Source organism: Meriones unguiculatus, chromosome 11 (assembly GCF_030254825.1).
Source record: "Meriones unguiculatus strain TT.TT164.6M chromosome 11, Bangor_MerUng_6.1, whole genome shotgun sequence".
NCBI classification, from domain to species: Eukaryota; Metazoa; Chordata; class Mammalia; order Rodentia; family Muridae; genus Meriones; species Meriones unguiculatus.
Genome location: NC_083359.1, coordinates 40,928,057 through 40,993,599, shown reverse-complemented (window position 1 = coordinate 40,993,599; position 65,543 = coordinate 40,928,057). Strand labels below are relative to the sequence as shown.

The following is a 65,543-nucleotide window of genomic DNA, read 5'->3' as shown; positions in this document are numbered from 1 at the left end:
TAGACTGCCCAAGGGTTATTGCTTTGAAAACCTGATAAAACATTTAAACATTCATTCCAAGGGAGTTTCCACTGAGCAGAACTGTACTCAATACAAAGCTGGCATCGAGGAACTGGGAGTAAGGGGAAAAGGCTGAGCAAGACAACAGGCTGAAGGCAAGACAGAGAGATATAGAGAAGAGGATGCTGTTTTAGCCCAGTGTTTGGAAATAGGGAGGAGGCCAGCCTTCAGACTTGGCTTCTGCTGAAAGACCAAACTTAAAACCCACACTTGTCTTGAGAATGTGGCTAAGATGGCAGAGTGCTTCCACACATACGCAAGACCCTGCCTTTTAACCTAGGGTCACATGAAGTGAGTTGTGCTGGCACACACCTATGAGTCCAGGAGGCAGGAGGATCAGAAGTTTAAGATAATCCTTGGCTACATAGCAAGTCTGAGGTCAGCCTGGGATACGTGAGACTTTGATTCCAGGAAACAAAGCCCCCATGTTTGTTGTGGGGTGGATCACTCAGTGGTAGAGCCTTTGTTTATTTGAGGGCCTGGGTTTGAGCCCCAGCAACACACACAGAGTAAGAAAGTGGATGGGGAAGGGAGGGAGGGAGGAACAGAGGATGGGGTGGGGCTGGTGGTATCAACTGATCCCACTAGCTCAGCTCTCTGGGGTTTGGCCTTGGCATGTCCTCTCTCCAGTTAGAGGCCCTGGTAGAGTTACTCAACTTCCTGCACACCCCACTTTCCTCATCTATAAAGCCGACCACTTGGTTGTTATGAAGATTAGCTGCATGAAGCATTCGGAGCCTGGAGCAGTGCCAGGCATGGGGCAAGGTCTATAAAAGTGCAGGAAGAATGGAAGATGAATGTGCCCATCCTCCTCCAACTCCTGGGCTCTTCTGCTGCTCCAGGTCTGGCTGCCCCTCGAAGGTGAGTCACAGCCCCCAATGCAGCATCTGAGGCTGTCAGAAAGATTAAGGACTAGTGGGATTGGTCAGCTCTGACGTCACGGACCAAGCTTTGCAAGTCAGGTGGGCATGAGGTGTCAGAAGGTGGGCACCCCATCTGGCATAGGTCCTGGAAGCTGCAGTTTGCAGTGAAGGGGTGAACCTGGAGGACATGGGGAGATGGATGCATGGAACAGTGGTTTCTGAGAATTTGGCTCAGTTCAAGGGCAGTCTGCAATTGTTTGAATGTTGGACATCTGAACCTTGGGAGAAGGAAGAGAGCACCCCCAAACCCAACCCAAATGGAGGCACAGACTGTGTGCTCAGCCCATTGCCCTGCTAGACTCAGTCTTCTCATTCTAATGGGAAACAACATGCATCCTGTGCCAGGCATGTGGCAAATCCTATGGCAGTGCAGAGTGCCCGTGCTTCCTGGGCTTGCATTCCCCGATAATCTCCATGCAGCTAAGCGCTGATCCGAAGACGAGCCACATGTGCCGTGGTGAGGTGCACGTGGCGCTGCTGTGATGGGCACACTCAGATGCGGGCTAGTTAGGAGTTCTTCCATCGCTCTCTCACCCCAGTCTTCCCTGCACTCAAACATTGCTGAGTCGCTACCATCGTTCTGTAAGTTAGCTGTTGCGTTGCATTAACAGCAAGAGGGTCTTAGGCAGGAGAGAAAAACAGAAAGTTAAAGGGACACAGGAAGGAAAAGGAGGCCCTCTCCCTGGAGTGTATCTGATGTTTCCGGTCTGCTGAAGTTCAAGAATGCCACCAATTAGCTGGGCGGTGGTCGCACACGCCTTCAGTCCCTGCATTTGGGAGGCAGAGGCTGGTGTACCTCTGAGTTTGAGGCCAGCCTGGTCTACAGAGCAAGTTCCAGGACAGCCAGGGCCACACAGTAAAACCCTGTCTCAAAAACCAAGAACAAAACAACAAAGAATGCCGCCAACTAACAAAATCTGTGCAAAGGATGCCTATTAAGAGACAATTTCTTTTTTTTTTTTTTTTTCTTGAGACCAGGTCTCACTGTGTAATCCTGGCTGGCCCAATTCACTACGTAGATCAGGCTGACATTGAACTTATGGAGATGGGTTTGCTTTTGCCTCTGGAGTGCCAAGATTAAAAGCTTTGAGCCACCACATTTGGCCAACATTCCTTTTATATAGCGATGTTTAAAATAAGACTGATAAAATAGAATGAACATGCTTAAGGTCTGTAGTTACAGATGGCTGTGAGCCATCATGTCGGTGCTGGGGCGGAACCCCAGTCCGCTGGGAAAGCAGTCAGTGCTCTTCGCTGCTGAGTCATCTCTCCTTTTGAATGGAAGGCAATTTCTTAGGCACCAAACATACATGTTAAAAAATAAAAAAATAATAATAATAATCAAAAGAGATAAAAAAAAAAAAAAGAAAAAGATTTCTTAGCAAATTTTTTTGTAATTTCAGGGGCCAACCAAAATCGCATATTTGGCTAGTGCTCAGACATCATGGTCCTCTCGAGGACCCCACACCCACACTTGGTGTGTCTCTTTTTTATTAACCCTTGCGATGGTTAGATTTTGTTTGTTCTTGAGACAAGGTCTCTCTCTCTAGAGTCCTGGCTGTCCTGGAACACAGTAGACCAAGCCAGACTCAAATTGAAGGCAGTGTGCCACAATGCCTGTGTGACGGTTAGTTTAATTGTCCACTTCACACTATGTAGAAGAATCACTTTGGAAGTTTTATTTTCTCTCTCTCCCCCTCTCTTTCTTTCTCCCTCCCTTCCTTCTTTCCTTTTTGAAGTTTTCTGAGACAGGGTTTCTGTGTAGCCATGGCTGTCTAGGAACTTGATTCATAGCTGGGCACAGGCCTATGATCCCAGCACCCTGGAAGGCAGAGGCAGGAGGATCTCTGTAAGTATGAGGCCAGATTGGTCTACAAAGTGAGTCCAGGACAGCGAAGGCTACAGAGAAAAACTGTCTTGAAAAAAAAAAAAAAAAAACAAAAAAACTTGGGGGCTGGAGAGATGGCTCAGAGGTTAAGAGCACTGGCTGCTCTTCCAGAGGTCCTGAGTTCAATTCCCAGCACCCACATAGTGGCTCACAACCATCTATATAATAAGATCTGGCGCCCTCTTCTGGTGTGCAGGTGTATATGTAGACAGAACATTGGATACATCATACATAAAATCTTAAAAAAAGAAAGAACTCAAACCAAACAAACAACAAACCAAACCAAAATAAAACCCTTGATTTATGGACCTGAACTCACAGATCTGCCTCTGTCTCCAGAGTTATTGGGATTAAAGGAGTGGGCTACCTTGTTGAGGGAAGGGAATTCCGTGAAGGACTGTTTAAATCAGGTTAGCCTGTGGCCAAGTCTGGAGGGAACCATCTTGATTATGCAAATTATGTAGGAAGACCCAGTCTAAAAAGTGGGTGGTGCCATTTCCTGGATTTGAGTTCTGGACTGTAAGGAAAAAAAAAAAATAGCAAGTGGACTGAGAGCTGGCAAGCATGTATGATTCATTTGATCTCTGGCCTTGATGCCTTGATGATGGATGTAACTGGCTGCTTCAAGCTCCTGCCTTGACTTCTCTGCAATGAGAGAATTACACGCCAAAGAAGCTTCTTCCCCCTTACGGCTGCTCTTTCCGGGGGCATTCTATCACAGCAACAGAAACGAAGCTCAGACACTCCGATGCAGAAATCTGTCAGACCTTCTTAATAAACTCCTACTCTGGGGCGGGGCGTGGTGGCACACACCTTTAATCCCATCACTCGGGAGGCAGAGGCAGGCAGATCTCTGTGAGTTTGAGGTCATCCTGCTCCAAAACAAAAACAAGCCACCCCAAACTCCTGTTCTACTTCCTGCTGGCTGTGCTGGTTGGCTTTCGTCAAGTTGATACAAACCTAGACACACCCGGTAAGAAGGAAAGTTAACTGAGAAAATAACTGTAAGATTTGACCAGGTGCACTTCATTCTTGTTTGTTCTTCTGTGTAGCCCTGGCTGTCTTCTCCTGGGACTCGCTTTGCATAGCAGGCTGGCCTTGAAATAACAGAGCTCTGCCCACCTCTCCAGAGTCCTGGGATTAACGTTGTGTGCCACCATGCCTGGCTGGCTAGGCATACTTTAATCTATGGCGTGAGTTCCAGGACAGCCAGGGAACCCTGTCTTGAATGAACAACAACAAGAACAACTAAGGTTTGTTTGTACACCCCTCTGGAGGTATTGTCTTGATTAATGATTGATGTTGGCAGTGCCATCCCTGGATTGGACGATCCTGGCTTTTATAAGAATCAGGCTGAGCAAGCCACGAGGAACAAGCTTCCTCCATGGTCTCTGCCTCAGTTCCTGAGTCCATGTTCCTGCCTTGACTTCCCTCAGTGATGAAGTGTGATCTGAGAGGTGTAAGCTGAAATAAACCCTTTCTTCCCCAGTTGCTTTTGGTTGTAGTGGATTTTTTTTTTTTTTTTGGAGGGGTGGTGGTGGTTTTGAGACAGGTTTCTCTGTTTGAGACAGGTTTCTCTGTGTAGCCCTGGATGTCCTGGACCCACTCCCCACTCCATAGACCAGGCTGGCCTCAAACTCAGAGCTCCTCCCGCCTCTGCCTCCTGAGTGCTGGGAGTGAAGGTGTGTGCCACTACTCGGCTTGTCCGTGGTGTTTTACCACGGCAACGGCAGCTCTAAGCAGTCAGTGGTTCACCCTGAGACTCTGTTGTGCATCTAGCCAGGGATCTCAGCTTCGCATGAGCAGAGCTCTCTGAGGAGTTGCTCAGGCTGCTGCAGGCTCCGGGCCACACTCCACCATCTCTGACAGGTCTGCTGTCTGCAACCAAAGCCTATCCACGCTATCAGGGTCCTGGGCTGGACCACTCAAGGTGAACCCAGGGAAGTGTCCCGGAAGTCACAAGGTCTCCATAATGTTCTGAAAAGTGCCAACTCAGATATGCACAAGTTTATTGGCAAAGGCGACAAGACAACAACAGCCTACCCTACACTGAACATCCTGGGGCTGTGGGGCAGGGCGGTGGTGCTTTGGGCCCAAAGCTGCAGCTTCATGGGCTCAGGCCGACCTTGGAAGCCAGGGAGCCCATAGCAGAGTAAGGAAGGCACAGCAGTGGCAGGGCCAGACCACAGCTGACAGCACCATTGAGGGTCATCGTGGTCTCAATCCAGTTGTAGTACCGACTCACGTTGGTGTAGATCCCAGGCAGGTTGGGCCGCCCACAGCCTATTCCCCAGCTCACGATTCCGATCTGATACCAGAGACCATCCATGTCGCAGACCAAGGGTCCTCCTGAGTCACCCTGAGGAGCAGTAGGGGTGAGCCTGAGGGTTTGCTGGGCGGGGCAGGGAGCACTGTGGGTGGAAGCAGGATCCTGCTTCGCCCCCTGGCAAGCAGTAGAACCTCCGCCTCTTCAGCAGGGAAGTGTGGCCGTGGTTTCTACCTCTGAGGTTCTCAGGGGTTATGGGAAAATTAGTATAAATAGAAGGTGGGAGGTGTGTTCACAGGCTGCGTAGCTAAAGGCTGTGAAGTAATTCCTCATGGATGAACCCTGAGGACAGGCCGACGGCAGGAGAGCTCCCAGGCTTGCCCTGAGAGGCAGGCATACTCACGCTGCAGGTGTCCGCACTCCCGTCCTCAGCGCCAGCGCAGATCACATCATTTCTGATGAAGGGGAGAGAAGACAGCTTGTACAGTTCATGGCACCTGCTGTTGTTTAGGACGGTGACCTGTACTTCTCGGAGGAGGTAGGGTGGTGGCAGAGGTTCTGGGGGTAGGGCAGAGACAGGGCACACACAGTATTATGGTTACCTGTACTCTCTAGGACAGGAGGATACAACTTACATGGTGGTGGTGTCCCCTGCTGGCCACCCCTCACCATGGACAATCCAGTATGACAGGAGGACAGTATGACTTAAGTAGATAAACGCTGAAGAGCCTCTGAGTCCCCCAACCCTGCAAATATCTCAGCATGCAGCAACCAAGCCCACCAGTGCAGGAAAGGGCTGAGCAGCTCCATGAACAAGCACAAAGGTCCCACCATACAGGAGGGCTCTGCCTGGAAAATCAACACAGCAGAGACACACACTAACAGCATGAAGAACAGAAGGTCTCTGTCCCTGCAGAGAAAGCACTCGACCAAATTCCACACTTTCATGTAACAAACCAGAACTCAACAGCCAGGCATGGCAGAGGGGGACTGTAACGCCAGCGCTGGGCAGATGGAGACAGGAGGCTCTCTGCTTCACAGGCAATTTCTGGCAAAACTGGTGCGCTCCGGGTTCAGGGAGAGACCCTGACTCAAAAGGCCCCAGTGTGGGGCCATTGAGATGGCTTATCTGCTGAGCTCAAGGACCCGAGTTCTCTTCCCAGAGCCTTCATGGTAACAAGAGCCCTGGTTCCTGCTGCTTGTCCTCAGACCTCCACACAAATGCTGCTGTGTGCATGTGCCCCTCGCCAAAACAGTAAAGTTTAAAACATGTTTTTATGGATGCATATTTTGTGTGCATACTTTATGTGTGCATAAAAACTGAGGTGGAGAGCAATTGAGGAAGACACCCAGGTTGACCTCTAGCCTCTGCACACAGGTGTCAACACACTTGTGTGCTCACAGACCTGGAGCTGCACAGACACATGGAGATGCACCCCTGCTGCTCACGAGGAAGACATACAAAATTCAGTGTTCTTTCCTGATAAAAGTACCAAGCCAGTTATATCCAAAGGAAACCACCTCCACAAAGCCACAGCTAAGTTGTGCTCAATGGCGAAAAACCAAAAGCTTTCCCTCCAGTAATGATGAGGTGGGGTGCTTCCTTTTTGTGGCCCGTATCCTGGAAGTTCTAGCCAGAGCAATTAGGTAAAAGAGAAATAAGGGCCTGTGAGATAGCTCGGAGGTTAGAGGCAAAGCCTGAGGATCCAAGTTCAATCCCCAGGACTGTATCACAGCAGAGAACAAACTCCTTTTCTAGGTTGTTCTCTCTCTCTCTCTCTCTCATCTCAACATACTATACACATAACACACATATATAGCACATAAAACACATATGCACACACATACAAACAATATGTAAAACACACATACCCCACAACACACATATACATACATACAACACAATACACAACACGCACATCAATACACACACCATACATGCACACAGAATAAATGAAAATAATTTTTAAAGAAAGAAATTAAGGGCGGGAGAGATGGCTCAGTGGTTAAGAGCACTGGCTGCTCTTCCCAGCAACCACATGGTGGCTCACAACCATCTATAATGTGATCTGATGCCCTCTTCTGGCATGCAGGTGTACATGCAGATAGAGCACTCATAAAATAAATAAATTTTAAAAAAGAAAGGAAAAAAAAAACATTCAAGCTCGAAAGAAAAAAAAAAGGGTGAATATTAAAGATGGGATGGTGTGTGAAAGAAGCCAGAGTCACAGAACCACAAACTGTATTCTGTTTATGGGGAGAGGCTGAACATGATGGCTCCCTGGTTATCAGGGGCCGTAGGGAGGGGATAATGAGGAGTAAAGGGTGGGTGGGAATGAAGGTCCCTAGTGGAACAGTATGAGCACACGCTAAATGAAGGTGGAGTGTATTCTTTAGGTGGTTCCTTAATGCTGAGTTAGAACTTAAAAGAGAGAAGCAGTACCCCAAACCGCCACAGGGGCGACATTGACGAGACTACATCAAAGAATCCCAACAGAAAAGGCCGTTTTCTCTCACTGTATTCCTGTAGACTACCCAGAGTCAGCAAAAAGAGACAGAGAAGAGGTCTGGGCGGCCAAGAGTTACACAATCTAGAGAAATGAGGAGCCTAAAAGAAATGACAGAGGGATATGAGGTTTTCCTTTTTTTTTTTTCTTTTGACAAGGCTACATGTAGTCTAGGTAGATCTCAGGCCTGCTATGGAGTCCAGAATATGGAGCCTAGGGCAGGCTTGAGCTCCTGACCTTCCTGCCCTCACTTCCCAAGTGCAGGGATCATGCCAACTGAGGCTTTTCTTGGTTTGGTTTGGTTTTTGAGACAGGGTATCTTTGTGTAGCCCTGAAACTAGCTCTGTAGACCAGGCTGACAAGTCCTTGTAAATTAAATCTCAGCGTAAAGGAGAGCTTTCTCAGAAGGCCTTGAGCACCCATCTGGGTTAGCTGGGGACTGCAAGCCTGGCTGAGAGCCCCTCTCTTGCCTGTCTGCCCACTGGACCCACACCTTCTCTAGAAGAGAAGGGAGCTCCTTGCCGGGGGGTGGGGGTGGGGGGGGGACAAGGAGAGAAATAGTGAGGGGAGAATTGGGGGCAGGCAGGCAGGAGGCTTTGGGAGCTCCAGGGAACAGAGACGGCCCACCCTCATGGCCACCCCTCCGTCCCTAATCTCACTCATATTCTCCTGAAGGACTCCCCAGCCGGTCACCCAGCAGCTGGGCTGGTGCTGGAACGTGAAGGTGGAGGGCCGCACACAGACGGGCTGGATGTACTTGCTGTAGGTGACTGAGGAGGCCAGCCTCAGCAGGGCGAGGTCGTGCAACTTCTTTGTGCCTTTGGAGTTTACAATGATGTCCTTTACCCTGTACCGGCTAGAATAGGCATTCTTGTTCCAGAGAGATGGCTTGGAAGTAAGCTGCCCAAGCTGGACTGTCCACTCTGCTGGATCAAGGAACCTAGCAAAGAAGAAGAAAGTTATCAGGACCCTCAGGAGAAGGGCAGGCCACCTGGGCCCACTGCATCCCTGTGAGAGGTGAACCATGGGGTCAGTACTTATTTGCTGATCCTCAGTCATTACCAAATCTTTCTCTTGTGTCAAAGGACCCCGTAGTAGGAATAGAGCCCAGACAGGCCATAGCCAGAGTCCCTGCTGCTGCCACTGTGGTGAGAGAGACAGGAAGCCAACTGGGCCCAGTGATCTCCTCACTTCCTGAGGACGCTGAGCCTCTCTGAGGGAATGCCTGCACAACCCAAAGAGGACTGAGAAGCTGGGGAGGCTTCTGTGGGGCCTGGGAGAACAGATAAACATCGTGTTACAGGGCTGGGCATGTAACTCAGCCGGCAGAGTGCTTGCTTAGCGCGAGTGAATCCAACAATCTCAGCGTGCCACGAGCTAGAAGCAAGACAATCAGAAGTTCAAGGTCATCCTCAGCTAAGTATAAAGCCTAAGGCCAAACCTGGGCTCTACCACTTCAAAACCAACCAACGTTAGTGCGGGCCTAACATCTGCCTCCTGCTCCGAGGGAAGGTGGAAGGAGCCTCCACCTTCCTGATTCCATTTGTGCCGTGGGCACAAACGGATATACCCCAAACCACATGGGAACGTTTCAGTAAGACATCCTGAAGAATCAGAGAAGTGTCCCTTCGGGGCAACGACCGTGACCCGCTGCCGCTCGACAGGGAGGGTGTGAGGGGATTCGTTTCGAGAGCACTGGCCCGCTAGGCTCCTGCCATGCCGGACTCACTTCCTGAAGCAGTGTGCGGCAGTGAGCACCCACTGGTGGCTGAGAAGGCTCCCTCCGCAGTGGTGGGACTTCTTCAGGCGCAGGCTGGCCTGCCATGGCCAGCGCCCTGGCACGGATTCGATCCCGCCCACTATCAGCGACTGAATGTCATTCCGGTGACCACACGGTACTGGGACAGACAAATGAGACACTTGGCTGAGCAGCTGAGGCTGGCCCGCAGCGTCCCCAGGATGCAAGTGTGTGGGAGGGGCTGGGGAGAAGGTGCAACCGTGCGCCCCTTCCTCCGGTATCCTGAAGAGCCAGGAGATGCCCCAGGAACCCTTCCCACGTGGTCCGCAGACACCCAGCCCGCCACGGGGCCCATCAGTCACTTGTGAGGAGCTTGATGTCTGTGGCGTTCTTGAGGCCTGTGGGGGACGAATGGGAGAGCTGAGGCGACCTCCCTTGCCCGGCCTCCGCGTGCTCCTCACGGCGAGCGCTGTTCCTCACCTGGCGCCTGGCTTTCTTCACGCGGTCCTGGGTGGAGGCGAGAAGGTGAGCTGCCGTGGACCTCCGAGCTCCCGTACTCCCCATCAACCCCAGTCCGGGGGACGAGTCTCCTTAGCTCACCAGGCTTCCCCAGCACCGCGGGCACCAGCAGCAGCAACAGAGGCAGCGCCGGGCTCTGCCCACCCATGGCGGCCTCTCTGCGGCTGGGCTCCCGGCTTGCTTCCCGCCGTTATAGGCTCAGTGGCGCCCCCTAGGGGGAAAGAGGCAGCGTGGGAGCCTTGCTTGGTCGTCCCATGGCTTGACCTCTGACAGGTCCCGTGGCACGCTCTTTCTTGTGGTGTGTCAGCCATCCTTTCACTGTCAGAGCCCAGGTGCTGGGCGCCTCCTCTTGCGTACTGACGGCTTTCCCTAGGACCGAGGCACTAGCCCTCAGCCGGCCCTCCTAGGAAATCTCACGGGCAGGCCTCAGGGTACGCTGGCTTGGAGCCTAGCAACGCGTTATGTGTTGTTAGAAGTGATGGCCTTGCTCTTGCTCTCTTGTTCTGCTCTCTGCTCAATCTCCTCTCTCTGTCGGGGTGCCCCCTTCCCCTACCATGTCTCTCTCTTTCCTTCCCTCTCTCTCTCCACCTCCATCCAATAAAAGTGATGGCCTTTTGCTGGGTGAACTGAACAAAGGCTGGTCCTATTTGAGGACAGACAGGGCTTAGAGCCCTATACTCGTTCTGCTGCCATGCAGTAGGCCCTACACACTCTATGGGGGGTCACCGGAAACCCTTCTCGTGTAAGGACATGACAGAGCCTACATTACAATGCTGGCCCATCAGTTATCAGCTTTGAAGGCACAGCCAGCTGGGCACCCATCCCAAACCCCTCCGGTTCCATGATTGCTTAGAAGTTCTCACAGAGCTCAGAGATTGGGTTGGTCTTTGCGCGTGCCTGTGAGGCATTTTCTCAATGGGGTTAGCTGAAGTGAGAAGACCGACAGTCAAAGTTTGCTTTCTGTTGCTGTGATGAACACTGTGACCAAAAGTAACCTGGAGGAAAGGGTTTGCTTGGCTCTCAGGTTACAGTTCACCATCATAGGTAGCCAAGGCAGAAACCTGAAGGCAGCAGCTGAAGCAGAGGCCATGCAGGAGTACTGTTCACGGGTCTGCTCATCCTGGCTTGCTCAGCCTGTTTTCTTATACACCCCAGGAACCCCTGCCCATGCCCACAACTGCCCACAATGGGCTGGCCTTTCCATAGCAACAATCAAAAAGCCCAACAGATATGCCCACAGGCCCATCTGATGGAGGCAATTCCTCAGGTGAGGTTCTGTCCTTCCAGGTGACTGAATTTGTGTCAAGCTGACAAAGACTACCCATCACACCTACCGGAACTGTGGGCAGCACTGATTCAGAGGCTGGACCCCGGAGCTGAATGCAAAGGAAGGAGGGGGTGAGCGCGAGCACTCACTGCTCTCAGTTCCGTGACAGCCTGCTCAGCTGTCTTGAGCTCCTGCCTCTGTGATTTCCCTGCAGTGATGGACGGCAGCCTAGAACTATGAGCCAAAGTAAACTCTTTCTTTCCTTAGCTGGTTAATTTTTGAGGTAGAGTCTTTCAACACAGCCCCAGAACTCTGTAGAACAAACTGACCTTGAACTTAGAAATATGCTTGCCTCTGCCATCCAAGAGCTGGGATTAAAAGACACCACATCACCCAGCCTTTATCTATCTATCTATCTATCTATCTATCTATCTATCTATCTATCTGTTTTAGTTTTTCAAGCCTTGGCTTTCCTGGACTCCCTTTGTAGACCAGGCTGGTCTCGAACTCACAGCGATCAGCCGGCCTCTGCCTCCCCGAGTGCTGGAATTAAAAGCTTGCTCTACCACACCTGGCTCTAATTTATTTTTTTAAAAGAGCTGTTTTGGAGAAAATGCCCAGTGGTTCAGAGCACTTGCTGTTCTTACAGAGGACCTCAGTTCAATTCCCTGTAGCCATAAGGGAGCTTACAACTGTCCATAGCCCAGTTCTAGGGATCTGATGGCCTCTTTTGCGCTCTGCAGGCACCAAGCACACAGGTGCAGCACAGACGCACATTCAAGCAAAATATTCATGCATTTAAAATAAAATAAGTAAAATTTAAAAATTATTTATTGTCTTATTCCCAGTACTCAGGAGGCAGAGGGAGCTGGATCTCTGAGTTCAAGGCCAGCCTGGTCTACAAAGTCAGTTCCAGGAGCACCAAGGCTACACAGAGAAACCCTGCCTTGAAAAAAAAATTTTTTTAAATTTATTTTGCTCTCTTGAGATAGGGTTTCTCTGTATAGTCCTGGCTGTTCTGGAACTCACTTTGTAGACCAAGCTGGCATTGAACTCATAGAGATCAGACTGACTCAGCCTTCTAAATGCTGGGGTTAAAGGCATGGGCCACCATGCCAGGCTTTCTGCCTGGTTTCTAAAAAAGTTTTTTTTCAAGATTTATTTGAGCTGAGTGTGGTGACCTATACCTTTAAGCTCACTCGAGGAGTCAGAGGCAGGAGGATCTCTGTGAGTTTGAGGCCAGCCTGGTCTACAAAGCCAGTCTAGGACAGCCAGGGCTACACCGAGAAACCCTGTCTCGAAAACAAACAAACAAATAAACAAATGAACAGACATCCTCAGGGCCGGCAGAGTAACAATCCAGGCGAGACAAAAAGAAGACCCAGCTCAGCACGACTCAGTGGTTGGTGCTGGTTCAAACTTCCAGAGTCTGACACCAGGTAGGTTACTGAGGGCATACTTAGGTACAATATAACTTGGATAAAAGTTTCCTGCTGTAACACAATCCTGCATGCACAATTAGGCATAATTACATTAAAGTCTTTTCAAAGTACGTGTCCCCTCTTCCATGAAGATGGGTTCTAGAGAAAGGCTCCAAGACGGGCCTGGGGAGAATCAGGTCTCCGTCATACAGAGCCCACAGAGGTCACCCTGGCGATTGACTGCTTCCAGTGCTGCTTGTGGGAGCCTGGGGGAGCCCGTTCTGGCCCAGCCCCACAGATAGCACAGGGGTCCCCTAGGCTATGGGCCACCTCCATTCCCAGCCTTCTGGGTGTCTCCTCTGCCGAAGAGGCGACCTTCCGTGTTTAACATCCCCGGCTTCCCTAGTGCTATCTGTGAGCACAAGGACCTCTATGCTCCCCAAATACAGCAAGGTAAAAGAAATGAGGCAGCAGCTGAAAGAGCTAGGGATTCCCTAGAGAAGACCTACCTAGCACAGACAAGGCCCTGAGTTCGATCCTCAGCATCGCAAAAAGAAGAAGCACAGAGAGAACTGAGATAATACATGAACAGCAGCCCTCTGGGGGTCTCCTACACTTTGTTTGTTTGTCCTGAGACATAGTTCCTCTGTGTAATAGCCCTGGTCACTTTGTAGACCAGGCTGGCCTAAAACTCACAGAGATCCCCCTGCCTCTGCCTCCCAAGGGCTGGGATTAGCTCTTGATCTTTCTTTTGAGAGACAGTTATTATTGGACTAGACAGATCACAGCCAGTAGGCCATGCTAATAATCCCCCCCATACACACACACACACACACACACACACACACCATCAGTCCATCACTTCTGTTCCTCTAGAGAACCCACACTACCACGGATCCCCAGTGTCCACTTAAGCTGGGGATAACGGCACATGGCTGTATATGGCGGCACAGACAGAGAATCCCTGGGGCTTGGTGGTTTAGCCAGTTTAGCCAAATCGGTGAGCTCCAGGCACAGTGAGAGAACTTGTCTCAAAAAAACCAGATTAAGTGAGTGAGAGTGAGCGGAGCGTAAGTGAGGAAGACACCCAATGCCAACCTCTGGCCTCCACACCTGTGCCCTCACCTGCACACATATGTGTGCAACATTCCAACACACACAGACTCACTCACACAAACTTTTTAAAACAACAGACAGTGTTAGCTGGGTTGCAGAGCCAGGTCAGTGGCTGAGAGCCCTTGCTGTTTCTGCAGAGAACCAGGGTTTGGTTCTCTGATAGCTTACAACCGTCTGTAGCCTCTAGTTCCAGAGGATCTGGCACCCTCTTCTGGCCTCCCTAGGCCCCAGGCACACGGGCAGTGGTCAGACACCCAGGCCAGCAAAACACTCGTGCACATAGAAATGAGTGAGTTTTATAAGAGAAGAAGGGTTAAACTGAAATAAAGTGTTTGAAAAAAATCCAAACAGCACACCAGGCTCTCAGATCCCCTCGGAGCACGTTGGAGGTGGGCCCATCCCCCTCTCTGTGTCAGGGGAAGTGTCCTGGATTGTGAGTTCTGAAGAGGAGGAAGCATGGGGAGTTGATTGTTCCCAGAGCAACACCTGTTGATGTAAGGAACATGCTGGTCACGCCTGGAAAGGAGGATCTGACAGGTCCTGGCTGTCCGGGGGGGGGGGGGGGAGCCTTCACAGGCCCAGGGGTGTTCACCAGTACTGCACGCACTCCACTCGGCAGGCTACCGGGTGCCCGGAAACACACCGTTGGTGCTGGATGGGTGTAAGGCCCAAGCAGCCGAGACTGACGGTGTGGGTACTGGCTCTGGTCTTGGAGGGATCCTCCAACGCAATCGCTTTCTCCTCCTCCCAATTCCCCCCCTTCCGTTTACTTCCGCCAACGGCAGAGCCCAGAAAAGACTCATCCCAAGTGTAGCTTGGTGAGCTAGTGAGTTTATTGGGCTTATGGGTTAGAAGTGGGTCACTCCAGCGCGGCTGCACCCCCAGGAGTACACACTGGATGTGGTGACTCAACCTACAGGCGGCTCTGCGGCAGCTGCTAACTGCTTTTACAATCCAAGGGAGGCGCTTATGAATTTTATCTTGCCACTCTGTTAGCCCTCCCCTCCCCCACCCCTATGTGCTCGTGTGCATGTGTGTGTGCACAGGGGCATGTAGAGGCCAGAAGTTAATCTCAGGTGTCATTTCTTGGGAGCTGTTTGCCTTGTTTATTTCCTTTGTTTCCTTCCTTCCTCTCTCCCTCTTTCCCTTCCTCTCCCTCGCTTCTTTAAAGATTTATTTTTATTTTATATGTTTGAGTGTTTTGCTTGCAGGCATGTGTGTCACATGCAGGCAGGGCCCATAGAGGCCAGAAGAGGGCATCAGATCCCCAGAACTAAGGTTACAGATGGCTAGGCTGCCCTAGGAATCCAAGCCTGGTTTTCTGTAACAGCACCAAGCTCTCTTAACTGCTGAGCGCTCTCCAGCTTCCTACCCTGGTTTGTTTGCAATGAGACAGAATCCTCAGCAGACCCTGGGGCTCGCTGATAGGCTGCCTGGCCAGCGAGCTCCAGCGATCTGTGGGGCATTTGGGGTGTTTGGAAGGCCAGCAAGCCTCTCCAGGGGCAATGCCTTCTTGAAAGGAGTTGCCTAGAGACTGGGCGGAGCAGAGCCAACAGAATGGAAGCTTCTGGAGAAGACAAATACTACAGAAGCCCTACTGAAAGGGCGTCTACATGCCTCCCGCTCCATGCTGGCAAGCTCCCAGGATTGGGCAATCTCTGAGAAGCCCCCTGGAGCCAAAGAGCCAGGCCCACGGCTGTCCTCTGGTGGACAGTGGGGGCCATGAAGGCTCCCGAGGGTCCCCCCATGGCTGCTGCAGTCTCAGGAGCACTATATAAGGGTCCCACATCCACATCAAGAAAAGACGAGGTCGTAGCCACTCTGATTCCTGGATGGGAGGACGAGACCCCAGAGCATAGAGCATCTCGGGAGGCCAGGGTCTCCAAGCCCAGGAACCGTGAAGGTGTCAGGCCTCTCCCACGGCTGCATGGCAGGTGTGGAGGCTGGGCCCCACCCCAGGGCAAGTCCAGAAACCACCTCAGAGCTGCAGTCACCTTCCTTCTTCCTGGAGTGTCTGGCCCCTAGCAGGTGCACCATGGAGCTGGCCCTGCCTGCCATCATATTCACCCTCTTTCCTGGAGCCCTTCTGGGGAGTGAGAACTTCACAATCAACTCCTACAGCCTGTCTCCTAGGACAGACAGGAGAAGCATTAATCTGGATTCAGGTAAGGTGGGGGGTGGGGAACAGGGGCTTTCGGAAGATACATGGAATGTAGGTTTTTGTTGCTGTTTTTCTTTTTCCTTCCTTCCTTCTTTCCTTCCTTCCTTCCTTCCTTCCTTCCTTCCTTCCTTCCTTCCTTCCTTCCTTCTATCCTTCCTTCCTTCCTTTCTTTTAATATATAGTTTTATTCTGTTTCTTTTAGTTTTGAGCATGGGTCTCACTGTAGCCCAGACTGGCCTCCACTTTATTTCACAGTTGAAGCTGATCTTGAACTCCTGATCCTCCTGCCTCAGCCTTCAAGTGCTAGGATTACAGGAAGGATCCAGCAGGTTTGTGGTACCTTCTGGCCTTACATCAGACAGGGGCTGTTGGGAGCCAGACACTGGGGACAGCCTCTGGCCCACACTGGTCAAGTCCCCAGGGGCTGCCCCAGGGGATGAGGCAGGTTTGAGGGCTTAGGGGAGGGCAGAGTAGTCACGTGTCATCCGATTCTCCTGGTTCCTTGCAGTGTGTGGACGTCCCAGGGCATCAAGCCGCATCGTGTCAGGGCAGGATGCCCAGCTGGGCCAGTGGCCTTGGCAGGTCAGCCTGAGGGAGCACGGGGAGCACGTGTGTGGGGGCTCCCTGATTGCCGAGGACTGGGTGTTGACCGCTGCCCATTGCTTCAGCCAGTGAGTATCTCCCTGGGGGTCACATGGGCTGGGGCCAGCTGGCCTGACTTCTTCCCCACATTCCTTCCAGAGGCCCTCAAACCTGTGCAGATTTGGACCACAGCCATGGCAGGAGATGAGGCAGGGCCTTGCCTTTTTAGTAGCTCAGTTACCAGTCCCTGTCTGCCTGTCTCCAGCCTGGCCCTAGGTTAGTCTCCTAGTCTTCTTATTCCCAAGGATCAACTCTTGGGCGGAGGGCAATAAAGTAAGAACAAGCGTGAGGACCTGAGTTCTCCTCCCTCTCCCGCCCCAGCTCACCTAAAAAGCTAGCTGTGGCCAGTGCTAGAGGTGTGTGTGGAAGATCTCTGGGGATTGCTGGCATCCGGTATAGCTCTGGGTTCTGTGAGAAACCCTGTCTCAAGGTCAAGAGTAACAGAGCAGGACATCTGATAGTATCCTGTGCTTTCTGTTACATGCACAGGAGTGTGCACCCCCCCCAGACACACACACACACACACACACACACACACACACACACACACACAGAATCAAGAGTTCCTGAATCATCCCTGGAGAACCCAAGGTCTTTGAGTACGCATGTGTGCATATGCGAAGTATGTGTTCGTGAGTGTGTGAGAATGTGGGCATAGACAGGGCACAGGGAGCGTGTGAAGCTCAGCGGCCAAGCTCAGGGATCAGTCCTCACCTTTCACCTTGCTTTTGGAGAGGGTTTCTCTTTTGTCCACCGCTGTGTGTACCAGGCTAGATGGTCAGCAGGCTTTTACTAACTCTCCTGTCTTTGCCTCCCACCTTTCTGTAGGGACAGGCTGGGGCTGCAGATGTGTGCACTACCGGGGTTGGGTTTCTGTGGGTTGTGGGGACCCAAACTCAAGTCTTCATGCTTGTACTGCAAGTGTTCTCACATGCTGGCCCATCTCCCCAGACCCCAAGAACATCAAGTCTTGAATATGCTGCTCAGTAGTCAGGTGGCCTTTGGGTGTAAGGGTAGCAATGATCATTAATGGTGGCCATTAAAGGGGGTGCTTGGCCTTGCTTCTGTGCACTTAGTGCTCAGAAAGGCCCAGTAGCAATCTTAGAGCCACTGCATAATGAAATGTCTTTCATTTTCACCCACTGACAGTCCCGTTCTTCCCAGGGACCAGCTCCTGTCTGCCTACACAGTCCTGCTGGGTACCATCTCCTCCTACCCTGAGCCCAGCGAACCGAGCGAGCTGAGAGCTGTGGCCCAGTTTATCAAGTACCCGAGCTACTCAGCAGATGAGCATGCTAGTGGCGACATCGCCCTTGTGCAGCTGGCCTCATCCGTCTCCTTCAATGACTATATCCTTCCAGTCTGCCTCCCGAAGCCCGGAGAGCCCCTGGATCCTGGCACCTTGTGCTGGGTCACTGGCTGGGGGCATATTGCCACAAATCAACGTAAGGGTGTTTGGACTAGTGGCGGGGTAGTGGGAAGGAGAAGGGCTGGTCCTGAAGCCTTTCCTAGGGTCAGTCCCCACCCTCAGACAGGACCTGTAGGGAATCTATGCAAAGAATGTCTACCACAGAGGGTGCATTGAAACATCGCCACAGGAGCTCATCTCCAGCTGGCGTCTGCCAGTGCCCAGATGTCCGCCTAGCATCTAGTAGCCAGAAGTATAGTGTTATATCCAGCAACGGGTTAAGAAATGCTGACCCAGCCTGTATTACAGCCTTCCTGTCATCTTTGCTGCCAGGGCCCTTGTGGCCAGTGCTTGCCAGGGGACCATTTTTGACTGGGCAGCCTTCACTATTTTTTTTTAATATATAATTTATTTAACTTTATTTTATGTGCATTGGTGTGAGGGTGTCAGATCACCTAGAACTGGAGGTACAGACAGTTGTGAGCTACCATGTGGGTGCTGGGAATTGAACCTGGGTCCTTTGAAAGAACCGACAGTGCTCTTAACCACTGAGCCATCTCTCCAGCCCCAGCCTTCACTATTTAATGGGGCCCTGGTCCTTCCTCTGGTCAGTGAGCTCTCCAGAGTATTGACCTGGTAGGGTTCATATCAGAGGTACATGGCATGATGCTTTTTTGTTTTTTGTTTTTGTGAGACAGGGTTTCTCTGCGTGGCCTTGGCTGTCCTGGACTTGCTTTGTAGACCTGGAGGGCCAGGAACTGACAGAGCTCCTCCTGCCTCTGCCTCCCTGAGAGCTGGGATTAAAGGCTTGTACCACCGCACCCAGCTGTCATGATGCTTTTGAAGGCACTTCCATTTCCAACTCTCATCAGCATGGTCCTAACCACAGTTGTCATCTTCGTGATCTCATCTTGTTTTAGTGTCCTGAGGCTGATGGTAAAATCAGCCTCTCAGTTCAAGAGACCAGAAGCCTGAAATTAAGGTATCACCTGGGCCTCTATTTCAGGCTCTAGGGAGGGCCCCTCTTTGGCTCTCAACCTCTGCCAGTGTTGGGCGAACTTTGGCTCTTAGCTGCATTACTCCAGTCTTGGCCTTGGGGTTCTCACTGACCGCCACTGCCGTGTGTCTGTCCCCCTAGGTCTGCCTGTGTCTGTTAAGAGCCTCTCATCCTAACCCATGACCTCATCTTAGCCAATCACATCTGCAGGTCTCCTGTTTGATGATAAGGTTACGTTCTGAAGTTTTGGATAGACATGAATTTGGGGCTACATTATTTAACCCACTTGGCACCTAAATCACCTTTGACTTGCTGTTTGGAAGGCTGGGAAGAGTAGGGTCATGTAATGGATATAACTTGACCACAGGCCAGTGCTCTGAAGCCAGGTACAGGCTCCTGCTTGTTGTCCTGTGCCCATCCACCCTGTATCCATCCCATTCCACTGACTTGACCCTGGCAGAGAGACTGAGAGCCATAGAGCCATCACCCATCTGTGTGTGCCCAGCTCGGGGAGGAATAGCTTAGACCTCCCAAACCTATGTCCTCATCCTTGGATGCCACCTTCTCAAAGCTTTCAGAACTTCATGTGGGGAACAAGGCTCTTTTCAAAGAAGCAGAAGAAATCGCCCTGACAACAGGGTTCAGCTAGCCATGTGGAGCTGAGGGGAGATGGACTGTCCCTTCCCCTAACTCAGCTCTCTCTCTCTCAACCCCAGCACTCCCACCACCCTTTACCCTGAAAGAGTTGCAAGTGCCTCTTATTGATGCGCAGACCTGCAATGACTACTACCAGGAGAACTCCGTTTCCAGCGTGGAGCCTGTCATCTTGGAAGACATGCTGTGTGCCGGCTTTGAGGAAGGCAAGAAGGATGCCTGTAACGTGAGTGAGCCGTATCTAGACAATGCCATCTCTCCAGCAACCCCCAAGGGCAGGTGCTCCTCTCCTGGTCACATAGAGAACCTCCCAGCAGAGCTGGACATCTTAAAAACAGCAGCAGCAGCAGCAGCAGCAGCAGCAGCAGCAGCAGCAGCAGCAGCAGCAGCAACAACAACAACACACACACACACACACACACACACACATACACACACACTTCAAATCCCAGACATTGTCTCTCTTCCACATATATAAGTATAATCAGAGGGCTGGGAAGGTGGTTCATTGCCTGCATCACAAGCTGGAGGAACTGAATTTGAGTCATCAGCATCCACGAGAGGATAAAAAGATAAAAAGCCCCGTGAAGCCAGATGATGACACAACCCTGTAAGCCCAGCACTCCGGAGGTGGAGGCAGGCAGATCTCTGTGAATCTGAGGCCAGCCTGGTCTACATAGTGTGTTCCAGGACAGCCAGGGCTACACAGAGAAACCCTGTCTCAAAAACCAAAAAGATTGTCCCCTCCTGGGAGCAGGGACAGCCAACCCTGGATTTCTCCCTCCACAGGCAGACTCTCCCGATAAATCTCACGAGAGTGTATTAGAGATAATATTAAAAAAATGACTTGTAGGCTAGCACAAGCCTACAACCCCATCGCTGGGTTGGGAGTGTCAGAGGCAGGCAGGTTCCGGGGGCTTCAGCCAGTCTAACCAAAACGCATGTTCCCAAGTTTAGTCAGAGACTCCTGTCTCAAAATCCAAGGTGGAGAGTGATAAAGGAGGACATCCATGTTGACCTCTGGCCTCTACATGTACACACAGGAGAGGGCATACCACTTCCCAGATCCCCCTGTGCCTCACCCGTGACAAATAAAATAAGATAAATGTAGTCAGAGTGTTGCGGTGGGGGTCGGTGGTAGAGTGTGTACCAAGTGTTTGAAAGGCCTTGGGCTCCACCTTCAGCAGAATTAGGAGGATGGGGCGGGGGGTGGGGTGGGGAGAGAATTAAGTAGCTGTGACCTTGCCTCTATCCTGAGAGTTCCTTTTAGGGCCAGGCTATACCCCTCCCCTTCCCCAAATAACACTAAAAGCCTTTGATTGCATTTTTGTGAGGAGCAGGCCACATTCGGGTTCGGTTAATTTTTACCTTTTCTCATTCGCTCTTCTGAACACCCTGACTGCCAAATACCTCTTGATTGTTACTTCGAAAAGATGTTTTTAGAGAAAACCAAACAAGCTGAAGCAGGATGCACTGTCGGCAGCTCTGAAATGGCCTCCCGCTCTAGGCTCTGAATACCCAGCTGTGGCAGAGGTTCATATTTTACTTAGATACCTGGTTGTGCGTCCTTCAGTTCTCAGATTGCCCGTCTCTGCAACCATCTGGAAACTTCCAATTCATTGGTTCTGTTTGCTATGATGAAGGGAGTGTGGTGGGGGGTTGGAGAGATGGCTCAGTGGTTAAGAGCACTGGCTGCTCTTCCAAAGGACCCGGGTTCAATTCCCAGCATCCACATGGCAGCTCACAACTGTCTGTAATTCCATTTCTAAGGGATCTGACACCTTCACACTGATGCCCATAAAATAAAATAAAGAGAGAGAGAGAGAGAGAGAGAGAGAGAGAGAGAGAGAGAGAGAGAGAGAGAGAGAATGGTGGGCCTGGAGAACTTCAACGCCAACACCTTTTGGATCCCTTCTTTCTCCTCAGGGTGACTCCGGAGGTCCCCTGGTCTGTGATGTTAACGGCATCTGGATGCAGGCAGGGGTGGTGAGCTGGGGATCTGACTGCGCTCAGTTCAAGAAGCCGGGAGTCTACACCAACGTCAGCTTCTACAGCTCGTGGATTGAGAACACAATGTGGAATTCAGCCCTGGAAACAAGAAGTTTCTCTCCCAGGCTTTCGGGGCCCCCACTTTCTGCCCTGTTGCTATTCCTGGCTTCCCTCAATGGCCCCTTCCTCTTCCTGGGGCCCTAACCTGCAACCTCATCATCCCCGTCCCTGTAGTCGCATCTTTTGCCCTCTGTCTGCTCCCAGGCTAGTGCAGCTTCGTCAGGGACCCGCTTCCTGCGCCCTCCTTGCATAGCCACCTGTAGACAAGCACCCCATCCGTGCTCTGTCTTTCAAGGAGCCTCTCCACATCCACAGACGCCTCCTAACCCCCATATCATCAGACCCTTGGGACCCTTAGCTAATCTCTGGTTTCTTTGTAGCCCCCATGGGCGCTGAGCTGCCGTTCACCCCCAGGGGTCCTGTCGGTCTCCAGGGTGGAGCACAGGCTACGGCCGCCTTCCAGGGCAGCCTTTGGTGGCTTCTGCAGCTGGGCTGGCCTCTCTATAGTGTGTCTGTATCTAAAGCAATAAAGATGGGATCCAGAGGTACACATTTCCCCGCTGTGTGGTTCCTCCTATCCTATGGTGGGCATGAGGTAAATCCTAGAGGTCATTGGTATGGCTGAAGTGAACGGCAGGTTGGAGGCCCAGTCCCTGAGCTGTGGGCAGGGATGGTGGTGGGTTAGGCCTGGGCCTGCCTGGGCTAGGCAGGCCAGATGCCAGCTCACACTTGTGGATATGGTGACAATCTGGGGGTGCTTTCAAACTCTGTCCTTCCCTGTCCTGTCCCTTTAGGGGAGCCTGGAAACTGCCTGAATATAAGATGCCACAGCTGGAGGGCAGCGCTCAGGCCGCAGCCTAGGCCGTGGTAGAGATATGAGTGGTTGCCTCCCAAGGAGGGGAGGGGGCAGGAGGTTTGGGTGGAAGCTTCAGCCTGTCCCAGGATAGCCCTCTGGCCCAATGGTCATATTGTTCCATAGGTCTGTCCGCCATCACTCTTTATTCCTGCTGTGACAGGACTGTCAGCCTCCAGAGCTACCTCCTGCTGGCTGGTTGGCTCCTGGGCCTTGTGACAGCCTAGCTGCAGATGGGAGTGGGGACTGCAGTGGGGATGGAGATGGGGTGGTGCTGGCTGGTCCTTGGGTGGTACAGCATGTCCACCATGCCCGCCCGGCCCCGCTGAGGTAAATGACGCATGCCTGCCTCCAGATCAGTCATTCAGCCAGTCAGGTACCACTGTGACCATGGCATGGCTCCAGCGTTCCTTGGTCCCCTTCACCTGTCCCCTGAGGTGCTCCCCCCAAACACTGTGCTTCCTGACTTGGGTACATCAGGGAGGAGTGTGGACTGCTTGCACCCTCTCCTCAAGTGAAAGATTCTCCTGCACTGCCCAGCTGGGACATGACTTCCAGCTGTCACTGTCCATTTTCACAGGAGCCCCACAGAGTGGCAGCCTAAGGACACAGAGCGGAGAAGTCGGGAGGGAAGGGGCCTGGGGTCAGCCAAGGCTCTTCTTGTCTCAGGCTTCCAAAGAGCTAACAGGGCCGCTCTGGGACAGGCTACTTCACTTGGCCTCACCCCCTTGGGCCTCCTTTTCCTCTTCCATTTTCCCCATCCTTCCCTCCACCCTTCAGCTCAACAGCTTTTCATTCAGCAAGCGCACGCCACCCGACACACAGAGGCAGCTCCGAAGAAGTCATAGATCACCAGGGGAGCTCTTTCTGCCTCTTCAGTCCTGGGCAGTAGACGGTTTATAGGGCTCTCTACCGTTCACTTCTATGAAGATCGGGGCGCAGTGGGCCCTGCTGAGGAGCTGCCACTAGACAGGGACCTGAAGGCCAGGTAGGGCCAGTTCTGTAGCTGGCCGGGAGACAGTCTGCAGCCTCCTAGTGGCTGGGCAGCTTCGGACTTTACTGTAAAAGGGAGTCAACGGTGGTGGGAAAGACTGTCGAGGAAGTGGGTAGGGCCAGTGACACGCAAAGGCACTTGTCACTAAGCCTGATGACTTCACTTTGATCCCTGGGACCCACATGGGAGAAGGAGCAGACAATTTTTCTAAGTTGTCCTCAGACCTCCACAGACAGACAGAAACACACACAAACACTCACACAGACACGCATGCATGTACCCACACACGCGTACTCTCTCTTCTTCTCTCTCCTTCTCCCACACGCAAATGAACACATACTCACACACACTGTGTAACAATTAAAAAAAAGGTTTGGGTAGCCTGAGAGGTCAGGTAGGGCTGTGTGGCCTGGGCAACCCCTTGGGCTGCCGTCAGGAGCGTGTCCCAGTGTCCCTGGGGGAAGCTGGCACTGTGCCTGAGTGGTAAGCTGTGCTCGGCTGTGGGAGTCCCAGAGGCTGGCTGAGATGAGAGTGCTCATGTGCCTAGGGACCCTAACATTTTCTCAAAATTGTTCTGGGGAAAATCTTGCTCCTTTACCATCCCGTGGACCTGGTCCTTTAACCTGCTGCCTTGACACCCATTCTGCCCTTGAGTATCTTGGCCAGCTCCCATGGCCCAGCTCCCACCGGGCCCTTCCTGGCAGGAGGGACTGAGCACAGCATGTTGTGGGTGATTGGGAATGTTCCCCAAAGCCCTTCCTTGTGTGGTCCCTGGCTGATGGCTCCTGTCTTGCCACCAGGCTGAGGGCTGAGGACTCCCAGGAAGTAACACATAACAGCATGAATGCCTTGCCTGGAAGGAGGCCCTGCGGGCAGTGCTGGTCCAGTCACCACTCTCCCAACCTCACTGTGTCCTGGAGGAGGTGGGGCTTGAGGCACACGGAGGGACCCTAAGCAGACACACACCCTGTGATCACGAGCCTTCCTGTTTTCTGGAGACAAGGCTTCTCTATTATGTGGCTCTGGCTGTCCTGGAATTCATTCTGTAGACCAGGGTAGCCTTGAACTCACAGAGCCCCACCCGCCGCTGATGGGATTAAAAGCAGGAGCCATCCTACCTTTGCAAAGATGGTTAATCTTAACATTTACCTTGACGGCCTTGAGAACTGTTTAGATTACAGACAGCAAATATTTTCTGGGTGTGTCTCTGAGGTGTTCCCAGAGATAATTTGATCTGCAGGGTTCTGATGCAAGGAATGAAACAGTTCCTCGATAGATTTATAACCTGACGGCTACGGTAAGAGGAGGTGCGGTGATTTGAATGGGAACGGCCCCCATAGGCTCACGTATTGGAATACTTGGTCCCAAGTTAGTAGAAATGTTTGGGAAGGAGTAGGAGACATGACTCTCTTGGAGAAGGTGTGTCACTGGGGATGGGCTTTGAGGTTTCCAAAAGAAGTCACCATTCCCAGTTAGCCCTTTTCGGCCTTGTGTTGTGTCTCAAGATCTGAACTCTCAGCTGCTACTCAAGCATCATGCCTGTATGCCTGTATGCCAGGCTCCTGCCACAACAGTCATGGACTCTAACCCTCCCAAACTGTAAGCCCCAAATAAACCCTTTTTCCTATGCGTTGCCCAGATCATGGTGTCTTCTCACAGTATTAGAAAACTAACTGAGACAATAGGTGAGGCCTAGCAGGAGGAATTATTTTACTGGGGCGTTGTCCTTTGTGGGCTGTATCTTGCCCTTGTTCTCTTCCCCCTCCCCTTTTCTGTCCTGCTTTGTGCCTTCCATGATGTGGTGTTGTGCTCTTCCCTGACATGACAACCTGACACCTCAAAACTGTGAGCTGACACAAAGCCTTCCTCCCTCCAGTTATGTTGGGTATTTTGATCATAATGACAAGAAGCTATGCGATACAGACTTCCTCTGGTGGCCCTGGGTCACTGGGGCCTTGGGATGGACAATTAATCAATTCATATGTGTCAGCATGGTATGTTGGGCATTCCACATGCCACAGCTGAGTGCAGCGGTCAGAGGATGGATGACATTTTCACAAAGGCATCCCTTCATGTGGCAGGGGAGCTGAAGGCAGAGGCAGGGGGATGGCTGCTTTGAATTTCCAATTTAGTTTCAAGGGCCTGGTGTAACACATCCCAAAGAGGAAAGGTTTCCACTGGCCTGTCCTCCTGCCTTTTAGAAGTATACCAGAACTGAATGTCTCTACCCTCCTTGTCCTACTTCTTCAAGTCCAAAGTCCCTTGTTCCAGGAAGCACGGACTACATTGTTGTACAAATCATAAGAAGGCTGTTGGCCAGGAAGAAGGAACCTTAATTCCTTTTTTCTTAAGAGTATGCTGCATTTTATCAATAAAGAGTCGTCTTTCTTTAGACTCATTATGGCCCATGACTCCTCAAGCTTATATGTTCTTGCTTTTTACCTAACTCTTACTTAGCCTTTTCTGCTAAGGAGTCTACAGAACCTTGGGTGAAGTCCTATCCACACTGAAAACAGGGAGTTGGGACTGGCTACCTCTCCATATCCCTTTCAGGCATCACCTTCTGAAGTCCAGCTTCCGTGGGGTTAGGTCCCAAAGAGGGGGTGTGCGGTTGGCAAGGAAAGGGGACAGATCTGAGGATGGATCAAGAGAGCTATGTTTATTGACAAAAGGCTCCACTTTTTATACATCATGATTACGTGATAGCTTAGCACAAGCAATATTGAAAGCAGAGTTAATGATCTCAATAGATGTATGATCTTTTTACAGATTGTTTTTCTAACCTATTTTGTCCCTATTTTTAGGCATTCAGAATGAAAGAGGCCATGAGCTTCATTGCAGTATTTTTCTTTGAAGCAAGAGCGGTCAGTTCAGCAAGCACCTAAGCCCCTATTGTTCCCGAAGGTTCAGCAACCTCACCAGGTGCCCTTACGTTTCCCCTGCACGCTCTCAGCTGGGTCTGCGTTCACTGTTTCTCTCGATTTGTGCTTTCATCCTTGGGACCAGGTGTAACCAAGAGTTTCTGGCACCGTCTTTCAGTTAGTAAATCTTTAACTTCTCTATTCTTGGTGCAAGCAGGATTCTTGTGTTGGGAGTAGGCAGAGTTATCACGGTATATGGTTCCATGGCGATGCAGGCTTTTCCAAAGAGTTATTTTGTTTAGAGAGGCTGCCACAGTATGCGTTCACAGCCTCTACCAAAGTCCAAACAAAATTCCCCCAAGCAAAAAAGCATAAGGGAACTCCCATAACACAGAGTGAAAATCATCAAAAACGAAAGCAAAAGGATGCTGGAGAATTGTGACTCATGATGCTGACAAGCTGGAACTTTGTCAAGCAGCAGTGGTTGTCATGCGCCCCACATCAGTGTAGAGAAGCCAGAGGTCTTGAACCAGACCAGTGACTCATTGCAATGAACATTTGTAGCAAAGATGTGAGGACAAAAGGGAATTCTGTGTGACAGACACACCAGGACGCACTCCCACGGCAGGATTTTATTGTTGTTGCTTTGATTTTGATTTTAATTTTCTTTTGTGGGGGTTTTTGCAAGGGCAGAGGACAGACACAAAGGGATGGGGAGGTGAGTGGGATTGGGGTGCATGATGTGAAATTCACAAAGAATCAGTAAAAAGTTTTAAAAAAAGAAGAGAGAAGAGTTAACCAGAAGATGAACATCACACTTTTTCATTCATGTGGAATCTACATTTAAATTCTTTCTACTCTTTTTTTGAATTAAAAATATATGTAGCGCCTTTTGCCTGCATGTATGGCTGCATGCATATGTATGTATGTGTGCGCTATATGTGTGTATGCATACATGTGTATACATATGTACATGTGTATGTTCTATATGTAAGTTTATATGTGCACTACATGTATCAGAGGTCAATGTATCCCTTGATACATGTATCCCTTAGCACAGGACTTACTTATGTTTGTGAGCTACCATCTGAGTGCTAGGAGCCAAACTAGGGTCCTTGGCAAGAGCTACAAGTGCTCTTCACTGCCGAGCCTTGTCTCGCTAGCCCTCCACTATTTTGAGGAGTGTTGTTTGGAAGGAGACCAGTGGGAAGGAGCCAAGAGAGAAGAATGAGGTGAATATGAACAAAGAGCAATGACACACAGAGGATGGAAATGCCAACACAACCCATAATTTGTAAATTAGTGAAGAAAGATGAAGAAGGAAGACACTTAATCCAGATCTTCAGCTTGGACCTGTTCACTGAAGCAGGATCCCAGAAGCCAAGCCGCTGGCTCAGCAGAGACACCCGGTAACAGATGACGGATGGAGGATATGGTGCAGGTGCGTAACTGACTGTTACACAGCCACAGCAAAACAAGAGCCTGTCCTTTGCAGCAACATGGACGAGACGGTAGGCGTTGTGTAACTAACTGTTACACAGCCACAGCAAAACAAGAGCCTGTCCTTTGCAGCAACATGGACGAGACGGTAGGCGTTGTGTAACTGACTGTTACACAGCCACAGCAAAACAAGAGCCTGTCCTTTGCAGCAACATGGACGAGATGGTAGGCGTTGTGTACATGAGTTAAACGAGACACAGGATACGAAGGAAGAGGTGGATAAGCAGCTCATTGGGAGAGGCCTGGCCTAGCATGTACAAAGCCCCGAGGTGCACCCCCTCACAACACGGCAAGCCACCTCCTTCCAAAACCTAAACAAAACCCGAACACCATAAAAGAGTGGTAGCCAGAGTCTGGGAGGTGTGGGAGAGGAGCGTGGTGGAGAGAATGGTGAATGATAGGGGCCTGGGGCAGAAAGAGTAATTTCTAAACTGCCATAGCATGTGAGGGAAATATGAGTGACAGCAATCTATTGATTATTTCAGAAGAATAGAGAGCATTAATATTCCCAGCACAAAGAAATGATGAATATTTGGTGGTATGGCTTTGCCACTTCTCCTAATCTGATTGCTATAAAGTGTGTATATGTACTGAAATATCATACTAGCCAGGCATGGTACTATATGCCTTCAACCACTGTTTTTGCCTCTCTGATATTGACACATGAGTGGCACACACACACACACACACACACACACACACACAGAGAGACTCAAAAACTTTTTTTTAAGAGAAAATAAACTGGACATGATGGCACATGCCTTTAGTCTCAGCACTCAAGATGAAGAGGCAGAAAGATCTTTGTGAGTTCAAGGCCAGCCTGTTCTATATAGAGAGTTCCAGGACTGCCAGAGCTATGTAGTGAAACTGTCATAAAAAAATAAAAATAAACATCCCCCCCCAAAAAAAACAAACAACCCTCCAAAATATTTTTAAAAGAGAGAAAATAAATATTTAAATAAAATCTTTCTCTCTGCTAGGTGGTGGCAGCAAATACCTTTAATCCCAGCACTCAGGAGGGAGGCAGATCTCTCTGAGTTTGAGGCCAGCCTGATCTCCAGTGAGTTCCTGGACAGCCAGGGCTACAGAGAGAAACCATGTATGGAAAAAACAAAACAATAGCTCTCTATAAGTTTAAAATATTTCAATACCGTGTGTGTATGTGTGTGTGTGTGTGTGTGTATGAAAAGAAATTCTAAGAGGCACATGTCTGTAAACCCAGTGTTGGGGGAGCTACAACCTGAGGATCATAAACTTGAGTCCAGTGTGGGATATAAAAATGAATCACTGTCTCAAAAAGAAAAACAAATAAACAACGGTAAAACCAAAGAAAAAAGACAACAAGAAAAAAAATACATTAAAAACAAACAAACAAACAAAGACTCAGCAAGGAGGAAGGCTATTAGAGATGAGCTTGCCGCCAGGGGTCCAGCCTAAGCGGGGTTGGCTCCGCCGATTGCCTGCTAAGAGAGAAAGCACAGGCTTTCGCCCGGAAAGTCCTGGACGGGGCTAGTTCTCTGCTAATCCCAACAGGGGTAGGCCTTAAGAAGGGCTCATGGATCTTCCCGGTGGCCACTGGCCAAGTTTGGTCCTGGAGGAAGTCGTGGGCGGAGGACAGAGGGCAACAGGGGAGCCAAGCAGCACCCCTAAGCTCAGATGACAGAACTGCGCCGTATCAACAGCTTTAATAGACGCCCTGGAAGACAGTGTTAGGGCACCATGGCCCCCAAACATCCCTTGGGCCTAGGGATCTGCTTCTTTTCCAGTGGGCGCGGGCCTGGCGCAGCAGGAAGTAAGAGGGGGTGCCAGGTGGCGAGAGAGGTGGCCATGGGCGCGAGGGGCAAGACGTTGGTACCACTGCTGCTGGTGCTGGCGGTAGTGGCGGCGGACTCACCGCCAAACACTTTGCAGGTGAAAGCCGATAATCCCGGTGAGCTGCTCTGGGGGTACTGTTGTGGGACTGGGGGCGGTGACAGGTAGAGGGGGGAGCGAAGGCGACAGGTGGCCTGTTGCTCATTTCTCTTACTTCCACCCAGCATTGCAGTCCCTGGACCTGTTGTCAGGTAAGGCGCCCAGAACGTGCTTCCTGTGTGGTGGGCCTGCTTCCGGGTGCGCTTCAACCATCCCTCTCCTCCGTCCCAGGATCAAGAACTCAACTGTGTTTGACAGTAACAGCCCCCACCGGGGGGTGGGGGATGGGGCAGGTGCTCGCGGATCACCTGGAGTGTGTCCCCGGCACATCCTCAAGAAGTTACCTCCCTCCCCTCACCCTAAGGCTACAAAGTGTCAGTGTGGAGGGTGGGCGTAGGAGTCTGTGCTCAGACTGATCCTCCTCGCAGGGCCCTGTGGTCACAGGAGCATCCCTTCACGTGTAGTGGGCGGCGTTGAGGCGGAGCTCGGCCGCTGGCCATGGCAAGGGAGCCTGCGCGTGTGGGGCACCCACTTATGTGGGGCGTCCTTGCTCAATCGACGCTGGGTGCTCACGGCTGCCCACTGCTTCCAAAAGTGAGTCTGAAGTCAGGCGGGGGCAGTTGAGGGGTGGGACGGTCAGTAACCCTGGCCCCGAATTCGGCGCCTGGGTAAGCATTTTAGTGGAGCCTCAGGAGGGGCGGTGACGGTTTTTACATTGATGTCCCTGGAGGGAATCCTCTTCCAGCTCTTCCAGAATGTTCTTTCAGTACATTCTCATTACCCCTGAGTGTCCTGACTGCTCTGCTTTTGCTTCCTTCCTCAAGTCCTAGCCAAATATTCCCACAACGGTTCCCACATTTGGTCAGCTCCTTGGGGGCTACACAAGCGTCCACCGAGGCTCACCTTCTGTCTTTGGGACAGCTCTAGCGGATGACAAGACCCCTGGGGTAATCGCTCTTGCTCCTCCCCTCACAGTGCCCAGGAATAAAGACTGTTTCCAGCCTGTCTGGGTTCTGTTGGCCCATCAGAAGGGCTGGGGGAAACCCTGCTGGGGATGAGTAAGTGGCAGCAGCCCTACAGTGTCCCCACATTGTCACCTCAGGGAGAGGTCCAGCAGAGCGTGAGTGGCCTGAACTGCTCTCTCCTTCTCTGGCAGGGATAACGACCCCTTTGATTGGACAGTCCAGTTTGGTGAGCTGACTTCCAGGCCCTCTATCTGGAACCTGCAGGCCCATTCCAACCGTTACCAAATAGAAGATATCTTTCTGAGCCCCAAGTACATCAACTCATACCCCTACGACATAGCTCTGCTGAAGCTGTCGACGCCTGTCAGCTACAATAACTACATCCAACCCATCTGCCTCCTGAACTCCACACAGAAGTTTGAGAACCGATCCGACTGCTGGGTGACCGGCTGGGGGGATATTGGAGAGGACCAGAGTGAGGCTGAGTACAGATGGGCTGGGGAAGGGGCGCTGCCCTGTTTACCGAGCCCGGCACTCCATCCCTGAGCGCCCAGAGGTTCTCACTCAACATCTTAGCATCCTCTTTCCTTCCTTCCTTCCTTCCTTCCTTCCTTCCTTCCTTCCTTCCTTCCTTCCTCCCTCCCTCCCTCCCTCCCTCCCTTCCTTCCTTCTTCCCTCCCTCCCTCCCTCCCTCCCTTCCTTCCTTCTTCCCTTCCTTCCTTCCTGTTCTCCCTTTTCTTCTTTTCTTTTTCTTGTTCTTTTTTTTTTTTTCCGAGACAGGGTTTCTCTGTGTAGCCTTGGCTGTCCTGGGCTGGCTTTGGAGAGCAGTCTGGCCTCAAAACTCATAGAGATTGCCTCCCTCTGCCTTCCTATTGCTGGGCTTAAAGGTGTGCGCCACCACGCCTGGCTTCATCTCTTTTTCTTACTTCTGCATGCAAGGAGAATGGGAGACAGCGTTTTTCTTCAGGACAGGGTGTGTGGGCTGGATGTCAGAGGTGCCAGGACAGCCTGTAAGGCTGGGGAACTCCGCCCCCAGAAGCACTGATTAACAGTTTCCCAGTTTCCCCCTAGTTGCCTTAGGACTTATAGCCCCAAAGCCTGGGGCATGTCCTTTGTGCCTGGAGTGACCCTGCTCAATCCTCCCTGGGCTGGTCATTTTCTCCATGTCCCTTAGGAAGAGTGATACTAACAGATTTGACTCCTTTTCTGAACACTGTGTGCTTGGCGCTATTGTAGGTTTTGGGATCTTGGTGCATCAAGGCAACACATATTTTTTTTTAATTCATTTCTTTATTATCTTATATGTATATCAGTGTTTTGCCTGCATGTGTAGTCTCAGATCCCCTGGAGCTGGAATTATAGACAGTTGTGAGCTGCCATATGGGTGCTGGAAATCGAACCTGGGTCCTTTGGAACCAGCTCCCTAGTCCAAGGGTATAATTTTTAAAAAGGGATTCAAAATATTTTACTTAATTTGTACGTGTGTTGTGTTAGTGTCTCTGTGTGTCTGTGCATATGTGTGCAGATGTCCACGGAGGACAGGAGAGGGTGTGGGATCCCCAGGAGCAGGAGTTATAGGTGCTTGTGAGCCTCTCAGCAATGCTGGGACCCCAACTTCAGTCTTCATGATTAAGAAAGTGCTTTTAACTACCGAGCCATCTCTCCAGCCCCATTTAAAGGAATTACATATTTATTTTGTTTTAAAGACATTTATTTAAAAAGGGAGAGCAGGCGTGGTGGTACCTTTAATGCCAGCACTTGGAGGCAGAGTCAGGTGGATCTCTATGAGTTCGAGGCCAGCCTGGTCTAGAGAGTGAGCTCCAGCAGAGCCAGGGCTACAGAGAGAAACCCTGTCTTGAAAAGCCTAAAAACATACATACATACATATATTATGTGTGTTTGTGTGCTTGAGGGTATGTGTGTATGTATACCACAGTACCACACGCATGAAATACCTGCAGAGGCCAGAAGAGGGCATTGGCGTCCCTGGAACTGGAGTTGCCTGTGGGTGCTGGGAACTGAACCCAGTTCTCTGAGAGCACTGAAGGATCCCTTTGTTGCTGAGCCTTCCCTCCAGCCTTGGTTGTTTTGTGTGGAATGAGGATGTAAATTCACGCAATGGCCCACATGGGAGAGTTGTCCTCTCCTTTTACCATGTGGGTCTCACCTGTACAATCATGTATTTTCACGTCCACTTCATAGCTGAGGAAATGGAGAGCATTATGGGAAATATCCCAGGCCCCAAAACTAGCACAAAGAGGTGTGGCCAGGTTCTATGGCTCAGACAGCAGAAGGGATTTCCCCAAGGCCATACAGCTGGAATTGGTGGGAGGATAGAGACCTCAATCTGTCTGTGAGTCAGAGACCATTTCCTCTTCCTAGAGGGGTGTTTGTGGGCCTAGGGACCCATTCCAGGCCCACTTTGCAGCCCTCTTTCCCTATGCAGAACAGGTGGGCGCGGTGGTAGGGGGTCATCTCCTTGAGCCTTGGCACATGGAGCAGGTCAAGGCACCTCTGGTGTGAATACAGTTCTGTTCACCCTGGAACAGGGGAATTTTTTCCTTTGCTATGTGCTAGTGGGGACACTTTGAACAAGCACTTGGCTAAACCATGCCTCAGTTTTCTCTTCTGTTAAATAGAATAACATAACGACGGTTCTGGCTTCCTACAGCACTTCTGAGATTTGAGATCTTAGAGGACAGGAAACACCCACTGTCACTCTTGTCACTGCCTGAAAACTTGACAATGCCTGGAGCCTAGGAATTGTGAAAATTAGGAATCCCACAGATATGCATTGTCATCTGGCTCTGACAAGTCCCTAGTACATTTTAGTAATGAGCTCTTTCCCCAGAACTATGTTTTAAATTAATGTATCCTGCCCTGTTATACTCTAGTACTCTAGAGCTGTTTTAGGGCTCTTGGCTCAAGCCGAAGGAAAGCCCAGAAAGAAAGGGTGGCATAGAGCCGCTACCCCTGGTCCCTGGATGTCTCCACAGGACCTGGCCTGCTGTGTCTACTCCAGCTCCTTTTTTCCCTTGTATATATCTTGGTTACCAGCTCAGGCAGTGACTTTATGTACATTCTGTATCCTGTGTCAGTTGGCATTGACAGTGGCTCTGTCCACTGAGTCTTGTGATATTGTTGCTGGCCCATGACATCATTGTGGGGCTGCAGCTGGGAGCCATTGATAGTGATATCTTGGGCACACTAGGTGCCCAGGGCACCCCTGTCCCCATACCCTGTGCCCCTCTTTCCAGGAAAAGAGGATGCAGGGGTCTGTCTCTGTCTTCCATTCCTCCCGCACAGGCCTGCCATCTCCCAATAATCTCCAGGAAGTGCAAGTATCAATCATCAACAACACCATGTGTAACCACTTGTATAAGATGCCGGACTTCCGCACGAACATCTGGGGAGACATGGTTTGCGCTGGCAACCCTTCAGGTGGCAAGGACGCCTGCTTTGTAAGTGTTGCCTCACCCCACCACGGTCTTCTGGGCCCCGTACCCTGCCATTTCCACCTCCAACTTCCACCCAACCGAGGTTTCACGTGGTACCCCATTCCATCTCACGCCAACCCTGGGAGACAGATGGTGGCCCCACTGCCCAGGTGAAGGTCCCCTCTGCTGTCAGGGCGAGGAGCAGGAGCCTCACCCAGCCCGCCAGCTCCGAAGCACCCCCTTCTGCCCTGGCCTCTCCCAGTCCCACTTGTCACCCTCCAGGCCAGGCTTACCTGTGCTGCTCCTCAGGGTGACTCAGGAGGACCGTTGGTCTGCGAACAGGATGAGGTGTGGTATCAGGTTGGAGTCGTGAGCTGGGGAATAGGCTGTGGCCGGCCCAACCGGCCCGGAGTCTATACCAACATCAGTTATCATTACGACTGGATCCGTTCCACCATGATCCACAACGGGATGCTCAGGCCTAACCCAGCCTCACTGCTGCTGTTCCTTACTCTGCCCTGGACCCCCTCTCTGCTGAGGCCTGCCTGAGCCCACCTGTGAGAGTCAGGCCACCTGCAGAGGCAGGCTGTACTTCTTTTGTATCTCGTTTGTTAATAAACACGGCTGTTATTTTCATATCTTTCCTTGAACTTTGATGGCTTCCTGTTTAGGCACAGGAAGCCTTATCTGTCAGTCCAAGACCTGTATTTAACAGCCACAGTCTTGGCTCACCAGCATTCGCCAAGTTTTGGTTGCAAACAGTACTGCCCTCTCCGTTCAGTGCAATTACAAAAACCATGATTTGTGTCTGGGTGTGGTGGAACCCAGCTGTGACTGCAGAACACAGGAGGCCGAGGCAGGAGGACCACAATCCTCTGCAAAGACCAGCCCCCAGGAGAATGAGCCCAGCCTGGATGTGGTCCCTTCCCCTAACAGCGCAGGCTGGGCTCCCTCAGGACACCAAGTGGGAGCCCAGCTTGCTTCTTCCTGAGTCTGTCCCCTCCCCTTCCTGGTCCAGGGTCACAGCACCCACAAACCTCATCGTTTGTTGGTGTGGGACCAGTGTACCGGCACTGCACCAGCCACAGGATGCACCCTCGGGCTCCTCGGGAGCTGTTCTGATCACAGCACAAGGACTGAGACTCTGGGGTAAAGGATGAGGCCAAGCCCCACAGGGGTAAAGCCAAGAAACTCCGCCTTCTGTTAGTACGGCAGTGTTCAAGGACTCAGGAGATGGAAGGGGAACAAAGTGGGCATGAACTGAAGAATGCCCTGGAGAGGGCATTCTAGGAGGTGCCCTGGCTAGGCAAACCTCACTCTGCCCCATCAACCACTCGCGTTTCAACCAGGGCCCCAACCAGGGCCCCGGGGGTCACAGGAAAAGCCCTGCAGGGTGACCATAGAGCAGGCTCCTGCATGTCCACCACTTCCCACCAGGGGGCAGCCATGGGCCTGGCTCTTCTGCTCACTGGCCGGCTGAGGAAAGGCTTGCCAACATGGACCTGGTGCAGGACGCTCTGACTCCTCTGGTGTTCTGCTTCCCCATAAATTTTTGTTCTGTTGGCTATCTTCCATTTAGCCTCTGGGCTAAGATCTTTCAAGGGAGCATTGTATCTGAGGGGCTTGCCAGCTCCCAGAACCCCAAATGCACCACTGAATCTGAAATCCTACCCGGCTATTTGATAAGTCTGCTTTTGCCTTTACATCCTCTACTTAATTTCCGGAAAAGCTGGTGAGGGCACAGGGTCTCTCTAAGTGGAACAGATGCAGACAAACGGCAGTTCACAGCTATCAAGTGAGCCCTGCGTGTGTGGGCAGGGGCCACCGACACGCTGCTGGAGCACTGGAAGACTGCCAGCAAGAAGCAGCTTTTCAGCCAGGGTGTGGTGGCGCATGCCTTTAATCCCAGCACTCGCGGAGGCAGAGGCAGGTGGATTGCTGTTAGTTTGAGGCCAGCCTGGTCTACAGAGCAAGTCCAGGACAGACAAGGCTACCAAGGCTACGCAGAGAAATCCTGTCTCGAAAAACAAAGGAGCTAGAGAGAGAGAGAGACACAGAGAAAGAGAGAGATAGAGATAGAGATAGAGATAGATAGAGAGAGAGAGAGAGAAGATGGAAAGCACAGAACTGGAGCCTAGGGGTGGGATCGAGAGTGGGGGGGGCATTGTGGAGAAAACAGTGGCCTGGACTGGGGCAGGGGTCTGAGGGCGTCTCCATGGATGTAAGGGTTGATGAGGAACTGGGGTGGCTAATTAGTTACATCACCTAGAGCAGGACTTCCTAACTTTCTGCACTTCTGACTCTTTTCACTGGAGGATTTTTTTTAGAGGCGATCTAGTTAATCTTTAAATTTTAATTATGTGTGTGCATGTGTCTGTGTGGGGCTATGAACATAGGACAGTTGCAGGCACAGGCCAGAAGAGGGCGTTGGCTCTCCAGGGCGGTTTTAAGGTTCTACCAGCTGACGAAAGTGCTGGAAACTGAACTTTGTCGGCTTGAGGAGCAACAGTGCTCTTAATCACTGGGATAGCTCTCCAGTCCCTGACTGGAGAAGTTTTTGATGGGACCCCAGAATATGAGCATATAAAATAGGGGTACACATTTGTTGACAATAGATCACAAAGAACCTTCTTCCAAAACAATTCTTTAGTATATGCAAGTTTTACTATTTAAAAATACTCATTCCTGTGTGTGTGTGTGTGTGTGTGTGTGTGTGTGTTCCTGGGGAGGTTAGGAGGGCCTGTCAGGTCCTCCGAAGCTGGAGTCACAGGTGGCTATGAGCCACTGATGTGTGGTCCTTGGGAAGCACAGAGAAAATTCTTAATCACTGAGCTGTTTCTCCAGCCCTCTTTCACTATTCAAAAATTATTATTTATGTATCGGGTATTTTGTTGTGTATGAGCGCTCTGTTCGCATGTGTGCCTGCATGACAGAAGAGGGCATCGGATCCCATGATGGATGGTTGTGAGCCACTGTGTGGTGGCTGAGAATTGAACTCAGGATTTCTGGAAGAGCAGCCGGTGCTCTTCACTGCTGAGCATTTTCCCCAGCCTTTCCTTTTCACCAATTTTTTTTTTTTTTTTTTTGAGACAGGATTTTAGTATGTTTCCTTGGCTAGCCTGGAACTTGCTATGTAGACTAGGCTGGACTTGAACTTACAAAGATCAGCCTACCCCTGCCTCTGAGTGATGGTATTAAAGGTGTGTGCCACCATAGCTGTCCTTCGACATTGTTTTTAATGAACGCAAATATGTGTGTTAACGAGATGCTTACTTGTCTACAATCCAAAGACAGAACAACTGGATTCTTAACGTGCTGAAGAATGACATGGGAAAAAGATTTGAGACTTTGTTTCCTGTTATTAAACTATTACATTTCCATAAGAGCAGAACACTTTGAATGCACAGTGAAAACCACTGCAATTGATATCATACAATAGTCTTGAATCTGAGCCCGAGCCCTTCTGGCAGCTTTTGTTGGCCTTGTGTGGTACGGGGGCACAAGACACTGAACACATGAGTTTAGAACCACGGCTGCAGCGAAGCCCCAGGATGCAGCGTGGACAAGACCTACCAGGAAGACCTCAGATTCATTGTGAATTTGATTTTTTTGTTTAGCCATCACACTTTCAGAACTCCTTTGCTGTTACTGCTCCTCACTCTTACATTCAGTGACGTAACCCCACGGTTTAACGGCTTTGGACTAGATGCCTGAATGTGTCCCTTTGTCTCCCGGTTGTCTGTGAGTGATCCCGGGCAGTCCAGGAAGCTAGGAGAAAGGAGGTGAGTCTAGGGACTTGCTCTGAGGATTGGAGACCCCGTACTACCTACGGCTAGTTTGGGGTGAAAACTGATTAGAAGAAAAATGTCAGAACTCAAAATTACATTCACAGCAGAGCATTTCCTCCTTCCAAGTTGCTGGGGCAGCGGCCTCATAACTCCTCCTGTTCTAGTCTCAACTGGTGTCAACACCAAACACCCGAGACCAGAAGCACATACATCCTCCCGTACTCAAGGTAGAGCTACCCACCTGTCATAGCCCAGCTCCGCTTCAACCCATTTCCTATCTTGAAGTTGTCAGAGGACAACATGCAGGAATCCGTTCTTTTCTTCCATCATATGGGTCCCAGGTAGAGAACTCAGGTTGGCAGGTTTGGTGGCAAGCACCTCTACCCACTGAGCGATCTCACTGACCTACAGATGGAATTTTAATTATGTTCATGATGAGGAAATGCATATGACTGGTACCTTGGTTTTCTAGTAAAGTGTTGAGTTTCCTGGATAGCAAAAATGCTTAGCACAGAGAAAGGCACTCAGTGGGATTTTGGAGATGGTTGCTGGGTATTTCAGTAATACAGAAATAACTCAACCTCCACCATTCTGGTTGCTTCTTAGTGCCTTTTCCTGGTAGCATCAGCTCAGGTCTGTGTACAGGGGCAGCCTCTGTGCCTCTTTGTAGAGAGACGAGACACTGTCTGTTCCTTCCTCTGCATCCTCCACTCAGGGGTACTTCCTTGACTCTCAATCAGACAGACCGTCCATTTGGCTTCTGGTTCTTCACCCCCTGTAGTCTCCTCTGGTTCCTGTGGCCTCGGGGATCAGCTGGGGACATGTGGAGGAGCCAGCTTCCTCCTTGGCCCCAGAAATCACACTCTGGCCAGAATGTCCCAAGACCAGAGCCAGGGACCCAGGATCTAGCCTCCAAGTGAGGACAGAAGCTTTCTGTAGTTGACTGGCATGGGGCGGTGCAGGTGCCTCTAAGTGGGCTGCCAATGGAGATCCAGTCATCCAGAGTGTCCGGAGGGGTCTCTGCTAGCTCCACACGGGGAGAGAAGGGAGATCAGAGCCTCATGTTAGGACAAGCTCCTGCCACACGGGGACTCGGCAGTCCAAGGCCCACCTCTGCTGAAGGAGAAGGCCCCCATTGTTCCAGTCCCTGGCACAGTGCAGACTGGGCTGTGCCCAGGGCAGTTGATAAATGCCTAGTAAATCCCCCTTTGGGGGAGTCCTGATCCTGAGGGACAAAGGGCCTGTGTTGAACACTCCTTAGTGTAGGCTCAGGGCCAGCTCTGTAGCTGAGGGGTCACAGAGAAAGACCCTTTTGAGACTGGACCCCCACACACACACCTGTGTATGTGAGGATTGTACCTGTTTAGCGTGGGTATAGCTGGGTGAGGGTGCATTTTCAAGTGTGGGTGTGTGAACCTGTGCTAGCCATCATTGCATCTCAACACTATGAAAGCGTTCCTTACTTATGGAACTGGGCAAAGCCCACAATTCCCTCTGGTGAGACCAGCCACTGTCTGTTCCTTCCTCTGCATCCTCCACTCAGGGGTACTTCCTTGACTCTCAATCAGACAGACCGTCCTTTTGACACTTGAAGTGACAGCAAACCCACAAAAAGCGCCCTTGGGCTGGATTGGGACAGAACACAAGCCCCCTTTGTGTTCCTTCCAGGCTCCTGTCTCCAGGACTGTGTCTGCCAAGAGCTTAGGGCCTTCCGCCTCCGCCTCCGCTTCCCTGGGATCCTCCTGGGGCTTCAGGAGGGGACCTGCTGCCCTGTCTCCGGCCAAGCCTCCACATATCTGTGCCTGTGGAGTAGGGAGCAGAAGGAGGGCTGGGGGGCAGGGGCGGGGGAGCTCACCCCTGCAGCACCCATCGGGCCTCCCTAGTGCAGTGTGGTTCTCAGAGCCAGGGGCAGGCGTAGGGGTAAGAGAGCCTCTTCTTAGCCCCCGTTAGAGAAGGCTGCTGAAGAGAGACCCCTACATTCTAATTTGTCCAGCCAGCCAGGGACAAGGCTGCAATTGCTCCAGGGGAAGGAGTATGTGCAGGGTCAGCGGACCGTGTGAAAAGCTGGACAGCACCGCTGGGCACTTTGTGAGCCGTAAGCAGTCGCTGATGGCTGACAAGTACCCTGGCTCTAGACTTTGGAGACAAGAAAAGCATAAAGATTGCAGAAATCTCTTTCTTTCTTTCTTTCTTTCTTTCTTTCTTTCTTTCTTTCTTTCTTTCTTTCTTTCTTTCTTTTTTTCTTTCTTTCTCAGGGGAGGCGGAGGCAGACAGATCTTGAGTAGGAGGCCAGCCTGGTCTACATAGTGAGTTCTAGGCTAGACCAGGGCTACATTGTAAGACCCTGTATTCAAAAAAGAAAAGATTTCTTTTTAATTGTGTGCGCGTGTGTGTGTCCACACGGGGGGGGTGTTCGTGTGAATGTAAGTGTCCCTGGGGGCCGGAAGAAGGCATTCCATCTCCTGGAGCTAGAGCTGCAAGTGGTATGAGCCACCAGATGTGAGGCTGGCTGCTGGCTCTGAGTCCTCTGATCGCCCACACACTCTTAACCGCTGAACTATCGCTCCAACCCTGAATGCTTTAATGAGTCACAAAATATTTTTCTGTTTTTTAACTTTTCTGATGGTTAAAAACACATGAAAAGCATTCTTATTGCGGAAACACATGGCAGGCTAGTTCGGCCTTTGAGTCTCCAGTGTTCCTACCCCTTTCTGTAGGTATTCATAGCTCCTGGTTCAGGTAACAGAGGTCCCTCCTGGCTTTGCAGACCATCCCTCACTGCCATCCCCATGACACCAGCTCCTAGCCAAGAGCCAGTCTGTGTAAAATAAGGCCATTGTCTGCAGCCCTTTGTAAGCACAGAAGGGTATCAAGACACATTGATTTGCTCTCAAAATCCATTCACCAAGGTGAGGGAGACAACACAGGGAGGAGTCACGCTCCTTCTCACGACTCCTCCTCAGTGCTCCAAAACAGGAGACTCACTGTGGTATTGGCCCTCTGCCACCCTAGAGACATGTATCTGTTATTTCTAGGCCTTTGTCTTTTCTTCCCGGAGAATGACCTTGACCCGCACAGCACAGGCATCTTAGGCGGAAAATCTCTGGATCCTCATAGCAACACCGAGGGTAGATTCTGTGATCCCCCCTCCCCCCATATATAACAGATGAAAGCCACAAGGCACAGCAGAGACCAAAGTTCATCCATCACATCCCTCATGAGCTGGAAGTCTGGCTTCCGCTCACTATCGTCAATCATGATCTTGCACTATTTCCAGAGACCCTGAGGATTCTCTTCCTAAAGTTGCTCTCTGCTCCAGGTCAGGTACCAAATAGTCTTCATCTTCTCCATCATTATCTTACTCATTCCCGTCTTTGGCAGACCACTTCCATGGGATGTTTTTCAGTCACTGGGGTGAAGTCTGGGAATGACAGTATAAAACAAACAGGGGTCTGTGTGTTCCTTTCATGGGTCTTCCTTCAAAAAGGGGCTGAGCAGGGGCAGATGGAGGATGGACAGGGGGAAGTAGAGCAAGCTACCCAGGACATAAGCGTGGAGAGAAACATCAGCACCCAGACAAAGGAGGGGCGCTTGGGGCTTGAGGGGGTAAGAGGGAGATGGTTGAGTTGGTAAGGCATTTGACATCACACGTAAGGATCTGAGTTTGATTCCTAGTGCCCACATAAAAAGTGGGGTGCAGCAGCCCATGCCTGTGACACTGGCGAAGGGAAAGGATCCTTGGAAAGGAGGATGCTTGGCGTCTGTTGACCAACCAGTCTAGCTTAATCAGTGAGCTCTGGGTTTAGTGAGAGACGGTCTCAACATAGGAGTCAAGGGCGAGCAAGGGGGCTCAGCAGCTATGAATGCTGACTGTTCTTCCAGGGGACCTGGGTTGAACTTCCAGCACTAATATGACTGTAACTCTAGTTCCAGGGCATCTGATGCCTTGCTCTGGCTTCCAGAGGTACCAAGCATAAAAGTGGTACACAGACATGTATGTATGCAGGCAAAACCATCCATATTTGCACTTTTTTTTTTTTTTTTTTTTTTTTTATTAAAAGAAAGGAAAATTGCAGGTGTAGAAAACCAGGCCTTTAATCGCAGCTTTTGGCAGGCAGACTCTGATCTTTGAGAACTTGAGGTAAAGTGAATTTATGTAGTGAGTTCCTGGCCAGCCAGGGTCATAGAGGGAGATCCTGTCAAAGAAAAAAGAGAAGGAGGAAGAGGAGGAGGAGGAGGACAAGAGAAAGAAAAAGCCGCTTGATGCCCACCAGGCACCCACATTCGTGTGCCCCGACTCCACGTGCACATACATAGCAACAGGAGCTGTATAAGTTCCGCCAACCAGCTCTGAGCGACAGGGCCGCTGACCTCAGAAACTCTACCCGGTGGTTGGTCCAGCACTTGCCAAAGGTGGTTCTCAGTAACACACATGCACACTCACCGGCACACGTGCAGGCAGGCATGGAACCTACCTCAGCCTGCTTTCTTGGGTTCTGCCAGATGGGTAAGACAAGAGATTTCACTCTCTGCCTTTTCCCAAGGGAACTATCATGTCTTGTGTGTCTCCCTATCCCATGACCTGTGAGTCTCTCATTCTGTTCACCCTTACGATACCTAAATCCAGCATGGGAGAGAGACTGCCACAGACACCTGAGAGACAGGTCAAGCAACTGTTTTGCAAGTGTCTCTTGTTTGTTCCTTAAGCAGGGCAGAAGGAGCAAGGCTGTTGTCCCAGGAGCTTTGATGTTGGCTGGGAGCGTGGAGGGACTCTTCGTAGTAGGAGAGACCAGGAGGCTGCCTCAATTTACTGAGGCCCTGGGCCTGCTCTGTACAGTTGCTGAGGTCAGTAGTTCTGTCACCCATAGCTGGTTGACACCTGCCAGGCTGAGCAGGGTTCTCAGCAAACCTCCCCCACGTCTACAGTCAAGTTCTGATCAGGTGCCCATGAGAGAGAACCCAGAGGTGACAATGGAAACAAATACTTGTCACTGTCACCAGCCCTGTTGATGTAGGCTGCAGTGCCAAGTGGGCAAACAGTGTGTCCGGGAGCTTCCCCAGATGGCTTTCGGAACTCCCCCAGGGAGAGCCCCCCACAGCTCCTTCCTGTTCCTCTGATGGCCTGTGGCTCCTTCCTCCTGGACAGGGGCCCAAGAGACTCCAGGAGCATATAAGGGGAAGGGAAGGAGGTCCAAGTACAGACACCCAGAGAGAATTCTCCCAGCCAGGTAAGGTGCCATGGCTCCCGGGGGTGGGCACGGCGAAGTCCAGCTGCCTCCCTGTCTAGGAGCTGAGTAGCCTTTGCTCTTTCCCTCAGAGCTTCAGATGTTTCGGCTGGAGGCCATGCTGTCCTTGCTGGTCCTAGCCCTCCTGGGGACCCCCACCTTTTCGGCAGAAAGTAAGTCAGGTCTGGAGTCTGCTCCTCTCCCTGGTGGCCACCTCATTGTTCTCAACCCAGGAGACATGGGGACTCTTCCCAGCCTTTGTCACAGACTCCATATTGTCATGGGACTCTCCTTCTCTGCTTCAAGGGTGGGAAGACAGTTTATCCACATGGCTGATGGGCTCTCTCTTTTCTGGGTTTTCATCCACACAGATTACTATGGTAAAAAAGTTGGCACACATTTCTGCACTACAGCACCCGAAGGAAAAGCCTTCAAAGGAATTCGGGTATATTTTAAAGGTCGTGCGATTGCCGGGTAAGTGGGCTCAGGGCCACAGCCCCTACCACTGGGTCCCAGTTCTTCACATGGTGTCAGGAACCCACGTAGATGGTCCACTAAGAGAGGCTTCCCACAGAATCCCCATCTGGCTTCCAGGGCTTGTTAAGGCCATTTCATTTTCAGAGTCACAGAAACACCAGCCAAACCTTTGGCTTGTCTCTGTCCCCTTGTCACCTGTCCTGAACACAGGCCTATTCCTACTGAACCCTGCTGTTGCCTCCCGGGTTGATTGAAGATGGCTGGAGATGCTTCTCCCTACTCAAGTCAACCACAAAAGGTCCCTCAGTCCCCACACTTGATAGCAAAATCTAATCTGTCAGGTTAGGGTCTTAGCAGTGAGGGTCAGAGTGGACCTCAGACTAGATATTAGTGGTAAGGTATGTTGGAAGCAGAAAACCCAAAGTCAGTCCTTTAAGACTGGGGGCTTGAGGCCTGGGGTGGGTTTCTGTGCTGTGCTCAGAGGACACCAGACACATGAGGAATGGAGAGGGGAAGAGCCAGAAAGATTGAAGACAGTGTGCAAACTTTGCCACACTCAGAGACTAGTAGGTCTCAAGAAGCCAAAAGAGAGTGGGGGGAGGGTGCCAGGGATCCAGGAAGGCTGGTCTTGTGTGTGGATGACTATTCAAAGCTTTTCTATTTTCCTAGTATTCAGATGAAATTTGGAGATGACTGGGGACAAATATATGGCTACCAGACTAGAGATACCCAGGAAGAGGAACTGGCTGAGGGCGAAAGCATCACTACCGTCTTCGGCACATTCAATATCTATTTCAACCAACTTGGCTTTACAACTGACAGGCCACGAAATATTTTATTGGGGACCTACCCTAATATTCAGGAGTTCTTGGAGGACGCTGACAAACCCAACCATGATTTCAGGGGCCTTTGTGGCTTTTATGTGGTGGGTGGCTTCAGGTCCTTGAGTATTCGTTGGGGGACGGTAAACGGTACATGTTCAAACTAAGGCACATGGCTACCCAAGCTGACGTGGTCTGTGCCAGGTACTTCCAAACCCAACTGCTAATAAATACAGCATCTGCATGAATGGTGCGTCCAAGTGCGATCCTTGGGTCTGAGAGGATTCTGTGAGCAGAACTGAAGGGGGGAGGTGGTCTGGCCAGGATTTGGGGCCTACAGAGAGCCTAAGCTCTAAGCCTGAGGGCTCAGCTCAAGGACCACCACTGTGCAGGGTGGTGGGCACCAGAGGCTCTCCCAGCTGTCAGCTGCTGGCTTTGCAGTGTGCAGGGTTCTCTGGCTGGCCAAGGGGCCTCAGGGAGGCCGTTAAACATTTGCCAACTGCTTGTTCTCACCACGCTCTTCTTGGCACTAAGGGATTAAAAAAAAAACTGTGGGGGGTAGGTTGGTGGAGTTTGGGAGATGGCTCATTGGTAAGGTGCTTTCTGTTCAAGAAGGAAAACCTGAGTTTGGGTTCCCAGCACCTACACAAAATTGCAAGTCTGAAACCACACATTGGGAGAGGTAGGGGGTGGGTGGGAATGGAGGTGGGGATGGAGACAGGCTGACCATAGGTGTTCAATGGTCAGATACACTACCCAAATGTGCAAGCTCTGGCTTAGGAAAGAGATGTGGCCTTTCACAATAAGTAATAGAGGAAGGCAGTCAAGGTAAATCCCTGGCCTCCACATGGATGTGCATATAGGTAAATGTGTTCATTTCCTCATATCCACACACACACACAAACACATACACCACATACAAACATACACATAGATACACAGACATGCACACAAAGGGGCCAGGAATCCAGCTGAGGGACATAGACACAGACACACAGACACACAGACACACACACACCCATACACATGGCCAGGAATCCATCCGAGAGGCCGGTTGCCCACAGAGGTCAAGCTGAAGCTCATGGTGTTTGCTGAGGTCCCTGCATTACTGGGCACATGTACAGGCAGGTGTATGGAAGCACCTGGCAAGAGGTGAGGGGAAGGGAAGGAGGTCCAAGTACAGGCACCCAGAGAGAATTCTCCCAGCCAGGTAAGGTGCCATGGCTCCCGGGGGTGGGCACGGCGAAGTCCAGCTGCCTCCCTGTCTAGGAGCTGAGTAGCCTTTGCTCTTTCCCTCAGAGCTTCAGATGTTTCAGCTGGAAGCCATGCTGTCCTTGCTGGTCCTAGCCCTCCTGGGGACCCCCGCCTTTTCAGCAGGAAATAAGTCAAGTCTGGAGTCTGCTCCTCTCCCTGGTGGCCACCTCATTGTTCTCAACCCAGGAGACATGGGGACTCTTCCCAGCCTTTACCACAGACTCCATATTGTCACGGGACTCTCCTTCACTGCTTCAAGGGTGGGAAGACAGGTTATCCACATGGCTGATGGGCTCTCTCTTTCCTGGGTTTTCGTCCACACAGCTTACTATGGTAAAAGAGTTGGCACACATTTCTGGACTAGCATATCTGAAGGACAAAATAGGAATTCAGGCATATTTTAAAGGTCGTGTGATTGCCGGGTAAGTAGGCTCAGGGCCACAGCCCCTACCACTGGGTCCCAGTTCTTCACATGGTGTCAGGAACCCACGTAGATGGTCCACTAAGAGAGGCTTCCCACAGAATCCCCATCTGGCTTCCAGGGCTTGTTAAGGCCATTTGATTTTTAGAGTCATGGAAACACCAGCCAAACCTTTGCTTGTCCCTTTTCCCTTGTCACCTCTCCCGCACACAGGCCTATTCCTACTGAATCCTGCTGTTGCCTCCCGGGTTCATAGAAGATGGCTGGTGATGCTTCTCTCTACTCAAGTCAACCACAAAAGGCCCCTCAGTCCCCACACTTGATAGCAAAATCTAATCTGTCAGGATAGAGTCTTAGCAGTGACGGTCAGAGTGGACCTCAAACTAGATATTAGTGGTAAGATATGTTGGAAGCAGAAAACCCAAAGTCAGTCCTTTAAGACTGGGGGCTTGAGGCCTGGGGTGGGTTTCTGTGCTGTGCTCAGAGGACACCAGACACATGAGGAATGGAGAGGGGAAGAGCCAGAAAGATTGAAGACAGTGTGCAAACTTTGCCACACTCAGAGACTAGTAGGTCTCAAGAAGCCAAAAGAGAGTCGGGGGAGGTGCGCCAAGGACCCAGGAAGGCTGGTCTTGTGTGTGGATGACTATTCAAAGCTTCTCTTCTTTCCTAGTATTCAGATGAAATTTGGAGATGACTGGGGACAAATATATGGCTACAAGACTAGAGATACCCAGGAAGCCGAACTGACAGAGGGCGAAAGCATCACTATCACCTTTTGCAGATTCAATCTCTATTTCAATCAACTTGGCTTTACAACTGACATGCCACGAGAAATTTTATTCTGGACCTACCCTATTATTCAGGAGTTTTTTGAGGACGCTGACAAACCCGAGCATGTGTTCTGGGCCTTTTGTGGCTTTTTTGTGGTGGGTGGCTTCAGGGTCTTTCGTCCTCTTTGGGGGACTACCCAAGCTGACGTGGTCTGTGCCAGGTACTTCCAAACCCAACTGCTAATAAATACAGCATCTGCATGAACGGTGCATCCAAGTACGATCCTTGGGTCTGAGAGGATTCTGTGAGCAGAACTGAAGGGGGGAGGTGGTCTGGCCAGGATTTGGGGCCTACAGAGAGCCTAAGCTCTAAGCCTGAGGACTCAGCTCAAGGACCACCACTGTGCAGGGTGGTGGGCACCAGAGGCTCTCCCAGCTGTCAGCTGCTGGCTCTGCAGCGTCCCAGGCTGGCCAAAGGGCCTCAGGGAGGCCGTTAAACATTTGCCAACCACTTGTTCTCACCACCCTGTTCTTGGCATTAAGGGATAAAAAAAAAAAAGTGTGTGTGGGGGAGGTTGGTGGAGTTTGGGAGATGGCTCGTTGGTAAGGTGCTTTCTGTTCAAGAAGGAAAACCTGAGTTTGGGTTCCTAGCACCTACACAAAATTGCAAGTCTGAAACCACACATTGGGAGAGGTAGGGGGTGGGTGGGAATGGAGGTGGGGATGGAGACAGGCTGACCACAGGTGTTCAATGGTCAGGCAGTCTAGCTAAATGTGCAAGCTCTGGCTTAGGAAAGAGGTGTGGCCTTTCACAATAAGTAATAGAGGAAGGCAGTCAAGGTAAATCCCTGGCCTCCACATGGATGTGCATATAGGTAAATGTGTTCATTTCCTCATCCACACACACAAACAAACACATACACCACATATATACATACACATAGATACACAGACACACACACACATACACACAAAGGGGCCAGGAATCCAGCTGAGGGACATAGACATAGACACACACACACAGAGGCATACACACACACACACACACACACACACAAAGCGACCAGGAATCCAGCTGAGAAACATAAACACAGACACACAGACACACAGACACACAGACACACACACACACACACACGCAGACACACACACACCCACACACATGGCCAGGAATCCAGCTGATGGACATAGACACAGACACACAGACACACAGATACACACCCACCCACACACATGGCCAGGAATCCAGCCGAGAGGCCAGTTGCCCACAGAGGTCAACGCTGAAGCTCATGGTGTTTGCTGAGGTCCCTGCATTACTGGGCACATGTACAGGTAGGTGTATGGAAGCACCTGGCAAGAGCTGAGGCAGAGTGAGAGGACTTCAGAGACGCCTCCTGGAGGCAAAGGGAGCTGAGCTAGACTCTCAGCAAACTTCTCCCATGCCTACAGTCAAGTTCTGATCAGGTGCCCATGAGAGAGAACTCAGAGGTGACAATGGAAATAAATGTCTGTCACTGTCACCAGCCCTGTTGATTGATGTAGGCTGCAGTGCCAAGTGGGCAAACAGTGTGTCTGGGAGCCTCCCCAGATGGCTCTGGGAACAACCCAAGGGAGAGCCCCCCACCAGCTCCGTCCTGTTCCTCTGATGGCCTGTGGCTCCTTCCTCCTGGACAGGGGCCCAAGAGACTCCAGGAGCATATAAGGGGAAGGGAAGGAGGTCCAAGTACAGGCACTCAGAGAGAATTCTCCCAGCCAGGTAAGGTGCCATGGCTCCCGGGGGTGGGCACGGCGAAGTCCAGCTGCCTCCCTGTCTAGGAGCTGAGTAGCCTTTGCTCTTTCCCTCAGAGCTTCAGATGTTTCGGCTGGAGGCCATGCTGTCCTTGCTGGTCCTAGCCCTCCTGGGGACCCCCACCTTTTCGGCAGAAAGTAAGTCAGGTCTGGAGTCTGCTCCTCTCCCTGGTGGCCACCTCATTGTTCTCAACCCAGGAGACATGGGACTCTTCCCAGCCTTTGTCACAGACTCCATATTGTCATGGGACTCTCCTTCTCTGCTTCAAGGGTGGGAAGACAGGTTATCCACATGGCTGACGGGCTCACTCTTTCCTGGGTTTTCATCCACACAGCTTACTACGGTAGAGAAAGTGGCACACATTTCTGCACTAGCATACCTGAAGGAAAAATCTTAACAGGAATTCGGGTATATTTTAAAGGTCGTGCGATTGCCGGGTAAGTGGGCTCAGGGTCACAGCCCCTACCGCTGGGTCCCAGTTCTTCACATGGTGTCAGGAACCCACATAGATGATCCACTAAGAGAGGCTTCCCACAGAATCCCCATCTGGCTTCCAGGGTTTGTTAAGGCCATTTGATTTTCAGAGTCACAGAGCCACCAGCCAAACCTTTGCTTGTACCTGTCCCCTTGTCACCTCTCTTGCAGACAGGCCTGTTCCTACTGAATCCTGCTGTTGCCTCCTGGGTTGACCAAGGATAGCTGGAGACGTTTCTTCCTACTCACGTCAACCACAAAGGCCCCTCAGTCCCCACACTTGATAGCAAAATCTAATCTGTCAGGATAGAGTCTTAGCAGTGAGGGTCAGAGTGGACCTCAGACTAGATATTATTGGTAAGATATGTTGGAAGCAAAAACTCAAAGTCAGTCCTTTAAGGCTGGGGGCTCTTTGACCTCCCTCCCCCAAGGGAGGAGCAGTCCTGCTAGACCACAGAGGAGGACTTTGCAGCCAGTCCTGAAGATACCTGATAAAACATGGTCAGACGAAAGGGGAGGAGGTCCTGTGAACTTGGAAAGGGGCAGGGAGGAGATGAGGGAGAAAGGGTGGAGTTGGGAGGGAATAAGGGAGTGGGATACAGATGGGATATAGAATTAATAAAATGTAACTAATAATAATATTAATAATAATAAAAAGAAATAAAAAAGAAAAAAAAGATTGTGGGCCTGAGGCCTGGGGTGGGTTTCTGCGCTGTACTTACAGGATACCAGACGCATAAGAAATGGAGAAGGGAAGAGCCAGAAAGATTGAAGACAGTGTGCAAACAAGGCTGAGAAAGCTCTGGAACACCAAGAATGAGGACTCGGGTGGACTCAGTGGGTGGGGTTGGGGAAGTCCCCTAGGGCTGTGCAGGGTACCTGTTCTGTGATTTGCTGAGAAAGTGCCCACTTGGCCAGGGGCAACCTCTCTGTGACCACAGCTGCTCCTTTTGAGGGTCTAAATGAGCAGGTTCCAGAGTTCTGCTCTGCTCTGTGAGGTCTCCTGTGCACACAAGGGAACTGAGTTCCCAAGAGACTAAACAATGGGCTCCAGATCACAGTGTCTGAGAGTGGCTTTGCCATACTCAGAGACTAGTAGGTCTCAAGAAGCCAAAAGAGAGTGGGGGAGGGGTGACACGGATCCAGAAAGGCTGGTCTTGTGTCTGGATGACTAGTCAAAGCTTTTCTTTTTTCCTAGTATTCAGATGAGATTTGGAGATGACTGGGGACAAATATATGGCTACGAGACTAAAAATACCCAGGAAGCCCTCCTGAATAAGGACGAAAGCATCACTATCATCTTTGGCAGATTCAATCTCTATTTCAATCAACTTGGCTTTTCAACCAACATGCCACGAGAAATTTTATTCGGGACCCGCCGTACTATTCAGGAGTTCTTTGAGGCTGCTGACAAACCCGACTATGTGCTCAGGGGCCTTTGTGGCTTTTATGGGTTTGGTGGCATCAGGGCCTTTCGTCCTCGTTGGGGGACGGTAAACGGTACATGTTCAAACTAAGGCGCAAGGCCAACTAGGCTGACCGTCTTTGCCAGGTACTTCTAAACCCAACTGCTAATAAATACAGCATCTGCATGAATGGTGCGTCCAAGTGCGATCCTTGGGTCTGAGAGGATTCTGTGAGCAGAACTGAAGGGGGGAGGTGGTCTGGCCAGGATTTGGGGCCTACAGAGAGCCTAAGCTCTAAGCCTGAGGGCTCAGCTCAAGGACCACCACTGTGCAGGGTGGTGGGCACCAGAGGCTCTCCCAGCTGTCAGCTGCTGGCTTTGCAGTGTGCAGGGTTCTCTGGCTGGCCAAGGGGCCTCAGGGAGGCCGTTAAACATTTGCCAACTGCTTGTTCTCACCATGCTCTTCTTGGCACTAAGGGATTAAAAAAAAAACTGTGGGGGGTAGGTTGGTGGAGTTTGGGAGATGGCTCATTGGTAAGGTGCTTTCTGTTCAAGAAGAAAAACCTGAGTTTGGGTTCCCAGCACCTACACAAAATTGCAAGTCTGAAACCACACATTGGGAGAGGTAGGGGGTGGGTGGGAATGGAGGTGGGGATGGAGACAGTGTTCAATGGTCAGATACACTACCCAAATGTGCAAGCTCTGGCTTAGGAAAGAGATGTGGCCTTTCACAATAAGTAATAGAGGAAGGCAGTCAAGGTAAATCCCTGGCCTCCACATGGATGTGCATATAGGTAAATGTGTTCATTTCCTCATATCCACACACACACATACAAACACATACACCACATACAAACATACACATAGATACACAGACATGCACACACATACACACAAAGGGGCCAGGAATCCAGCTGAGGGACATAGACATAGACAGACAGACACACACACACACACACACACACACAAAAGGGCCAGGAATCCAGCTGAGGGACATAGACATAGACAGACAGACAGACAGACAGACACACACACACACACACACACAGACCAGGAATCCAGCTGAGAAACATAGACATAGACAGACACACACACACACACACACACACACACACACACACGGCCAGAAATCCAGCCGAGAGGCCAGTTGCCCACAGAGGTCAACGCTGAAGCTCATGGTGTTTGCTGAGGTCCCTGCATTACTGGGCACATGTACAGGTAGGTGTATGTAAACACCTGCCAAGAGCTGAGGCAGAGTGAGAGGACTTCAGAGACGCCTCCTGGAGGCAAATGGAGCTGAGCTGGGCTCTCAGTGAGGATTCAGCCAAGTTGATCCAGGGAGGAGGACTTTCCAGGGCCAGGATCAAATCCAGCAAAGTAGAACCAGAGAGCACGGAGCACAGGCCTTCCACTGCACTTTTCACATTCACACAGTCCCACTTGCAAACCAAAGGCTTGGCTGGGTGTGGTTGCACACACCTTTAAACCCAGCCCTGGGGTTGCAGAGGGAGGGGAATTTCTGTGATCTCCAAATTAACTTGGCCTATGTAGGGAGTTCCAGGACAGCCAGGACTAAACTGTGTCAGGGAGGAAACTGAGGCTCAGGGGACAAAGGAATTTGTCCTGAGTCACACTGCAGAAACAGCAGCATTGAGGTTCAGCTGGGAAGTCTGAACCCTAAACCCAAACCAAGGCAAAGGTTTCACAGGTAGGTTGGAGAAACAGCTCAGCTGGTGGAGAGCCTTCCTAACATATAGAAAGCCTGGGTTCCATCCCTACCTTCACATAAAACCAGGCATGCTGCTTCGTGCCTGTAATCCCATTTAGACGAGGAGGCAGAAAGACAGGGAAGTCCAAGGCCTTCCTCTGCTACATACTGACTATAAGGACAGCCTGGGCCAAAAACCACAAAACAAAAGAAAAAAAAGGATTTATTAAACAAGCCTGATCTTTGCATGAGGCCCAAACTAGCACTTTTCTCTTATTAGTCATTTCATTTATTTTTGTAATATTGGACATTGAACCCAGGACTTCAACCACGCTACAGCTGCTATAGATATACTGTGCTACATCATCTCCAGCCTTAAAAAACAAAACAAACAAACAAAAAAAAAACTTTTATGTTAAAAAAACAGTCTATTGCTTTATGTGTGTGAATTCCTCTAACCCCAGCACCGCAAGACGGGGCGGGCAGATCTGTGCCAGTTTGACACTACTCTGAGCTACACAGCGAGATCCAGGCCAGCAGGAGTTAAAGATTTTGGAAGTGTATGTTGGCAGCTCTTCAGAGGGAAACAGAAGCTGTGGGGTTGGCTGTGGTTCTCCCATAGAGCCTTGCCGTTGGTTATCTCCTGGCTTGCCAAAAAATAAAATATAAAAAATAAAAATAAATAAAAAATTTCTGTGCTAAGCAGGCTTCACCTTTCCCTCCTGGAGAGACCGCTGGATCAGGAAGGAGAGCAAGCTAACCTGAAAGTTACTATCTGTATGTATGTATGTATGTATGTATGTATGTATAAATATGTATGTATATGTTTTTTCAAGACAGAGTTTCTCCGTGTAGCCTTGGCTCTTCTGGACTCGCTTTGTAGATCAGGCTGATCTTGAACTCACAGAAACATGCCTGCCTCTGCCTCTCCAAGTGCTGGGATCACAGGCCTATGTTACCGTGCTGGCAAAGTTGCTCTTTCTCTTCCTCCTTCTCCTCTTCTAAAATAGATTGATTTTACCTGGTCTTTTTAAAAAGGATTTATTTATTCATGTATTTTCTGTATGTGTGCTGTGTTTTCATGCACACCAAGAGAGGGATTCAGATCCCATTACAGATGGTTGTAAGCCCCCATGTGGTTGCTAGGCATGGAACTCAGGATCTCAAGTACTCTGCTGCTGAGCCATCTCTCCAGCAACCTCCCCCGCACCCCAAAGTGGCCAGGCCAAGTGCTGCATGCAGGTCTGTAATCCTAGCCCCTCCCGAGGCTGAAGTAGGAAGTAGAAAGTTGTCTCCCAGCCCCACTCCGTTGACCAGAGCTAGGTGGGTTCGGCCTGGGCTGGGCACCCAGGGTCGGTGCGGTGGGCTCGGCGCGCTGTCTCCTGGTGCTCAGCAGAGGGCGCTGCAGTACCGGCCGAAGGCAGCTGGTTGCTGGGGAGAGGTGGAGGACCCTGGCTTTGTCCCCAGCAGGAAGGCCTTCCCGGAGCAGAGTCCTGTCCTGGTTCCCAGAGCACACTTCACCAGAGACGCCCTTCTCTGACGCCCTGGTCTGGGATCTGTGGCTCCTTCCTTCTTCTGCCTTTTTTAGGACACGGCTCTCCTGCCGATGGCTTTTTTTTTTCCCCTTAATGTAGCTAAGACTTGTCCTGAGCAAGCTATGTAGCAGAGGGTGATCTGGAACCCTGACTCTCGTTCCTCAGTTTCCTAAGTACTAATATTACAGATCTGAGCCATCACAACTTTAAAACTCTCTCTGTGTGTAGGCATAAGAATGTGGACATCAAAAAACGTTTTTAGAGAATTTTTTTCTCTTTCTTCTATGCAGGTCCCAAGCATCAAACCCTTTATGTTTGGAGACAGGTGCTTTTACATCTTTACATGCTGAGCTATCTCTGACAGTCCATGATGATGATGGTGACCATCAGTGGTGCTCAAAACTGGATCTGGGAAAGCACTCTATTGAACTATATTCCCAATTCTCTTGAGAAAAGACTTATCTTAAAAATTAATTAATTAATTTTGGGTTTCGAGACAGGGCTTCTCTGAAACTCGCTCTGTAGACCAGGCTGGCTTTGGATTCAGAGATCTGCCTGCCTCCACTTCCCAAGTGCTGAGATTAAAGAAGGGTGCCACCACTGCCTGGCTTTGTTTTAACTTTTTTATTTTTATGCATTCTGGTTCTCTACAAGCAGCAAGTGCTTTCCCAGAATACTGTCCTTTTACTTACTCACTTGGGCAACAAGACCCTTAGGGAGCCTTAGGGCACTTCAGAAGACCAATAGAGCTCTGGAGGCAGGCACTGCTGAGGACAGTCACATTCCTGTCAGGAACAGCAGAATCACTTTTCATGAGCAGAGCAAAGGTCCGGAGACAGGGAGTGAACACATTTCAAGGCCCATGAAGATAGGCAGGGACATCTCAGCTCAAGTGAGTAGTTTCTGTCACCAGAACTTCCTGGAGGAGGGACCCTTTGGCTCAGTGATCCTTTTTGAACTGGAAGTCCTTCTGAGGGAGATTGGCTCCAACCTTACCCAAGCATTGCAGCTGAGCAATGCTTCCGGGTCAGGCTAGGGAAGCAGAGGCCAAGGGAATGCTGGGTAAAATGTTGGGGTGTGAGGCCAGAGCATTCCCTTAGGGCCACAGGAAGCTAGAACAGCTGGGTGGGCTGTGGAGAGGCCCAGGAGGCAGGATTCTCAGCACTTGACTGTGCTTGAGGTGTCCACGAAGACGATTCACTGCCGCTCTCCCCGCTCTTAACCGTTCTGTACAAGAAGCTGGTGTCCTCACTCCCACCCTGGCTCTCTGAGGAAAGTAGAGGAGACAATGAGGCAACAGGAGAGTTCTTGGGCTAGCCCCGCCTGTTTGGACTCCTGTGAAACTAAGGTTGCACCCCAGGTATGGGCTGGCTCTGAGCTCTAGAGGAGGGACAGGTGAGGAGAACCAAGGTGGACATGGCAGCATGGTTCTAGAGCAGTAGTTCTCGACTCTGTGGCCGGGACCATGGGAAAACACATATTTCCGGTGGTCTAGGAACTCCCAGCCAAAAGCTTATTTTCCTTGCTACTTCATAACTGTAATTTTGCTACTGAGAGGTCTCAGTTCCTAAAACCATTGGAAAGATGCGTTTTCCTGCCGGGAGCCAAAGCTATCTACGGAAGCCAAAGTCAATTAGTGAGCCAAAGCTATCTAGTGAAGCCAAAGCCAAGTAGAGAGCAAAGGTCATTTAGTGGAGACCTAAAGCTATTTAGTGAAAGAGTTATCTAAGACCCTAAATCATGATAGATTGTGATAGATTGTGAGGACATCCTTTGTTAGAGCATCCGTAAGATATCTTAAGAGAACATCCTTATGGTATCTTGCACGTACAATATTTAACCCATGAAAGCACTCTTCCTATTTCCTGCAGCAGTAGATTAACCTTCCCCCTTTCCTGTCTTCTCCCTATATAAGTTGGGTAAATTTTTCTAATAAACGGAAGCCTTGATCAGATGAACAGACTTGGCTTTCATTCCTGCGTCTCTTGTCCCTTTTCCCCCATTCTTTCCAATATCTCCACCTTAAGAACCCCGTTGAAGCCCTGCAGGTCGGGGCATTTTCCAATGGTCAAGACCTACAGGTTGAGGACCTCTGTTCTAGAGGATTCGAGAGCCACAGGCAGGTGGTAAGACTTCACGGCATCTCTGGGGAAACATCAGATGTAAAAGTGAAGGTCACAAAGGTGGGTGGAGCCTTCCTTTCTCCCAGGCTTAGCTGGCTTAATAAGAGCCCAGGGCTGATTTCACATCATGCATGTAACATGCACAGTGGCTCAGTGCACACATGTAACATGCACAGTGGCTCAGACCATGCACTGTCAACATCACAGTCGTGGGGTATCCACCAGAGAAGACTGCTCAGACATGGGTTTAATCCAATAGAAAGTCTTTATTAGCCGCTGGCAACTACACTGGGAGTTCAGGGTCCCAGTGTAGCCCTGAGCCTTCCTCAGTATGATCTTTTAAGCACAAAACCCATGTTTTGGGTTGACATACTTCAGTTTACAAGAACAGTTAGCCAGAAGCAGAACTACAGACACCAAAAAAGCAAGGTTAGTACATTTTCAGACTTTCCCAGAATTATATAGACTTTGATGAATTAGGCCTTTGTTTTAGTCTAGGCAGGCGGTGCCATCCAGGTGCTGAGTTTTACAGCTGGAGTGGAACTTCCATCATGGAGTCACTTGTGCTAACTTCTAGGACCCTGTTACATTCACACTGACCTTCTCAGAAGAAAAGCAAAACTAATAATAAAAGAGAATCCTCTTCTCCTCCTCCTCCTCCTCCTCCTTCTTGTGGGACAGTTATGTTCTTCTGGCTGGCCTCAGACTTACAGCCATCACCTGCCTCTGCCTCCTAGAATACTGGGATCAAAGCTGTGTTCTATAAAGCCTGGCCTGTTTAGGCTGCTTTGAAATGCGATTCCATGTAGCACAGACTGGCCTTTCACTTGAGTGTAGCAAAAGAAGATGGCCTGGAACAACAGTACTTCCCTCCCCACTTCCCACTGCTAGAATTGCAGGAGTTTGATGTCATACCCAATTTAAGAATTTTGTTTTTCACAAAGGCAGCACCCTATGGGTGTTCAGACCGTAGGCAGCACGTAATTTGTTGTTGCGAGCCACGTGATCGTCTCGCCAGCAAGAACGCACACGGACAACAGGATCCTTCTGCAGCAGGCTTTATTATATGAAAGGAGGAAGACGCCGAGCCCCGAAGTGGCGCTGTTTATATAAGCCCTGGTCGCACCTAAGTGATGTGAAGTGACGTGTCATACCCTGATTGGCTGCTCACTCATCACCCCTTCTGACGGCCCGGCTCGGCAGTGGCTTGGCGCGCTTTCGCAACTCGCACATGCGCTCTAGAGGTTCTTTACAGTTCTGAGGGCGGATGTCAGCGCCATTAGATGGCATCTGAATCTCAGCTCTCCACAATTTGTATCAACCGATGTTGCAAAATAGCTCAAGATGAATCCACTTGGCTTTTTTTTTTTACCTCAAATCTAGAGACAACTATTAAACAATCTAAAGACAAATGCCAAACCAGGTTAAAAAGAATAGCAGACAAGCTGTCAAACAAGACCTGAGCTTCTTGGTCATAGAACCTGAATAACCATTTGGACTATGGCTCAATTCAGACTTCAAAGTACCAAGCATTTCAAATAAACCTTATGTGCAAATTGTTTCCAAAAACACAAAAGGAGATGAGACCTTATCCCTGAAGAATAAATGCTCTTTGTTTTTGCATGCCATCTGAGTTTGGGGTCTTTTTTCAGTGATTCACGGACCTAAGAGATTGTATGGGAAAGCATGAAAGCAAGGCAGAAGGCCATACCAGATTCAGGGACACTGATAGGATTCCACCCAGCTTAAGCATGGCAAATGTGACTTAGCAGGCCTTGCTTCCCTCATTTCCTTGCTTACAAAACAAAAAACAAAACAAAACAAAACAAAACAAAACAAAAAACCCCTTTAGATTACAGTCCTAAAGCTATTCACCAAAGTCTATTCTCTTGTTTGGTCACTTTCACCTCCTGAGGCTGACCACCAAGGTCCAGCCATCAAAGTATTGGAGTCCAGCAATCAAAAGCCCACCTTGGCTCACCTAATTAACATGCCCAATTAAAATTAAACACCCCGTCCTAACACAGCGATTCTCCTTTTACCTTTATAAAACACCATTTGCCTAAGGGCCATATCTGTCTCCTCTCTATTCACAGACAGTCCTTTGTCCTCCTGGAGAAATATTCCTCTCCCTTGTCCCCTTTCCCCAGGTCCTCTGTCTCCTGTCTTTGTCTCTTATTCCCTGCCCTTTGTCCCTCTGGAGCAAATGAATCTCCTTTGTGCTGAGAACTTAGCCTTTGGGGTCCTGAGCCAATACTATTACTTGTCCTGAGATTTTAGGCAACTGTTTAGAAAATGTCTGAAATTTTTCATCCTGTCACCCAGTAGTCTAGTCCATTTCACCATATGGGACAAGGCAATGGCCACACATAGGGTGAGCATCCTGAAAATGCTGGGAATACGTTTCCCAGATCTGAAAACATTGAAATAAATAAGGGAACAGCAAGAGCACCCCAGGAAGCAGTTCCCCCTTTTTATTTTTGAAAAGTTACTTTTTAGGGGTGGAATGTGTATGTCTTATAAAGGCTTGGCCCTTTGTTTTTTAAGGAATTCCAGTGGTGTGGTGAATATGTCATTTATAACAGAATTTTTTTTTTTAAGTTTTGCTAGTGAAAGCTGTGGGAATACCCGTGACAGCAAATGTCTGTACTAAGGGGGAAACAAGAGCTTCGGGGCAGGGCAATTTATATAACTTTGAAGGTTGAGTAGTTACTATTTTATCATGTAAGGTTACCATCAATACTTAAATTGCCAAATGACCGTCTTCTCTTGGCAAACACAATGATGGAGCAGTGGAGGCACCCAAGATCTCAGAGTTATTGACATAACAAAGTGGAGCGCAGGAGGACCGGTCCGTAAACCCGGGGCGCCTCAGCAGTAACAGATGCTTTCGGCAGGGATGAGATAGCACAAACAGCAGTTTGCAGTCACACCCTTCCTCCGGGAAGCCAGTAGCTCTTTCCACTCCTGCTACAGTGTGGTCTGGTACTTTGTCCTTGATTGGTAATTGTTTTGCTCCCCGAGAAGGCCTGCTTGCTGTCTCTTACGAGCCGACTGTCACGTACCCGAAATGATGCTGTGGAACCTTGCTTCCAAAATTATTCCTGGTTGGCTAAATAAAGTTCCTTCCACACCTAGGCAGGGCAGAAGTGGGGTAGACAGAGCTAAGGTTGTCAGGGTTGGAGGAAAGAAGGATCATGGGAAGGAGGGAGAGAGTAGAGGAGAAGGAGAAGGCAGACCGTCATGCATTAGTGTCAAGAAGAACCATGTGGCCGGGAGAAATTTACTCTGAGGTTCGGCTGGAGAGAAGCAGCCCAGGTAGAAAGCATGTGCAGGTATTTATGGGATTTGAGATGGAAAATAACTCAGACAGGAATGATTAGAGCAAACGGCCTGGGATGTGGGACTAAGAGATGATGAAATAGTTTAGGGGGTGACTATCTGCCCAGCCCCAGGTGAAATAAAGCTTCTTAAAAATCTAACAGGTGTCTGTGTCTTTTATTGATATGGTAGCAGGTAAGTAATAACCGCAAAGATAATCTAGTGGATTAATAGTAAGCACTAATAAAATATTTTCTACAGCACCCTCTGACACTAATTCCTTCATCCGAGTCATCGTTGACACGGAGACTTTATTCTTTTGGTTGGACAACTTCATTGCTCAGTCCTCTTTCTGTTCTTAAGATGTAGCCTCTGTGGATGTTTTGGAACCTCTCTGTCCATCTTCCACAGGTCGAGCCGTCTTTCAGGCCTCTACACCGGCTTTTCAGCACCCTGAGGAAAAAACACAAACAAAGCCTGGGCTCTAGTGAATTGCTGGAGCTGGGCTAGTCAATTGGCCATACCTAACATCTCTCCAAAGAACTGTGACCCCGAATATTTTCCGAGGGGCCCAAAAATGTTCTGCAGCAGTAAGGCCATCTTTGGCCAAATATTAAAAAGTCTTAAGTATATAAAATAGAATATAAAATATTGTGAGTAGTCAGCTATGCTACCCTATTCTCCTTCCCTTATTTTTAAATAATACTTATTTTGTCCGTTAGCTCTTTCCACGAAAGGTTGACCACGAGTACTATATGGAATGCCTGTGACGTGGGTTATATCTAACCCGGCAAAATTTCTAAAAAGGCTTGGCAATGTATATGGGAGCACTGCTGGTTTTAAAATATTTTATAGGGGCATAAAATAGCAAAAGCCAGTGCTAAGTCATCCAAATCATTTAATAAAAAATTTAATTTTTTTCATGAGAAATGCAAATTTAAAGAATCAATCCAATTTTTATATTTGTAAACAAATCTTTCAGCATTTTATTATTTTTTTTTGCAGAAAATAGACTATCATCCACATAATGTATAATAAAAACAAGAAGAAACAATCTTTTTAGCTGTTTAAAGCAGGAGAAACAAACTTTTTTTGACATAAAGTTGGGCTATTTGTCATTATCTGTTCCCTTTTCTTTGTTGAATGACTGCCAATAATGGAGGCATTGTCTGTTGGAAGGCCACACAGCCAGAATGAACCCTTGAGGATGCAAAGGCCCAATATCAGCACACAGGTGGGTATAATCACTAAGATGGGCTTTCTTTCAAAGTGGACGGTGGCCTGGCAGGCAGCTCCGGCATTCACATATGCTGATAATAAGTATTTCTGCCTCTCCATCAGCCACAAGATAATGGGCGTTTATAAAAATCTTGATATGACTTATCAGAATCTCGTCTAACTTTAGGGAGTTCCTCCCCTCCTCCCCCGGAAGTGGTAATTTATGCCTTGTGTCCTCACTTCTAGAAAACAAAGGCGCTGCTCTCGGGAACTGCAGCATGTCATCTCCCCTTCCTTCCATTTGTTCCAGTCATGGTGATAGTTCTCAGGCAAAGGAGGAAATGATGCTTCAGGTGGGAGAGCAGACTGCCAGGGGCGCTCATGACATTTTTACTTTTGATTTTGGTCTACGTGGTGTCTTCCAGCCTTGCACTGGAAAAACTTCCATCCTCATTTGTAAGATTTTTTTTCTTGTGTCTCATTATCTGGTTCACACTCATGTAAAGAATCTGCCATGGTCTTTTCTAAATCCTTTGGCTCATCATCATTTATTGTTTGTGTTATAGATCAATGCCCAAGTCACAAGAATTGCACTGGAATATTTTCCCCTTGTCTATGGGGTTTCTTTAACTTGATCCCGTACTCTAGGATGTAGAATTATATTCTGTTATTCATTCCTGACATTCTTGCTGCTGGGTTTAGACACTGTAGCAGCACTCTTTTTTAAGAAATGATGTATCACTGGGGGTGTGGCCCCCACCTTTGATCCCAGCATTCAGGAGGCAGAGGCAGGTGGATCTCTGTGAGTTCAAGGCCAGCCTGGTCTACAAAAAGAGTCTGGGACAATCAATTATACAGAGAAACCCTATCTCAAAAAAAAAAAAAGATGTATCAACTTGATATATAGTGTTTTCCCACTTTTAGCCCCATATTAACCCCTGCTTACCTCCTTTTGCAAGGGTCCTGGCATCCTCTTGCAACTTCTTATTCAGGTCCCTGATTTGGGTGCCACTTGTCGGCTTTCACTGACCTGTACAGATCTTTTCTGCTGGACCTGGGGTCTGAGGACCTGAAGGAATGGGGCGGACCACGATCTAATGCTGCAGACAGCCTTAGTTCAGTTTTATTGTACTTTTACACACCAAAGTAACAAAGAGAGCAATGATCCAAAGAAGGTTGTTTGAGTTCAGAAAAACATGTAAGTAAATGCTGGTAAGTGCATAGTAAATATTATCAGAACGGCCCTTTCCCAGAACTTTCTCCGAATAAACCAAGAAACACAATTGCCTGGCAGGTACTGTAAATTACATCTGGGAAAGCACAAAAGCAAGGCAGAGAAGGCCATGTCCAGATTCAGGGTACCTTGACCAGTTTAGGTTCAATAGCTGTGTTCTCACATCCAACAAGAATAAACATGTCTATAAACTGAATGTAAATGTTTGTCACAGGAGGCAGGAAATTATGTCCAAGAACAATCCCGGGGATAAAATGTACCCGAGGTCCTCTGCCTTGTCCCTTGGAGCCTCTCTTGCAGTTCCTCAAGGCATTGTTCATCAGGTATCAGTATCATTCTTTTGACAGCATGCCCACAAAAGGCGATCCGATCCCAGGGTGAGAGGCTTCTCTCCCGTATGTCTCCTTCATTTTATCTGTCTTTTTGTCCCGTCTCTGAGCCACTAAATTATCTACCTCTCACAAGTAGTGAATCAAGAATATCAGATGCATTTACCTAGTGTTTTTGTTTTGTTTTTTGCTTCCCATGTTTTGCTTGTTTGTCTGAGACGGTTTTGTTGACGTTAGGCTGGTCTGGCACTGGCTATGAAGCTCAGGCTGGGCTTGAACCTTCACCATCAAGTTTTTTTTTTTTTTAATTACTATTTTATTTGTGTATGTGTATGGGTGTTTTGCCTGCATGTATGTCTGTGTACTGCGTGTGTGCCTGGGGCCTGCTGATGGCCTTGAACTCGGGGTTGTTGCCTGAGCTTATTAAGAGCTCGGATGACAATGTGTGCTTCCACTTTTGGCTCTTCAACAACTTCAGCCAGCAAGGCTGCCGCCGAGAGAGGCTCCTGGGTAGATATATTGTTACTGGACTTTTAGGGGCAAAAGGCCACCTGTCCGCCACAGTATGCGGAAGAGAGAAGTGACAGCAGAAGCAGAGAAAGGAGGTGTGGCCTGCTGTGGCTACACAGTGAAGAGCAGAGGATAAAGAGGTGCGGTGCTGACACCAGGATGTGTCCTGCTCTAAGTTACCGCGTGGTGTGTGAAATGGCAGTGTTTTAAGCTGTTCCTTAGCGGGGGGACTCTTTAAGAGCAGCCTATGTTTTTTTAAAAGAACTTCCTGCCAGTATACAAAGCATTTCGATATTACCCATTCCCACCACCGCTCTCCACTTTCCCAGGACCTATCGACCTGTCTTCCTCCCAACTTCGGTCTTTTCTTTTTTAAAAAATTTACTCCCTCCTATATCACATCTGGTCAGTTTCTCCTCCTTCCTCTCCTGCAGTCTCTTTCCCTCCTCATCCAGTCTTTGTTTCCCTTCAGAAAGGGGCAGGCCTCCCCGGGGTATCACCCAAACATGGCAAATCAAGTTGCAATAAGACCAGGCGCCTCCCCTCATATTAAGGCTGGATGAGGCAGCCCAGTAGGAGGACAGGGGTCCCAAAAGTGGGCAAAAACATCAGAAAGAGCCCCCACTCCCTCTGTCAGCGTCTCACAAAAACACCAAGCCACACAACTAATACACACATACAGAGAGCCTAGGTGAAGCCCAGCCAGGCTCCCTGATTGTCGGGCCGGTCTCTGAGCCTCTGTGAGGCCAGGTTTGTTGAGTCTATGGGTTTTCTTCTCCTTGACCCTTGTGGCTCCTACAGTCCTTCCTTCCCCCTTTCCACGGGATTCATTGAGCTCTGCCTAACGCTTGGCTGTGGCATCCATTTCCACCAGTTGCTGGTTAGAACATCTGTGATGGTGATCATACCAGGCTCCTGCCTATGAGTATCGCAGCAGATCAAGGTCTGCTACAGAGCTAACGTTATAATAAACCACACGATCTTGGCATAAAAACAGGAAAATTGATCAACAGAATAGGATCAAAGACCGAGACGTAAATCCACAGACCTATGGACACCAGCTTTTTTTTTTTTTCTTTTTACAAAGAAACAAAAATTATACAATGGAAAAAAAAGAAAGCATCTTCAACAAGTGGTGCTGGCCAAACTGGATGGCTGCATGTAGAAGAACACAAACAGATCCATATCTATCACCCTACACAAAACTCAAGTCCAAGCGGATCAAAGACCTCAACATAAAACCAGAAACACTGGACCTGATAGAAGAGAAAGTGGAGATAGCCTTGAATAGCATCGGTACAGGAGACGGCTTTCTGAACAGAACACCAACAGCTCAGGCACTTAGAGCAGACATTAATAAACGGGACCCCATGAAATTGAAAAGTTTCTGCAAGGCAAAGGACACTGTCAATAAGACAAAAACGGCAGCCTACAGAATGGGAAAAGATCTTCACTAACCCTACATCTGATAGAGGTTTAATTTCCAAAATACATAAAGAATTCAAGAGACTAGACATCAAACAAATCAAATAATCCAGTTAAAAATGGCGTACAGGTCTACACAGAGAATTCTCAACAGAGGAACCGCAAACGGCTGAGAAGCGCTTCAAGAAATATCCACCATCCTTTTTTTGTTTGTTTTAATTTCGTTTTTGTTTTTCCCTGACAGGATTTCTCTGTGTAGCCCTGGATGTCCTGGAGCTATCGTAGACCAGGCCAGCCCTAATCTCACAGAGTTGCACCCGCCTCTGCCTCAGGAGTGCTGGGATTAAAGGTACTGGCCACCATCCTCAAGTTCATACCCTTCCTAAAAAGAAAATCATTATCATTAGCAGATCCCTGGCTCTAGTTACTGTACATGGATATGAGGTCATATATCAAGGCAAACCTCCCAGAGGCCACACTCCCTCAACACCCTTCCAACGGCCAATAGCGCTTCAGCTGAGGGTGGGGCCTTGGGAGCCCCTCTCCCATCCATGCTGGAATGTTGATCAGCTTGATCGCGTACAGATCTTGTGTAGGAGACCACAGCTGCTGTGAACTGATTGTGCGACAATCGTATCGTGTTTACAGTACAGCACGTCACGGTGCTTCTGCCATCCACCAGCTCTTACATTCTTTCAGACCCCTTTTCTGGGATGGCCGCTGTGATGGGGAGGAGATTGCTATCTGTGTCCTAGCTATGGTTGCACAGCCACAGCCACTAATTCTGAACATTTCGACCGGTATTTTGCCTATTGCCAAAAGAAGCATTAAGAAGGTCATTAGCCAGGCGATGGTGGTACACACCTTCAATCCCAGCACTCCAGAGACAGATGCAGATGGATCTCTGTGAGTTCGAAGCCAACCTGCTCTACAGAGCTAGTTCCGGGACAGCCAGGGCTGCTACGCAGAGAAATCCTGCCTCAGACAAAACAAACACACAGACAGACGAACAAACCAACAAAAGAATGTAGTCTCCTGAGTGTGGTGGCATGCAACTTTAAGCTCAGCACTTAGGAGGTAGAGGCAGGAGGATTTCTGTTAGCTCAAGGCTGGCCTGGTCTACACAGTGACTTTCAAGCCAGTCAGGACTTCACAGTGAGACCTTGTCTAAAAATAAAATAATTAGCAGCAAATTTTCTCCAGTGGACTATGATCTCCTCAGCCATGGAATTCTCACCTGGTGTATAGTACCAGCTGTAAAATTCCTCCAGTAGAACACACTTCAGATCCAATTGGAAAATAATGACTGGTTACCCCTGTAATCAGCATGCCACCATGGCAACAGTAAGCACAACTTACCTGTCAAGTTGGTCTGAGCTCTAGTCGGCGCCCATTGCTGTGGAGAAGCGCAGTAACCACGGCAACACTCGTAAAAGAAAGCGTTTAATTGGGGCGTGCTTAAAGTTGCAGAGGTTTAGCTCATTATCATCATGGCGGGAGCATGGCAGCACGTGCTCAGACATGCTGCTCAAGAAGTGTCTGAGAGTTCTACATCTGGCCCGCAGGCAGCAAGAAG

The 65,543-nt window shown here is 49.9% G+C and overlaps 5 protein-coding genes across 10 annotated transcripts; 4 read left to right on the top strand and 1 right to left on the bottom strand.

Annotated features, from left to right (window-relative positions):
• Positions 1–4,846: 4,846 nt before the first annotated feature.
• On the bottom strand, positions 4,847–11,371 carry LOC110545982 (serine protease 41-like). 5 transcript variants are annotated; one of them, XM_021632489.2, is made up of 8 exons: positions 11,236–11,371; positions 9,983–10,112; positions 9,863–9,889; positions 9,745–9,780; positions 9,374–9,542; positions 8,304–8,584; positions 5,541–5,695; positions 4,847–5,230 (listed from the first exon to the last, which is right to left on the bottom strand). In XM_021632489.2, exons 2-8 carry the CDS (start codon positions 10,047–10,049, stop codon positions 4,979–4,981), a joined length of 987 nt encoding a protein of 328 aa, XP_021488164.2. In that variant the 5' UTR covers positions 10,050–10,112; positions 11,236–11,371; the 3' UTR covers positions 4,847–4,978. The 5 variants fall into 5 exon arrangements, with proteins under 5 accessions (XP_021488164.2, XP_060220017.1, XP_060220019.1 ...); XM_060364034.1 differs by having other exon boundaries at positions 9,863–10,112; XM_060364036.1 differs by lacking the exon at positions 9,745–9,780.
• Positions 11,372–15,534: 4,163 nt separating this feature from the next.
• On the top strand, positions 15,535–22,164 carry LOC110545993 (serine protease 33-like). Of its 2 annotated transcripts, XM_060364032.1 has the most exons (6): positions 15,535–15,870; positions 16,375–16,537; positions 17,673–17,953; positions 19,630–19,793; positions 21,001–21,100; positions 21,494–21,607. In XM_060364032.1, the coding sequence occupies exons 1-5, from the start codon at positions 15,633–15,635 to the stop codon at positions 21,079–21,081; spliced, it is 927 nt and encodes a 308-aa protein (XP_060220015.1). In that variant the 5' UTR covers positions 15,535–15,632; the 3' UTR covers positions 21,082–21,100; positions 21,494–21,607. The 2 variants fall into 2 exon arrangements, with proteins under 2 accessions (XP_060220015.1, XP_021488176.1); XM_021632501.2 differs by lacking the exon at positions 21,001–21,100 and having other exon boundaries at positions 15,682–15,870; positions 21,494–22,164.
• A 7,457-nt stretch (positions 22,165–29,621) lies between these two features.
• LOC110545994 (testisin-like) lies at positions 29,622–34,686 on the top strand. Its single transcript, XM_021632502.1, has 6 exons — positions 29,622–29,754; positions 29,861–29,887; positions 30,164–30,329; positions 30,892–31,175; positions 34,007–34,161; positions 34,447–34,686. Exons 1-6 carry the CDS (start codon positions 29,652–29,654, stop codon positions 34,684–34,686), a joined length of 975 nt encoding a protein of 324 aa, XP_021488177.1. The 5' UTR covers positions 29,622–29,651.
• An 8,375-nt stretch (positions 34,687–43,061) lies between these two features.
• On the top strand, positions 43,062–44,689 carry LOC110544719 (prostatic spermine-binding protein-like). Its single transcript, XM_060365036.1, has 4 exons — positions 43,062–43,153; positions 43,243–43,323; positions 43,522–43,624; positions 44,297–44,689. Exons 2-4 carry the CDS (start codon positions 43,251–43,253, stop codon positions 44,613–44,615), a joined length of 495 nt encoding a protein of 164 aa, XP_060221019.1. The 5' UTR covers positions 43,062–43,153; positions 43,243–43,250; the 3' UTR covers positions 44,616–44,689.
• Positions 44,690–48,575: 3,886 nt separating this feature from the next.
• LOC132646477 (prostatic spermine-binding protein-like) lies at positions 48,576–50,748 on the top strand. The gene is made up of 4 exons (XM_060365035.1): positions 48,576–48,652; positions 48,742–48,822; positions 49,020–49,122; positions 50,358–50,748. The coding sequence occupies exons 2-4, from the start codon at positions 48,750–48,752 to the stop codon at positions 50,674–50,676; spliced, it is 495 nt and encodes a 164-aa protein (XP_060221018.1). The 5' UTR covers positions 48,576–48,652; positions 48,742–48,749; the 3' UTR covers positions 50,677–50,748.
• The last annotated feature ends 14,795 nt before the right edge of the window (positions 50,749–65,543 follow it).

Excerpts from the sequence above, each read along its gene's own strand:
- LOC110545982 (XM_060364033.1), bottom strand. The coding sequence starts at position 9,946 with ATGGGGAGTACGGGAGCTCGGAGGTCCACGGCAGCTCACCTTCTCGCC. Across the intron at positions 8,585-9,373 it reads GCCGCACACTGCTTCAGGAA|GTTCCTTGATCCAGCAGAGT; the intron begins GTGAGTCCGGCA and ends CTTCTTTGCTAG. Across the intron at positions 5,231-5,540 it reads GGAGTGCGGACACCTGCAGC|GGTGACTCAGGAGGACCCTT; the intron begins GTGAGTATGCCT and ends ACTGCTCCTCAG.
- LOC110545993 (XM_021632501.2), top strand. The coding sequence starts at position 15,741 with ATGGAGCTGGCCCTGCCTGCCATCATATTCACCCTCTTTCCTGGAGCC. Across the intron at positions 17,954-19,629 it reads GCATATTGCCACAAATCAAC|CACTCCCACCACCCTTTACC; the intron begins GTAAGGGTGTTT and ends TCTCAACCCCAG. Across the intron at positions 19,794-21,493 it reads GCAAGAAGGATGCCTGTAAC|GGTGACTCCGGAGGTCCCCT; the intron begins GTGAGTGAGCCG and ends CTTTCTCCTCAG.
- LOC110545994 (XM_021632502.1), top strand. The coding sequence starts at position 29,652 with ATGGGCGCGAGGGGCAAGACGTTGGTACCACTGCTGCTGGTGCTGGCG. Across the intron at positions 29,755-29,860 it reads GGTGAAAGCCGATAATCCCG|CATTGCAGTCCCTGGACCTG; the intron begins GTGAGCTGCTCT and ends ACTTCCACCCAG. Across the intron at positions 29,888-30,163 it reads GTCCCTGGACCTGTTGTCAG|GGCCCTGTGGTCACAGGAGC; the intron begins GTAAGGCGCCCA and ends TCCTCCTCGCAG.
- LOC110544719 (XM_060365036.1), top strand. The coding sequence starts at position 43,251 with ATGTTTCGGCTGGAGGCCATGCTGTCCTTGCTGGTCCTAGCCCTCCTG. Across the intron at positions 43,324-43,521 it reads CCCCACCTTTTCGGCAGAAA|ATTACTATGGTAAAAAAGTT; the intron begins GTAAGTCAGGTC and ends TCATCCACACAG. Across the intron at positions 43,625-44,296 it reads AAAGGTCGTGCGATTGCCGG|TATTCAGATGAAATTTGGAG; the intron begins GTAAGTGGGCTC and ends CTATTTTCCTAG.
- LOC132646477 (XM_060365035.1), top strand. The coding sequence starts at position 48,750 with ATGTTTCGGCTGGAGGCCATGCTGTCCTTGCTGGTCCTAGCCCTCCTG. Across the intron at positions 48,823-49,019 it reads CCCCACCTTTTCGGCAGAAA|CTTACTACGGTAGAGAAAGT; the intron begins GTAAGTCAGGTC and ends TCATCCACACAG. Across the intron at positions 49,123-50,357 it reads AAAGGTCGTGCGATTGCCGG|TATTCAGATGAGATTTGGAG; the intron begins GTAAGTGGGCTC and ends CTTTTTTCCTAG.